Here is a 50,978-nt window from a genome sequence, read left to right on the forward strand (position 1 = left end):
TGGTTAGATGCTTACAAACAGCAACCTCATTTCAAGTTTCCTGGTGACTGCTGCCACAGAGAAAGCAGGTCATACTGAATTTTGGGAATTAAAATTTTTCTTTTTAATAATAAATATATAAATATAATCAATAAATATATTATTTCAAAAAACTGTTAAAATATTCTCATATTCCAAGTGAACTGTAGGAAAAAATATTTTTTCTCCATTTGAAGCATTAGTTTGTCATTTTTGGTAAGAAAGCACAATCTTGAGACCATGCAATGACAGTTTTCAGCTAATATACTTTCTGGATCTTCATGACCAACTTAATCCACATGCAAGATTTTTGTGGTTTTCAACATGCCATTTTCATATAATCAAATCCTTTATAATTAAACAATGTGTCTACTTTGAAAAATAAACGTGGACCCTTACAGTCATATCCAAACCTTTATTCCAATGGAGGAAATAACATAAATGTCAGAATTAGTGTTGTGTCAGGTTTTTTCACACATGCAGATGCAGTTCACATTCATTAATAACTGTGGTTAAGTTCTGTACAATCTTTAGGCCTTAACAAAAAATTACTTTGCTACTATAACCACAATAACCAATGACATGCAACTTTATCAAGAAACATAGATCTGATAATGTCACAGTACCCTTTAAGTACTATTCCTGCTGTCACATAGAGCTGATCAGGATCTCTTTACTGGATTCCAGATAAAGTTTGTATTTAGTACTAAATTTTTGTTCCCTTGTGTGCTGATTGAAATAAAGGGGAAACAAGCAGCAAATGCGTAGTTGAACATGTTCAGTAATTATGAATGGATTATACAACAGAGGTTATCTGGTGCCTAGAGACATCCTTGACTCCCAAGATTTAGAGTAAAATTATTTCTATTTTGGCTACTGATTAAAGTAATGCAGTACTAATGAGAGTTAGTTTATTATTCTATGAGAGTATTATTTTTTATATTCCCTCTTGTGGTGAACTCTACAAAGATATCATTTTAAGGACTAAGGAGCACATGTATTTTGATAGACTTTGCCCGTGCTGCTAAATATAAAAATATTAATTCCCATTATATAATCACCCAAATTAATTTTCTCATGCTGATTGAATTTCTGAAAATAGCAGAAATGCACTTTTGAGCATTCTTTCTGTTTCCATAGTATGTTTCATTTTTGTTCAAAAGTCCCATAAATAAAATTCAGGAAAAACACCCAGAGACTGAATATAGAAAGTTAGATTTACATAAAAATAATCAAAAACTTGAGTTTACTGTGCGAGTTGTCATCTCCAGTTCCATTTACAGTGAGTGCTCTAGTGTTGTGAAATTGACAAAATTTTCTTTATAATATTAAAATGTCCAGTTAGTTGGAATAAAACTAATTAGTAATACTCAGGCAAACTAATCGTTTTAAATAGAAATCTTAATAGTAACTCAAAGAGTCTGAGCCCCACTGTTTAGTGAACAAAGATAAAATTGTACGTATGTTTGCCTGTATACTGGACCCCATTTACTGATTTTCATCAAACTTTGTAGAGGTACTCCCTTCAGGGAAGGAGAAAGAATATATTAAATTTTTACAAAAAAAAAAAGGATGAAAAAGGATGCGGGTGTTTTGGCTGAAATAAAATTTCAAATCTTCACTTGGGCACATAAGCAAAAAAATTTTCTAACAAAGATATTTTTTATCAAGATTACAAGTTACCAAAATATTTTATTTAATATTCACCCCCTCCCAAAAAATTACTTTATGTATATATTTTTTTGCTATATCTTGCTTCAGGAAAAGATTTTTTGCATCTATATTTTCTACATCCATAAGCCTTCAAATATAGATTTTTTTGCCCTTTCCACTCCAGTGGTCTGTGGTAACAAATTTTTTTTTTTAATTTAAATCTATCTTGCACATTACTCATTGTATTTAAAATATAAAAATCTTAATTTTTTGTAGCCCTTACTCTAGAAACTCTTTAAAAAAAATTGGCCAAAAATTTTCATTCTTTTCTAGAAAATTACCACTTTTATTTATAGAATTTGGCTGTATGCTTGTATTAAAAATCTTTTTTAAAATTTATTATCACCACTTAAGGATTATTTTCCAAAAAAAATATTTTCAGAATTAAAAATTTTCAGTGTTCAAAACGAATTTTGTTAAACAATAAAGTCGCTAAAATAGTTTAATATCCCTCCTCCAATGGGAAAGCTCTCAAATCTTTTTTTTAAGAAATCAAAAAAGGTTTTTTAAAAAATATATTTAAAAACAATTTTAGTGAATATTTTAAAAGTTTAAAATATTCAAATGCACAATTAATTTTCAAAAATTAATTGCATAACTTGACTGGCATAGCTGGGAAAGTAATGCAATTCATTCACGGATTTTTTTAGTAAGTTTCACAAAATCTGTTCTTTATTCATTTAATGATGGTGTCAAGATATTGAAATAGAAACTTAAATAAATTAGTAATTATTTATTAAATTGATTTTACCTTTCTTTTTTTAGTTTCAAATTAATAAGTAAAACAAAATATAGATAAATTATAAAGTTAAAAAAAATAAAATAAGTAATAATTTAATAAAAAAATTGTTTACAGTAAGTGAAATATTAATAATTAAGAAAACAACTCTCCTCTATGAATCATGAGACCTTGCCGTTGGTGAGGGGGCTTGAGTGCTCAAGGATACAGAGTAGCTGGACCGAAGGTGCAACCATATCGGAGAGGTATCTGTTGAGAGCCAGACTAAGGAATGGTTCTTGAAAGAGGGCAGCAGCTCTTTCAGTAGTTGTTAGGGGCGTGAGTCACAATGATTTAAACGGCCATATCAACATCACTCAGTCCTCTGAGTACTGCGCAGCTGAAAGCAATGGAAAATTACAGCTGTTTTTTTTTCCAAGAAAATGTGGCTCTCTGCATTTTCACATAATAATAATGGAGGTGCCTTCCTTGGTAAAATATTCCGGAGGTAAAATAGTCCCCCGTTCGGATCTCCGGGTGGGGACTACTAAGGAAGGGGTCACCAGAAAAGTAAAATATAACTTTCAACGAGTCGGAGCGTGGAATGTTAGAAGCTTAAAAAAGGTTGGTAGGGTAGAAAATTTAAAAAGGGAAATGGATAGGGTAAAGGTGGATATAGTAGGAATTAGTGAGGTTCGGTGGGAAGAGGAAGGCGACTTTTGGACAGGGGACTTTAGAGTAATTAACTCAGCGTCAAATAATGGGCAGGCAGGAGTAGGTTTCGTGATGAACAAGAAGATAGGGAAGAGAGTGGAGTATTTCAAGACGCATAGCGATAGAGTCATTGTAATAAGGATAAAATCAAAACCTAAACCGACAACAATTGTTAACGTCTATATGCCTACAAGCGCCCATGATGATTATGAGGTAGAGTGTGTATACGAAGAGATTGATGAAGCAATTAAACACGTAAAAGGAGATGAAAATTTAATAATAGTTGGAGATTGGAATGCAAGCATTGGAAAAGGCAAGGAAGGAAATATAGTGGGTGAATACGGGCTGGGCAAAAGGAATGAAAGAGGAGACCGACTTATAGAGTTTTGCACGAAGTATAATTTAGTAATTGCCAACACCCAATTTAAAAATCATAATAGAAGAATATACACTTGGAAAAAGCCAGGCGATACTGCAAGGTATCAGATAGATTATATCAGGTTAAGCAAAGATTTAGAAATCAACTCGTTGACTGCAAAACTTACCCTGGAGCAGACATTGATAGCGACCATAATTTGGTGATAATGAAATGTAGATTGGGGTTTAAAAACCTGAAGAAAAGGTGTCAGATGAATCGGTGGAATTTAGAGAAGCTTGAGGAAGAGGAGGTAAAGAAGATTTTTGAGGAGGACATCGCAAGAGGTCTGAATAAAAAAGATAAGGTAGAAAATGTAGAAGAAGAATGGGAGAATGTTAAAAAGGAAATTCTTAAATCAGCAGAAGCAAACTTAGGCGGAATAAAGAGAACTGGTAGAAAACCTTGGGGTTTCAGACGATATATTGCAGCTGATGGATGAACGTAGAAAATATAAGAATGCTAGTGATGAAGAAAGTAAAAGGAACTATCGGCAATTAAGAAATGCTATAAACAGGAATTGCAAACTGGCGAATGAAGAGTGGATTAAAGAAAAGTGTTCGGAAGTGGAAAGAGAAATGAACATTGGTAAAATAGACAGAGCATACAGGAAAGTTAAGGAAAATTTTGGGGTACATAAATTAAAATCTAATAATGTGTTAAACAAAGATGGTACACCAATATATAATACAAAAGGTGAAGTCAATAGATGGGTGGAATATATTGAAGAGTTATACGGAGGAAATGAATTAGAAAATGGTGTTATAGAGGAAGTTGAGGAGGATGAAATGGGAGAAACAATACTGAGATCTGAATTTAAGAGAGCATTAAAAGATTTAAATGGCAGAATGGCTCCCGGAATAGACGGAATACCTGTAGAATTACTGCGCAGTGCAGGTGAGGAAGCGATTGATAGATTATACAAACTGGTGTGTAATATTTATGAAAAAAGGGAATTTCCGTCAGACTTCAAAAAAAAGTGTTATAGTAATGATACCAAAGAAAGCAGGGGCAGATAAATGTGAAGAATACAAAACAATTAGTTTAACTAGTCATGCATCAAAAATCTTAACTAGAATTCTATACAGAAGAATTGAGAGGAGAGTGGAGGAAGTGTTAGGAGAAGACCAATTTGGTTTCAGGAAAAGTATAGGGACAAGGGAAGCAATTTTGGGCCTCAGATTAATAGTAGAAGGAAGATAAAAAAAAAACAAACCAACATACTTAGCGTTTATAGATCTAGAAAAGGCATTCAATAACGTAGACTGGAATAAAATGTTCGGCATTTTAAAAAAATTAGGGTTCAAATACAGAGATAGAAGAACAATTGCTAACATGTACACGAACCAAACAGCAACAGTAACAATTGAAGAACATAAGAAAGGGAGTCCGACAAGGGTGTTCCCTGTCTCCGTTACTTTTTAATCTTTACATGGAACTAGCAGTTAATGATGTTAAAGAACAGTTTAGATTCGGAGTAACAGTACAAGGTGAAAAGATAAAGATGCTACGATTTGCTGATGATATAGTAATTCTAGCCGACAGTAAAAAGGATTTAGAAGAAACAATGAACGGCATAGATGAAGTCCTACGCAAGAACTATTGCATGAAAATAAACAAAAACAAAACAAAAGTAATGAAATGTAGTAGAAATAACAAAGATGGACCGCTGAATGTGAAAATAGGAGAAAAGATTATGGAGGTAGAAGAATTTTGTTATTTGGGAAGTAGAATTACTAAAGATGGACGAAGCAGGAGCGATATAAAATGCCAAATAGCACAAGCTAAACGAGCCTTCAGTAAGAAATATAATTTGTTTACATCAAAAATTAATTTAAATGTCAGGAAAAGATTTTTGAAAGTGTATGTTTGGAGTGTCGCTTTATATGGAAGTGAAACTTGGACAATCGGAGTATCTGAGAAGAAAAGATTAGAAGCTTTTGAAATGTGGTGCTATGGGAGAATGTTAAAAATCGGATGGGTGGATAAAGTGACAAATGAAGAGGTATTGCGGCAAATAGATGAAGAAAGAAGCGTTTGGAAAAATATAGTTAAAAGAAGAGACAGACTTATAGGCCACACACTAAGGCATCCTGGAATAGTCGCTTTAATATTGGAAGGACAGGTAGAAGGGAAAAATTGTGTAGGCAGGCCACGTTTGGAATATGTAAAACAAATTGTTAGGGAAGTAGGATGTAAAGAGTATACTGAAATGAAACGACTAGCACTAGATAGGGAATCTTGGAGAGCTGCATCAAACCAGTCAAATGACTGAAGACAAAAAAAAAAAAAGAAAACAAACTGAATTCAGTACTATAAATAAATATAAAAAGGTTTTAATGCCATTAAAACATTATTTTTGCTACATTCTCTTAATTCCTACTGCTACAAGCGAGTCACAGGCATTTTCAAGCTAGACGAAATTTGAACATGATTGTGAACCCAGACATGGTTACAAACTCAACCACCACTTTACTGATACTTTTGTTATACAACAAAAGGTAAACAGCTTAACAATGTCTTCCTTAAATCTAAATGTACTTAAAAGAACACAAATTTTAATACAAGTCTGAATACAGAGAATGTGCACAATTTTTTTTTACTAATATAAAAAATACTTAACAAATCCTTACAAAAGGATGGATTTTTTATGATTAATTCACCATATAAGCTTGAAGTTTGTGCATATAAATATGATATGGAAATTTTGTAGCATATGAAAAATGCTATGTCTGACTGGGATCTCTGTATGAAACGCCGAGATGCTACTACACAGATATCAGAAAATTAAATTTATAAAATAAGTTTAAAATAGTAGCTAGATATAAAAAACTTTCATGCTGCTTTCTGTTATTTTAATAGATAAAACAAATACAGGATCCTTTCCTTTTAAAATATTTCACTAAATGTTTGCCAATTAGACGCAAAGAAAAGATGGCCTATCAAGGTCAGTAAATTACAGTTGCTTTGCAGTAAATTAAACAATACAATTGTGCAGAAATGCTTTATTGATATTTTAAGCAATAAAAGAATAGAATCATTGGAGTATTCTAGTATTTTAAGAAACATGATGCTAAAATTCTAGCCAAACTAGTGGTGTGATTGTAAAGAAAATCTTTCTGAAGACAAATGTGGATTTATAAAGTTTATTAAAAGTTTCAAACCCATTAAAAAAACCTTAAAGTAGAAGTAAGACAGTGTATCAAGACTCGGAAAGGTGCATAAAATTTATGATTCAGCAACCATATTTTAGGAATCTTTGTAACAAAAAATTTAATATAAGTTTTTCTGCCCTGAGTTCTGTTGTACAATCAACCTGTTTAGAAATGGATGAAAGGTTTGAAGTTAAAGACAACAGTTTTAAACAAAGAAAAGATGCTTTATAAATATCAAAAATATTTTTTCAATATCTAAAAGAATAACTGGGCTTATGACAATTTCATTTATGTACAAAAAAACCTTGTGCTACCTAAAGTTGCAAATTAAATTCTGCATTGTAAATAATAAGGAATTTAATTTAAATTATTGTTATAATTTAAATGTTATTGGGTCATCTACAGCCAGATGACAAACACACTTGAATTTATACATGGAGTATACATGAAATGCCAAAGTCATCAAACCAAATATCATCTGCAGTTTATAATGAACTTTATTGTAGAGCTGATTGTGGTTATCTTACTTCAGAAATAACAACAATAATTTTGAGAATTACATCAAAACAAACTTAACAATTATACTTTGTACTTGGAGAAACATGTGCACATGGAGAATTTAATCATAGTTTAGACTTGCAGGAGAAGTAAGACAGAGTGTCAAGACTTGGAAATTAAAATCTGAAAGTGCATAAAATTTATGATTCAGCAACCATATTTTAGGAATCTTTGTAACTAAAAATTTAATTTAAGTTTACAGTAAAAGTTATTACAAAAACCATGCCTTAACTTCAATTTAGTTAATCCAAATGACTGTTAAATAATATATATTTATTTTAAAGCAATTCTTTTAATTACCATACTCCTATGTACCAATACAAATTAATTTATATTTAACAGATCAAATCTAAATTGAAATAGGATGACTTTATTTCATTACACAAACTGAAGCACTTTCTCAAACTTGATTTGCATCATCAGCTACATAGATTTATATGTATTTTACAAAAAACATTATATACTTGAATTCATGATAATATACCACATAATTTTGTTAAAAATCTTTAAATTAAAATGTAATTTGTTATACTTTAAAATCTTATATAATTTTTTTTTAAAATTATAATCAAAACAAGAAGAAAAAAATATACAGCAAAATGTATATAATATGGTGATGAGTAGCAAACTGTACAGTTCTAATTTGTAATACAATAAATTTTCTGTAAATAGGGCCTATATTTAAACATTTATATAGAACTTTGCTGGAACATGCTTTCATCCAAAGTACAAAATTCATGGGCATAACAAATTTCAGTAATTCTCAAAACAAAACATTTTCAAAATAACTACGCACTGCTTTTTTTTTAACCTCCGGGACCACCGTTAGGTATTGCTTCAGAGGATGAGATGAGTGATTTGTAGTGTTTGTGGAAAAACATACTTGACCGGGATTCGAACCCGGTCCTCCGGATGAAAGGCCGAGGCGCTACCACGGAGGCCGGCAGCATCGCCATACATATTTGTTTTAATGTAAAATTGTATCGTTATGGTACGTTCGTACCGCAATATGCCAATATTTAAAAACTGTTTTTATCACTGGTTTTAACAGCAGATTTGTAGAAAAAAATATGCGATAGAGAAACGTACCATGACGATACAGTGTTTACATTAAAAAAAAATAACTAGCAGTTTTATAAATTACAATATCTATAGAAATGATTATAAGAGCAATAAATGCGTACAACAGCAAGATAGCCTAGCAGCAATGCGTGCTGAAGAACACATAACGATTATTTCTCCCAAACGAAAATAATTTTTGTATTCAATGCTACCAACATAATAGTAATAAAAAAGTAACGGAATATACTAATTGTTCTACCTTTTATACAAATTAAATTACTCTATTTCCAGTTTTTAATAGAGCTTCGCATTTTGAGATTATCCGAGTAAAAAACTAAACTTTTCATTCTGCTAAATAAAATTCGTTTCTGTCCATTGGCTGTGGTCGCTTAACACTTGGATCAGTTACATTACTAATAATCCACCGGGTTGGTTTAATGGTGAACGCGTCTGATTTGGAAGGCGAGGGTTGCAGCGTTCAAGTCCCAGTAGTCAGTTATTTTTACACGGATTTCAATAGTAGATCGTGGAGACCGGTGTTCTTTGTTGGTGGTTGGGTTTCAAACCCAACCAGGAATGGTCAAACTGAGACTGTACAAGACTTTTACACTCATACATCATCCTCTTAAGTATTATATGAAGGGTAATTACCGTAGGCTAAACAGGGAAAAAATGAAGTTACTTCAGCACTTTAATAAAGGTCATGAATACCGCGTCTGTTTTAATCCTAGCCCAAAATTATTTATTTCATCAAAATAATATACTTTTAGTAATTAGATTAGCTGTAATACAGAAGATATTTTTGGAGAAATGTGGAGAGCTTTGGTTTTAGAGAAAGGTTTTATTTTGTATTTTAGATTTAAATATTTGTCAACCAAAAACTTCAAACCATAATAAAATAATTTTCTAAAAAATCTGCACTATTTTTATAGTAAGACTTTTCTAACAAATTTATTTTTAAATATTGGTATTTCTTGAGGTAAATACTTGACTCAAGTATTAACATCCAAGATTTGTGATACAAAACTTGAATAAATTAAACACCTGAAATTTCACTAAATGTTATTACAATAGTCAGTACAATAATTTGACATTAAAGTTAACAAAATACCAAGTTTATACTAAGATACGTCTACCAGTACAAAGTTATGATTACCAAGGGTGAATTGATGGAATTTCAAAAATTATTTAAAAGCATACTTAGTATTTACTCCTAACGTGTACATTGCAATCTGTTCAACAAGTGAACAATAAGCAGCTCTCTCGCCCATTGAGATGAGGATGATATATGACATATAAATGAGATTAGCACACTGCATTTTACCTTGGTCCTTTTGTGTTCCATATACCCAATGTTTTGGCATATTTCAATAACTTAATGGACATTTTGCATAGCACTGTACTTAAGTATATTCCTATGAAGAAAACCCATAACCTTGATTTCCTTGTGGTTCTCTGCTGAACTTAGGCATTTGGTAGTGAGAAAGAAAGATGTCCATAAAAGGTTTAAAACTTTTTTTGATTCTAATGATTACTTTGAATTTTGTTGGCTGCAATCAGTGTGCAAGGATCTTAGCTCTTATTTATACTGAGTACATCTCCCATATTAATAGCATTATCCCTCTGAATATCATATCTTTTTGGAACTTCTTTAATGACATAAAAGATTCCTCAAGTTTTGCAGAAACTTACTACCTTGGCAGTAGCTTTGAGTCTTCCCTTGCTGATCATCTCTCCTCTGTATATGCTCAAGACGATGCTCCTACTCCTCATTACCTGTTTGAAACTTCTTTTAATCTCTGGGTGTGTGCTGGATGAGACTGATGTTGAGAGTAAACTGTTCTCCCTTGATCTATATAAGAGTGTGGGACCTGATGAAATACCACCCGGTTCTTAACTTACAGTAATTTTTAATAGACTTTTAGAACTTGGAGTCTTCTCAGATAGACTGAAGACCAGTTATGCAGTTCTTATTCAAAAAATTACAGATGTTGCTGAAGTATAGAACTACCAACTGATTGTTACCCGGCTAGCCTTGGGTAAAAATTTTGGGTCTGTTTGATTATATGGGTCTCCACTGTGTGGTATCATTAAGCAGGAGCAGCATGGTTTTACTTGTAGTAGATCTAGCACTGCAAACCTCATTCATTCCTTATGAATATTATTCCTCTTTCAGAGAAGGTAAGCGGTTGATAATGTTTACATCAACTACTCTAAGGCATTTGATATAGTCAGTCATAGACATCTTGCTAAGTTAAACGCTTATGGCAGTTTTCTTTGGTGGTTTCACTCCTATCTTGCTAACCGGACACTCATTGTTAAATTTCTTGGTACTTCTTCATGAGCTTTTGTTGTGACATCTGGAGTTCCACAAGGGTCCCTTCTTATTTACCATCTTTTTGAATGATATTGTGGACTGCATCAATGTTGGGTGCCTGTTGTTTGCTGATGACATTAAGATCTACACTTCTATCTCTTCTGTGGATAATTGACACCAGCTCCAGCATTGTCTCACTAACAGAGATGAATGGTGTGCACTGAATTGTGAGGATTAATTGTGGCAAGTGCATTGTGTCACTTTTCATCTCATTAGAATGTCCAAGAGGGGTCTGAGTGTGAAGGCTATGAGGATAGTTTATATTGCGCTTGTCAGAACAGTTATGTAGTGTTGTTTGTTCACCTCAACGGCTTGGACACATACGGCGTCCCCGGAGGATTGAAGACAGATTTTTGCGTGTTGTTGAGCTTGGCTTTGAATACTGGACTGTGCCACTGGGTGCTGTGGGGCAGATTTTGGGGTTGGAGCCATTGCTAAGAAGGCGATGGTTGCATTTTATTATGTTTCTATGTAAAGTTCGGATCGGTGAGGTGGAGTGTCCTGAACTGCTTGATATCAGAATTACATGCCGGACTTGTTCATCACAACTGTTCAGCCATCGTGTGTGTTCCACTAGTTACGAGCTGCATAGTACTGTTCCGCAACTTTACAGTCGGCAACTTGGTCTTTCCGCTCCATGACTTCTTTCATAATAGCGGTTATCACTTGAAAAAATATTTAAATCTTTGCAGTGTATTACTATGCCCTATTTTCATTGTGAATTTGTTTATTTACAGCTAATTTATTGTTGTTACCGACTGTATTTCATCCATGTTTTGTTGTGTGTTTGTTTATCTTATTATTGTTGCATTCGGGTCACCGATTATCACATGTCTTCCTTTTATTGTTTTGAGTTGCAGAAATTATTCTTGTTATTTATAACACTGTTAAGATTATATTACTGTTATAACCTTATAGTCATTACATCATGTTATAGGCCTATACTTGTTACCATTTTATTACTGTTATTTTGTTACCGGTACTTTTTATATTGTTGGATTGAGCTCATGATCATCCTGTTATTATTTATTGTATCTGGTCTTCTAAATAAGTAACTGTTATGTTTTTCTTTTATAATCCATCTTGGACTTGTAAGTAATATATATTTTTTTGAATTGGCGTATGCCGTTAATAAATAAATAAATTAAGATGTAGTCTTATACAAACTCAGGCAGACCGTTCCTTATGTGGTTAATTGAACATCAACCACAAAAGTACGCTGGTATCCATTGTCCAGCATTCAAATTCATATAAAAATAACTTAAGATTTACTAGGATTTGAACCTCAGAATCTTCGACTTCGAAAAACAGCTGTTAAAAACAAGTGACGCCACTATATAGTATGAGTGCATCAGCTGCGACAGACACCTGTTTGTAGAGCAGAAGGACGACGGTTAACTCAATTGTTTTATATTTTGAAAGAGACCATCTAATACGGCAATTGTTGATTCGTTTTGTTTGTATTTTATATGTACATTTTTTTGTAAATGGAGTGGATTTACTTCAATGTATAATTGTGTGGAACTGTTTCTGTTATGGATTTCGTTTTATGAAAACAACATAATATCAGCGGATGCGTGCTATTTCTAGCCGTTTCGAAATGTTCACCTCGTTCGTAATAATACCTTTTGAATTTAAAATATTGATTACGTTAGAATTGTGTTTTGTAGTGAATGGCTAAGTGCGTGAATAATTTTATTGTTTCTGAACTTTAAAAATATCGCAGGTAACGTTTTGTTTATTGATTTTGTATGCCTTAATTAAGCTCACTTTCGTAAGCTTAATCAAGCCCAGTTTCAATTGCATTGCCGTTTCATTGAATCTAATTATTTTAACCAAGATGTGTAATGCCAATAAGTATATTACTTCTCTTGAGTACCCATTGGTTATAACAGTTAACAGTACTAGTGTATTTTACACGCTATGTTAGCCATACCTGTATGCCAATCATGAATTTTAGTCTTTTGTTGTATTATTTATTAGTAATTTGGTACATCATTTGAAGATGTCACTCGACTGGTAAATTACTGTGAGCAACTTTGTAAACAGTTTTTTTTTATTTGCACATTAAATCTTTTATGTAATTTACTATTACTTTTTCTCAATATACCCACAAAAAAGTGTTAACTGCAGAGATAATCAGTTTCTGGGCTCTTAGTCATTTGTAATGGCTTTATTTTTATGAAAACTTTTATTCTTTAAAGAAAATGATACATTAATATTTAATACATTAAGACCCTAATCTTAAGCTAACTAAATAGAGAAAGATTAAAACTTAAATATTGCTTCATTATTTCATACGTACAAGTAAATTTAATTTTATAGTTAACAAAGTTGTTTGATTTGAACTAGTTTCAGTTCTATTGATTTTGGATGTGCTTACTTACTCTGGTGGCTTCTTCAGTTTTATTCACATTACAGTAGATAAATAGTTACTGTTAAGTTTCACTGTAACTTTTATATTTATGACCATAAATAAGAAAACTATAAGTACATATTTTTCTCTAGGAAGTAATAAAAACTTATTGGAAGGTATAATTATTCATTTTCCTTTAATTATTTACTTTTATTTATACACTGTTTGTGACTCACCAGAAGGTATACAATTGTCAAAGAATAGATGGCAATTTTGGTTAATAATACTACAGTAATTGCATACATTGACAAAATCATTTTAAAAAAAATAATTCCATTAATAAAAATATCCATCTGTTGTAAATATAAAAAAATACTTACCGTATCTATTACAGACATTTATCACCAAAAAAATAAAATCCATTAAACTATCAATTTCCAAACCATGATGTGGTTTTATTTTAATTTAATGTGCTTTTTAATAAAGAAATTCCTTGGAGAAACGAAAGACATTTACCAATAATAGATCATGTAATTCTTTAACTTTGTTGTTTACCTTTGTTCGTTTAACTTCTTTGGTTTTACTTTGTTTAATGGTACTGAGTGTACATACATAGATGGATTTACTAGGAAAAATAAATTAAAAATAAAAATTTAAAAGATAAATTAATTATCATAAATTATTTGAAGAAACTTTTTTCAGAACAGAAATAACCTTTTTGTTGTAAGTGCTAATGTGTGACATTTTTGATTACTTTTTTACAGTATGTAAAAAATGATTAAAAATAGAAGAAACAGTAATGATTATGACATAAGAAGAGATTTTAATGAAGAAAGATTGGAAAAGAAATCACCGAATTTTGAAAAGAGGAGTAATCAGACGAAAATGGTTTCTAATTTAAAATTTAATGCTGAAAACAATTCATTAAAATCATACTCGAACAGAAGTAGTAAACAGTCCTGTAGCTCTGGTAAGAGAATGTAATCTTCATTTACTCATATTCTCTGCATTTAATTTTAATGCTATTATAACTACTGGTTGAATTTTATGATTATAGCAACACATTTTCACAGTTTTTCTTACTTTATACTAATTCTTCCATCACATAATGTTAATAGAGGAAAGTTTTTTTTTATTGTTTATCACATTAAAAAAAACACCTTGTATTATTGCCAGGAAATCTTAACATTTTGATTTTTTGTTCCTGAACCCCTGAACTGTTATTGTATTCTACTCTTATAGTTTTTTTTAACCTCTGGGAACTCTGTTAGGTATTGCTTCAGAGGATTAGTTGATTGAATTGTAGCGTATGAAAATGCCATGCCTGACTGGGATTCGAACTCGGGATCTCCGGGTTCGGGAAACCCGGGAAAGGCTGAGACACTACTACTTGCACTATGGAAGCTGTCAATCTTATAGTTGTTTCTTCCACGTACAAAATTAAAAAGTAATAGAGACTGCATCTTTCTTTCACTATGGAAATTACTTTCCTTATTCTCTATTCTTATTATTCTTTGGGTGTTACTATAGACAGCTTATGTTGTTACAATTTTAGCTTCATTACCCCAAATTTTTATCATATTTTATAAAAAACATGATAAATTTATGTTTCCTATAATAGTTTTCTTTTCTGCACATCTCTCATTCAACAGGTCTTCCTTTGCTACTTTAGATTTTCTACTAATTTAATTTTGTGTATGTTAGAACAATTTTCCGCCTTCATCATTTTTAGTGTTTTTATTCTTATGATTGCATCCAACAATTTTAATGTATTTCTAGTTGTCCAGGGTTTTCAGCCAAGTTTTCTTTATATCTAAAGTCTCACTTCCTGCCTTAATTATTAATTTTTAGAATTATCTGTTTATTTTCTCATGAGTATGCTTTCCCTAATAATTTTCAAAAGTAAGGGAATCAAATTTGTATTTAACTAGGCCCTTCCTGTTACAGTGTGTTGTCTGACTGTTTCTTATACCATAATATTATCTCTGATTTATTTAATAATTTCAGATAAATATTAATTTTTGTTAAAACTTTTGCAGGTTATTATAGTATGTTACCATCTGCCAGAGAACGTATTGAAAATCAACATAATTTTTCAAAGCATTACAAATATCTTTGTGAAGTTAACAATACAGTGCCTAAAGTAAGAGTCCAACAGGATCAGGTATTAGAATTTTATGGTGATAGAATAAGAATGGAAGATTGGTTACCAATTATAAAAGCAATTGAAAATGATCATTCATTGAAAATAATAAAAATATATAACCGAAATTTAAGTCATCCAGGTAGGTAGATGTCGTCTATAAATGAATCTGTTGATGTAAAGTGGGTTTGGGTGAAGCCATTACAGTTCAGAGAAATTTCTATTCTGGAATATTTTGTTGGTAGTGTATGATACACTGATAAAAACTATGTTAGACAACTTCAGTAACAATAAAATATATTTTTTAATTGGCCTTTCCTCTCCTTTACCAAGTTCTTTTTAGAAATTTTAATTGAGAAAGTAGGTTTTTATACTGATCGGTAATGACAAAAATTATGAAGCAAAACCTTATTACTAATATATTCAACTTAGAATATAATAATATAATACTTTAAATATATACCGCTGATTGGTTGAATGTCATATATTAGCTATTTTCAGACCTGTCTGTAATGCAGCATTTTCTTAATTCAGACTTAAGTTATGATTAATTTATTTGTAAGTTGAATCCATCTGTTAATGATATAATTTGGTTGTTGCAGACCAATTTATACCTTTGTAGGAGGACTAGTTGGCTTGGTACCAAAAGATTAAAATTTCTAAATTTTAAATTGGTTTACAGACTGTTCAATGCAGTGTAATAAAACAAAACAAAAATCACTATAACTGATTTAGTTGTATGATACTTAAGTAGTTACATCACCTACAGCCTTATTTAATGGGAACCTTAAAGTCTCTCATTGTCTTTTGCTTGTTTGTGTGTTATCAGTTTACACTAAGCTTTGTTAAATCTGAGGTTATTCTTCAACTAAATAATTTGAATTATGATGCAGTCAGATATTCCAGGTTGATGCTCGGTTCTAAGAATGTGTAGGTCTATGAATATCTTTTTTGCAGCATACATTTAGATAGCTAGTCCAAAAAGCATTGGTGAGTAATATATTGCTCCCATCGCAGGGTAAAATATTCTCATCTTTTAAAAATTCAAGTGGAAGTTTATGAAATGAGGCAAAAATAATGCTTTTGTTTTTATAAGTGTGTTACAATTTTCTGTTTGAACTGATGCTCTATCGTTTCTGTTTATGAGAGTACTTACCGCATCTCATAAATAGTAAGTATCCATGATGACTCTATTAAGTAATAGAATATTTTAGCTATTAAGTTGCATCCTCAGAAAAACAGTTAACATTTAAAATGTGCTGTTTCATTATAGATTATTGTTCTGTATAATATTTTAAAGAGGTTTAATTATTAACTTAGCTCCTTTAATCATACGAACAGAAATAGTATTATGATTGTTATAATCTTATAATGTAGTACATTATTACATTAAAATGGAATTGACTTGTTTTTTACTATTGACCCTCATTTAGCATTTTGTATTTGTCATTATGAAATTCTCGTATTTATTTTTTATGTTATGAAAGAAAACCTTGTGTTGAAGATTTAGTGTTGAATCACGTGATGAAATAAAATTGAGTTTCATATTGAATTAAAGCTTATTTTTTTATGAATTTTTGTTGTCAGTTTCAATTTACATGAAGAATAATGGATAATTTACATGAATGGGGAATAATGAATAATTAGATATGATATGTATCCTGTTTTTCAACTCTTTTCCTGGTAATGCAATTTCAATATTTCATAACTTCATTAAGAAATAATGGTAAGAATTACATTTACATGAAGTTGTTACTCTTTTCTAACAAATGGCTGAGATCCCTAGCAGTTTTAAACCCTTCCTGAGTCATATATTCACAAATCCAAAACAATTCTTTCTTATTCAGCAGCATTATGTTATTAACAAAGTTGTTAATAAGATTCAGTTCTTCAAAGACAAGCATCTTTGTATTTTCTGATGTGTACTACAGAGTAAACAGTATAGAGAGATTTCTTCTTTTTTTATATTTAATGATTATATAAATGAAAAATAACTAAAGTTGTAGATGTTTTGAATTTTTAAAAGGGCTTTTTTCAGAGGGTAGCTTACGTTATATATATTACGGTTTAAAACAGTTTTATTTATTTTAATGCATTATATATTCAAAATAAAATGAAAATTTATGCTAAAAAAAAAGAAGTTATATGATAAATTGATGACTTACTTGTATTTCCAAGAAAGCCACTTCTTAATTTCATAGTAAACTGAAGCATTGTGGATAAATTGCCTCCTCCTGACCCAAACTGATATAACAACAAAAAAATCTTGTAATATTTCTTTTGGAATCAAAAAGAAAGGTTTTACAAAATTTAATTCTTTAACACATTTGCATAATAAGTTTTTTGTGTTTACCTAGCCAAGAAAAATGATTTAGTTTTTTTATATGTTTGCCACTGTTAGTATCTGTCTGGTATATGGAATATATTTTTATTGAAATGTGTGGATCATGTATGTACTTTTTAACATTTTAATTTGTGTTTGTATATTTTCAATGAAACTTTAAAAATATTCCAGTATAAGATTATGGCAACTAATGTATAAATTTAAACAATGTTATGAGTGGTTTAATTTTTTGTAACTTGACAGATTAATAATCTGGAACAAAAACTCTCGGCACGTCAACTGTCAATAATAGCATTAGAAAAGTGCATGTAATTATCAGGTAAAATTGTTTGGCAACTATCTGTGAAATGTCAGAAGTGGGAATTTGTAAAAATTTGTTACTTAACTGAAAAATTATACACATATTACAATATGGTAAAATTTGCACCTCAGCTGCTACCGAAAAATTATAAACACATTTTTGCCTGTTGAGAAGAAATAATGATCGAAACCTTTTTAAGATTATTTTTAACTGCTGGTGTAAAATGTGCGACTTGTAAAAAAACTCCAAAATCATCATTTCCAATATAAAGTACTATTACAAATCGCTCCAAAATCAAGTTCTGTTGTCTTCATATTTTTGTTGTTCATTATGAGCTCAGTACTACAAAATATTTTATTTAATAGAGAGGCTGTGAAAAAAAAGAGATATGAGACAGTAATTTATAGGTGCTTCATCTGTTCTTCTTTTGCTGTTTTTTACAAATGAATTTTTGAAACTGTATACAAGATATGGTTCAGAAGAAAGGGCCAATCGGTAATAGGATGAAAACAGTTGAAAAAATTAAAAATCTATTAATGGTTTCAAATATTTACATATATATTTACTTTATTTTTCCACACAATCACCATTTTGTTCATAATACTTTTGATATAGTGAAACAAGCTTCTTTAAACAAACTGCATAAAATTCTGCCATCTGGGATTGTAGCCACTTTCACACAGTTTTTCACCTCTTCATTTTTCTCAAGTCATTGAGATTCAAGCCAGTTTTTGAGGTGTAGGAAAATATGGTAGACACTAGGTGTGAAATCAGGACTGTAAAGGGAATAATAAAAAATCTCCCATTCATTTGTGCATGCAGCCATGTGTGGATGTGTGTTATCATGCAAAAGAGCAATTTCTGATCTCAGCATTCCCTGTTGTTAGATTTGAATGCCACGATGCAATTTAGAATGTGTTTCGCAATACTTGTGATATGATGGATGTTCCAGGTTCCATGAAATCAATCAAAACTACACCCTTCTGGTTCCAGAATACAGGTGCCATGTGTTTCCTTTGAGATTGGACTTGTTTGAATTTTTCAGATTAGGTGTACACCTAAACTATCCACTTAAACTGATATGTATTGGCATACATATAAATCACCAGTGATGATATGGAAAAAAAAAGTTGTCTCTTTGTAGTTAAAGTGGTTGAGAAAAGCACATGCAGATTTCATTCTGTGATCTTTATGAGCAATTGTCAAAATTTTCAGCACCCATCATGCACAGTTTATGACGCCAAGAGTGTCAGTCATGGTTCTCAACAATGTTGTCTTTGAAACTTCTGGAAATTCTAGAGAAAGATTGCTAATCATAAAGCAATGATCTCTCACTTTTGCATTCACACATTCGATGAGATCGTCAATCCCAACACTAAGCCTGCCATTTTTCTTTCATCATGAAAATTTGTATGACCTTCCTTAAACTCATGACACAATCATCTACCTTATTGTTCACTCAGGTAGGCCAATTAAGTTTAACACAATTAACAGTGAATATTAGCAGCATTATGTCCTCTTGCAATTATTAGAAATCTAATCATCTCAACATACACTCATCTTAAAATACTGTATTGTAGAGGCAAACAACGAACCGACGGCAATATGGCGGTTACATGCCCAACAGACCACTTAAAGCTACTGCACATTTGCAAACCAATAAGTGTTGCCTGATGCTGTTTATAACTCATCAGACTTTACTTTTGAACTCTACTTTATACTACAAAATTGATGTCTTAAAATTCTGAGATTAAAGAAGATTTTCTGTTGCACAGACAGTATTCCAGCAAGCTTACCAACAGACAAATGCTGTATTTTAACTGTGCACCGAAATACTTTGATGAAGATAGTCAAATTAACGTAAATTAATGCATTCTTTTTCTAATATAGTTTGGTTTCTTTACTGACAGTAATGGTCAAGAGTAAAAACTATAGGTAAAATTGAGTAAAAGAAATAAGTGAGGATTTTTATTTAGTAATATATTGAAGTTAAATATTAGCATAGAACAGAAACAAATACAATTGCTGAATTAGGTTAAATAAAATTTCCTAAGAAAAAATTGAAAATGTTTAGTGTATAAAAAGTTAAGTAAAATAGTTAATAAAACAAAAATAAATAAATATATTCATTTTTTTTCTGATATTGGTGAGTCTTAACAAATTGCTGTGGTTAACAAAATAAATGAATGTAAATATGCTTGTATGGTAAGTTAAATGGTCATATTGTACAGGGTCACATGATGAAACACATACAACACAAGTCAGTAAAAAAATAGCTAGATGTTATATAAAGATTAAATTAAAAAATTAACAAAGAAAACTAAAGTTCTTCTTTAACAGTGATTAATTATTGAAATTTAGCAACTGTCAATATTTATAAATCACTTCTATTGTAATTTTTGGTAAAAGGACATAACAAAGTTTGCTTTGGCATTAAAGCTTAAAGAAACTCAATATAACAAAGCTTATCAATAAATAGGCTTGTCTATTAGTTGATTGATAACAATCAAGTGAATTTTTTGAATCAAGGAAGATTCCTAAGACGAACACAGTAAAAGATTAAAGTGTAAAGAAACACTAGAAATACTCTATAAGAAAAATGCTAGAATAAAGTCAAGCAAATTAAGAAAAGAGAGTAAATATTAGTCCATCAAGAAAAACTACAAGGAAAAATAACAAAAACTTTACCTCAAGATATCATAATGTAAACTGTTTGAAAGCTAAGCTAAGAAAAACAATAGAAGAACCATAGCATTATGGGTGAGGTGGGGTAGAAGGTCCCCTCGCAAAAATTGTTTTTATGTTCAGTTAATATCTAAGGATCTAAAAATCTTTGTAAAAAGTGAAGTTAGCTTGAATATATTACTTTATCTCTATGCAAATTATTTATACTAAAATGAAACTATTATTATTTTTTTTTAATAAAAGTTATAAAACCATTATTTACTTTTTTATTATTTTTATTGTGTAATACAGGTGATCCAATGAATTGGTGAATTTAAAATGTAATGAGCTGTAAATTCTTTCAGATATATCTTTTTTTAATATGTAAACAAATTTTATTTATGATGACATTATAATTATGTTAGCAAAATTGCATTTCATAAAAGTAAGGTCCTTCTGATGACTATTTCATTAGACACTTGGTAAATAATTAGGACATTCATCACTCTTTGTGATGAATTAATTTCTAGTTCAATGTTTCAAACCTGAATTTTGTGGAATATTGGTGCACTGAGTAGTTAAGTTTTCAAATAATAAACTTGAAAATACTTTTCAGAAAATTAAATTTCTGAAAAGTCAGGTGACCTGGCTCGCACTTGTTCTTGTTCCCATATCAGGAAAAAAAATAATAAGAAAATGAATTCTGTAAAATTGCTTTGAAGCTTGTATGGCTTGCAGTTAGTTACATCTTATTGAAAAAGCTTTCCTTATTTATTTTAGGATAAGTACCTAAAAAGGGTTTTACAATTACATGAGAATGTAACAGTCCTCTAGCCCTTTCTTTAATTTTTGGAAAACATAAGGCCTGTAATTCTACAGGGAGAAGTCAACAAAATTTTTGTTGTTCAAAATTACAATTTTCTATAATTAATTATGTATAAATATATTGTAAATTGAATATTAATTGTTTGTAGGATTTACAAAAGATCCAGCATTATATAAGAGGAAAATATTGAATAGTCTTATTACAGCGATTCAACAATGTTTGTTGAATTCCAAGGTACTAACAGATCTCTATTTGGAGGCTATACCTTTCTCTATTGCAAACCTTAAAGTTTTGTTTGGAGTAAGTTTACTGCTGCTTATTTAAATATTTCTGCTTATATTTTATATTATTAATGAAAATTTATTCATATCATATTTTCATTGTGACTGTGAACCACCTCAGTGGTTCAAACTATGATACATTTTCTAGAACAGCATTTTTCAACTTTTTTTTTTTTGCTGTCTGACTAAACATATTTGCACTGTTACTGTGACCAAAATGTTCATAATATGGCATTTTTAAAAATCTAGCAGAATGGAGTATGTATTGTTTGAATAAATACAACTGCTAGTTTGACTGTAATTTCTACGTTGTTAATTATTTTATTAATCTTCGATAGAATTAGCTGATGCTGTTCTCAATTTTGAACTTAAATCATGTCAATATCTGAACTTATTTTTGAAATTATTATTGTTGAAAATCCAGATTCAGCAAGTAAGTTATTGCAAATGTAATTATTAATTTTATTTTTTTCACTCAGGGTCTGATTGTTTCCTTCAATTTGTAACCAAAATTTTGGTAAATTATTCTTCTAGTTTTCTTTAAAATTTATTCAAATTCTAGTCCCATTGATAATCTAACTAAATTTTCATCTTTTGATGGAATTAAGTAATTTGATCAATATTGAAATCGATTTATTATCTATATATTTCCGAAACAAATATCTCCTGTGGGAAATATTGAATGAAGTTTTCTTTTAATTTTAATAGATAATTTTGTATAATTTGATGAGCCTAAAATTTCCTTTTCAGTTAACATATTGTCCTAAATCATTTATAAGAAAGGGACAACGTATCAAAACAATCCTTTATAACTTTGTTTAACCAGGAATCATGTGTTTTTTTTTTTTTTGTGTAAATAAAAGCTTCTACATATGACTAAAAGAGTTCTTTGATTTTGCATTAATAATTTAAACCATTCATGATTGAAAATATGTCAGATAGTAGTCAATTTATGAAGCTCCAAACTATTTATAAAATTTTTTTACAGTACTGAATTCTGGTCATTTAAGACCATTTCAATTTCTTGTTTAAGTTTGAATAATCATTTCAGAATTTTCCCTTGTAAGATGGATTTTCACCATCTTACATGGTAGCATAACAATATCTGTTTTTAAGGGTTGAGCTTATTTTGTCAATGTTATTTAAGTTTACTACATTCTTTCAAATTTGGTTCACTATTTTTATTCAATAATATAAATCCTTAAACATATCTTAAGTAGTTAATTTTTCCCAATAAAGAAAACAGTGAGGTTTATTAAATCTAGGAACAGTTTTCTACCCATCGGATTGGTCTAGTGGTTAACACGTCTTCCCAAATCAGCTGATTTGGAAAGTCAAGAGTTACAGCGTTCAAGTCCTAGTAAAGCCAGTTATTTTTACATGGGTTTGAATACTAGATCGTGGATACCAGTGTTCTTTGGTGGTTGGGTTTCAATTAACCACACTTCTCAGGAATGGTCGAACTGAGAATGTACAAGACTACACTTCATTTACACTCATATATATCATCCTCATTCATCCTCTGAAGAATTATCTAAACGGTAGTTACCAGAGGCTAAACAGGAAAAAAAAGAGAGAGAGGAACAGTTTTCTAAATGCATGATATTAATCCGCTATGCATTCTTGTCATTGCCAAAGCCCCATAAACACAACAAGAAATGTTTTTTGTTTCAAATTATAAATTGATTTAAAAATTTCTTCCACTTTCAGTGAAAACTAGTTTCAAATACTAGTTTGCTCCTTTACAGTAACAAAAAACTTCTTTTTTTTCGCTAAAATATAGGGATACAGTTTTATCATCTTACCTAACAGCATGTTAGATGCATTTTAAACAAGACTTTAAACAGTGATGAATATTGGTGACAGATTGGTCTCCAAGTAAAATATATAATTTTGTGTGTTTACTAGCAAACTAAAAACATTTTTTTAAGAAGAAATACTGACCACTTCCAAAGTAGTACTATTATTAAAGCCTCAAATTTTTGAGCCGTAGCAGCTATTGCTGTGTTAAACATCTAAAACCGAACAACAACAAAATTACTTTTATTAAGCACCAATTCACTGAAGAAATCTAAAATAAATTTGCTTTAGATAGCATTGCTAAAAAATATCTCTCTATATACAAATTTAGTATTAATCTACTTAAAGTATTTATAATTATTTTCAGTTCTATTTCTTCATTCCCATAACTTCATTTTTCTTCTCTTCCAAACTCTGCACTTGGAAAGCCATTACTTAAACTTATTCAGATTCAACAACTCAACGTCATAATCAGCAGATTGCAGTAGTATCATAAATCATTAATCACTGACTGAAGTGAAATGATATCAAATACCAGTAGCAGAATGTCGTCAGCATAGGCTAACAGTTTAATTGTTTAATACCATTTATTACCAGTTCACTAGATAAGTATTGATCAGTATCATTAATAAATAAGAAAAAACCTTGGGATTTAATAAATAATACTGTGTAATGTCCACACTTGTTTCAAAACTTTCCAATAATACATTCCAGACAGATTCATTTCATTCATTATAATAATTCCTTAATTTTATGACTAGTTTTGAGGAAACTTATTGTATTAGATCCTTGATGTATTGTTTAATATGATCTTTTGTCAAATTTAGAGAAAATTTTGTTTTGTTTGAGGATGTAGAATTCATCAATTTTATGTGGTGTGTGTAAAATTTTAATACTGAGATTAATATATTTGTGTGTTTATCCAGTTTCTGTGAGGTGATTTGCAGAGGCTGATTCTTTTGTTGATTGTAGTACTTATGTATTCTTCATTTCTGCAAATGAATGTTAACCAGCCTGTCCTATTTTATGTCTAGTACAGCACTGCCTTTAATTTGTATGCTCTTGAGTTATATTTATCAGTCTATGCTTTGTTGTTTGATCTTGTGTTATTTGTTGGTAATTATGGAAACAGCACAGTAATCTTCACTGAAGATGTTGGTTGATAGTCCAAAATATTATTTTCAATAAGAAAAGAAATGCTCAAAAATATAATTATGCTTGAAAAATGGTTCCTTAAATTTTTATCAAACTTCCAACAATTATTACAGTAACTGTATTTTCTTAGTATGTAAATTGAAATATTCTGCGGTGTTTGTAAAAATTGGTGTTTGGTCTTAGATAATTTTTTAAACAGTTTCTTATAAAATTATTTTAATGGATATTGCTTTTTTAAGTATTCTCAAGATATTATATTTCTGAATGTCACTATTTTTATTGAAAAATTAATTTTTATAGTCCTTTTCTATCTAGCTTGCATTATATTATTTTCTACATATTTATGTTTTTTGAAGTACACATAATAATGGTTCATATACCAGGTGCCTGAAAAAGTACTGTGCAGTTTTTAATTAAATTTACTTTTTTCATTTAGATTTACAAATTATGTGTTTTATTACATGAAATTACAAAGTCTAAAACTTTTTACATTTTAATATAACTTAATATGAGCACCATTACAGTCCTGCAGATGTGAAACTGATTATCCACCTCATTCCATTCTGGGAGCATATCTGCAGGAATTATTTTCAAGGTTGCTGTTATCCTTTGGTAGAGGTGGCCAAGTGATTGGATTTTTCTGGTATATGATGATGAAAATGGTATATGATGACTTATTGTAGCCCCAAAAAATGGAATCGATCAGTGTTGAATCAGAACTTTATGGTGGCTATGTGTTGGGAGCTTCTCTGTCTATCTCTGTGGGAATCTGTCATTGAGCACAGTTTACACAATTTCTGCATGAAAATTAGGAAACACAAAGTTCTCTAACATTTCCACATACTATGCCTGTAACAGTATGTCCATGAAATAAAAGGCCCTAAAAATTCAATTATGCTTGATAACATACCAGACATATATACTTTCAGACAGTTACAGATGAATTCCACCAATTTTTGTGGATTTTCTGAGCCCCCACACTAGACAATTATGTTGACTCATGACTCAATGAATATAAAATTTTGCTTCAGCAGAAAATAAAATGTGCTGGAGGTAGTTTTCATCGTTAATAATGAAGCCCACGTAGTTGTTACAAATTGAACCCATGAATTGTAATGAAGTTTCAGTTAAATATTATGGACATGCTTTTAGGAATGTTGTTGTCAACTAACACTGAATGTTTTCATTGGAAAGACAATCGAATTCTTTATCTGTTTCTTTGGCACTTGTCTTAGGCTTTCCTGGTAAGGTCCTTTCAAAATGCTTTCATTTTTCAAAAACTGTTCACACCACTTTTGAATGCTTTTGACACTTGGAGAAATTTTACAATTGAGTCCTGTATAACTTCTTTGTACAACAGTCATTGATTTTATTTCTGTGACCAGTATACACTCTGTGCTTTCTCTTGTGGTGATGCCATGGTACTGAAGCCATGTGCAACAGTCTAACACAGCTGTTATCTGATGGAAAATGTGAAACTAAAACCTAAAACTTAAGTGTTGTTGCTTTAAAATTATGCATAAAGTACTACTGAGTGCTCCAGAATTAAGACTATAATAATTTTTGCAACCCTGGAGTTATTTTCGGACACCCAGTATTTTACTTTTACATATATTATGTATAACTTATTTATTATAGGTATTATATTGTGCACTATCCATTAATGATTGATTTTTAAAAAGATTTCAGCTTATAATTTTATATACAAGGGTAAGTAAAAAATTATCTACACTTTTTATTATACAATTTATTTACTCTAAAGTAGGGATTCAATGTATATAATTTTTCTACATAGTCATTTCCCTTGTCACTGCACCATTTCCTGTACATCTAAGACTGTGGAAAATCAATTACCTTGCAAAGCATCCTTGAGTAGCCCAAACATGAAAGTTGAAGGGAGCAAGGTCTGGGCTGAAGGGAGGGTTTTCCTGTTCCTCAAAATTCAACTTAAAGGTTTGAATGGTGGGAAGAGCAGTCAATACCTTTGAGCTTGTGTTCTGCAGTAAGCTGTCTTGGTAACCATTGCGCATAGCCGTGGTTGATTTGATAGACATAACCATAACTGATATTCAAAGTAGACGCTACTTCAACCATGGTAACTCAATTATTCTTCAGAACCATTTCTTGAGCTTGCTGAATATTGTTCATGGTGAAGGTTGGCTGGCGTCTTGCTCTCTCTTCATGTGTCATACTCATTCTGCAACTTTTAAACTTCTCAATTCATGAAAAAACATTGTTCCCTTATTGTGATAAAATTCTTTGATGAATTTCAGCCTCTTTCACATCCTTTGGCCAGAAAATTGGATCAGTGCTCATTGTTCTTCCTTGATGCAAACTGCTAGTGGAGCAGGCATGTTTACACTGTAATAATCAGAAGACAAAGACACAATTGGGATCAAATTTCATTCATGTAACCAAGTTGAACCAAATCTAAGCACGCATTTGCAGAAGGCAGTATGACAACCTTGAAGGTGTGATATGGTGAAAGTGTAGATAATATTACTATTAGATTGTAATATTTAGAGTCAATAAAATATTACTTATTAAATACTAAAATTAATATTAATGTATTCATTAGATTGTAGTTATTAAGAAATCAGATTATTAAAAATAAGCACTCTTAAGATTTATTTAATCATTTTGTATTAATCTATTTCTATTTTTAGGGATTAGAAAAAAGTAAAAATATTCAGCATATTGCATTTCCACATTGCAGTTTAGGCAATAAAGGTTGTGAATTGTTATGTAGAATATTACGTTATCTGTCAAACATCAAATCTGTTGATATTTCTGCATGTGGTATTACAGCTGAAGGGGCATTACATATATCACAAGTGATTCAGGTATGGTGTTTAATTTTAATTTTCTATTAATAATTAATTACATTCAGATTTTACACCCTGTTCATATAAAAGTAAATTTATAAAAGAGTTACACTTATAGAATATATAGGCTGATTTTTTGCCACTTTGGTCGCCATAATATTTAAAAAGATGTTTTATGTATTTTTCCTTCATATAAATTATACAAGAACATATTTGCATTTCTTTAGACCAAAAGCATATTAGTTTTATCTCCTTCCAGGAAATTCTTCCCCTGTTATCTTGAAATCATGTGTAGGTGAAACCAACCTGTCCTGTTGCTACTGCTGAAAAGGATAACAACCTTTTTTTGCATTAATTTTTAGCAAACAAAAAATGGAAGTTTTTACTTTCAAAAACAAAGTTCATTCATGAATTTTTTTAATTTCATTTGTACCTTAACAATTGGATAAAAAATAATGCATCCTTATAACTTGATTGTTCCCCAACTCTTGGAATATCTTAAGAAATATCATGCTGGAAGTTTAAGAGCATGGCATATACAATAAACTGTAACTATAAACCGTATTTAGTAAATGAATTTCCATATGTAACCAAAATTAAACTTTGTTGGGAGTAGTTTTATTATTTGCTGCTGATCTTTATTTATAAATAATAACAAAAATAGTTAATAACGATACACATAAAACATATTAGAAATCAGAAAAACTCTGTGAGTTAAAGAACTTAAATTCACAAAAAATTAAAGTTAGGTCGGATATATCTTGGCTGTGAAGAATCAGCTTTCTAATAAAGTGTTGTCCAATCAAATTTTTAACCTAACAGATGAGATTACCTGTTTTTACTAACAGGTATAATGAATATCTCATGTTTACAGATGGAAGAAGATAAACACAATTAGCTGTGGTGTTAACCATAATACTCAGTATGTAATTCTTAATTTATATAAAAGGTGGGAAGAATGTATGGAATCAGAACATATTTCCACCGAAAGCCATATCAAAGTAAACAAGAAGAGATTGGTACTTATTTTTATTAATGGTAATAATTGTTATTTTTCATTTATTTTTAATCCATTTTTCTTTTTTTAATAATCTCCTTATTTATATAATCACTCACAACCATCCACTGAAGAAAAACTTTTAGGAAGGTAAATTTGCCTGTAGGGAGAAAGTGAAACAGAGCAGACTAAAAATTTTTGATACGTTGCTCTGTATTTATTTATTCACATAATAATAATAATAACAGTCTGATAACCAGTTATAGTTAATTTTTTTTGTAATCTATAAGAAATTAATTTTTATAGTGTCAAAATACCAAGCTTTAATAGTATTCAAATCCAGAGCCTTCCAGATAAAATGGAGAAAAGCTACCATAGAGGTCAATGAAATGTGTAATATAAACTATAATATTTGTATAATATTGACTAGGAATTCAAAGTTAATGTAAATTACAAATTAGACATATGTCAAGTTTTCAAATCATTAAACCCAGAAAAGTATGTTTAATCATATACTGCTGTGACTGCTGAAGAATATTTTATTATATCTTCTCAGTACTTAAAAAATTTACATGTGGATACTTTGCTAGTATTATTAAAGAAAGCACCTGCTTTCACTGAAATTTTAGTGGTTTTTTGCCTTAAAATGTGATACTCAACTAGTATTTGGTAGATCAAACTAAAAAATATCTTTAAAATTTTAATAATAAACATAATATCTCATATATTGATTTATTAATAATTATTAACCTCTGATTGTAAAAAAAAGATTTACAATAAATAATAATTCAATAATAACAATTTAAAAAAATATGAAAAAATCAGAAGTTAATTTTATGTTCTTTCTATTTAAAAAAAAAATGTGTATTTGTAATTTAATAGGCATACAAGGAAGTCATGTGGTGTCCACATAAGATTTTTTATTGTATAAGAAATTAATGTAGAAAAACATTAATGTAACTAAAAAAAACTCATGAAACTGAAATTTATAATTTAATTAAAATTAAAAATAAAAATACAGTTAATTATAATGCAGAATTTTTAAATAGGCAATTTGTTAAAAATAAATAGATTAAAACCTATTATTCAAATAAATTTAAACCTAACTTTATACGTTCTTGAGAAAATTTGTATAATAACATTAGTAATAAATTTTTAAACTTAACAAATATCAATTTATAAATAAAAACAAAATACAAATACAAACTTTCCTAATAAACCATTTATCAATAAACAGATAATTTACCAGTTAAGAGAAAAATTAATTGGAGACAATCTTTTAACAGTAAAATCATAAAACAAATACACCAGTTATCATGAAAAATTTAATTACGTAATGAAACAATACATTTTTGATAATAAATTTGAGGAAATTAATTACCAAACTAACAAATTAATAAAAGTAACAAAAAGTTTAATAAAAAAATTCAGACCAATTTTTAATTATAATAATTTAAAATACCGTTTTAGATTATATCCTTCTAAACTGATTGCCCTAAGTTAACTGGACTACCAAAAATTCATAAATTAAACATCCCAATATGACCTTTAATCACTTTTAAATCTACCTGTTGCTAGCAAATCTACCCCTTGCATTATATCCAAAATAATAGATAAAATCACTCTTGGTCTCATAAAATTAACACTTATATAAATAGGATTAATAGAATAATAAAATAAAATATTATATTTATTAGTAAATAATTGAGTTTTTTGTTTCAGGTACAAAAACTGTCTAGATATGGCGATTGCTGGAAAGAGTCTTTGAGATACCGCCATCCAAATCCTGCCAGTTCAAATGGTCTTTATCGAATAAAACTTGATAATAATATTAATTTAACAGATACTGGTTTTTCAATAATAGTAAATGCACTGTTTGATGATCTTTGGATTACTGGTACTGTATTAACCATGTTCACAAAGTAGAAAATTTTGTTTCTTTATTATTAATTCATTATTCATACATGTTATTTATTTAGACTGATATATTGTGCCATTTGTTCACTGAATTTTTTATCTTTATGGTAGTTGGGGAAAAAAATTATTGCTTCTTGGCTGTCAGAATGATAGTCATATTTCTTTACATGTTAATTTTCTGACATCTTATTTATTTAGATTAGCATTTTAAATCTTGTTTTGTATGTTTTAATAGTGTGAAATATATTCTTTCAAAAGTATTTCTGGACTATACAGATGTATTTATTTAGAAAACTCAGTCAGTTAAACCCACCTTTTTTTTTGTGTAAGTTATTTTGAAACTACATAGTATATGCTGTTTCCTATGTAAGTATTTTAAAGATGGTATTTTCAAATATTTTTTAGTATATTTTCAGTATTCTAAGGCAAATAGTTTTAAAAAAGTATTCCTGTTTCTGAGAAATATAAAAAAAACAATATAGTAAATACTTTCAATCTTATTTATTGAGGTTGTTAATAAATTTTTGAAAGAAATTTGTCTTTACTAACATCTAGCATTATATTCACATTATACAAATAGATTTATTATGTTTATTTTACATAGACTAAAACTCATAACATGGTTACAGAACAGGTCAGATGAAATGCATATTAAAAAAAATGCATAAAAATAAAAAAATATAATGTTAAAATAAAACAATTTTTTAAAACTCTTCCTAAAATATTTTCAGTTTGCTAATATGGTTCTTGTAAATTACAAAATACCTCTTCTGTCTGTTGTCAAATTGAAGTTTAAATGCCTCAAAAGTAGTCCTGAAAAGTTCCTGTGAAATAATTCTGAAGTATATGTTTTCCAAATAGCAAAAGGTTTATCTTAAACATTTGGGAAGTGTGAATGAATGTAAACATTGAACACTTAACTTTGCAGTATAGTGCGAGATTCTTGATACTTACAATTGAGCTATTACTTATTTTTAAGGTATTAAGAATTAAGCTATACCCATTAGTACTTCAGCCAATGTACTTACTTATTTTGGCTATGTATTTATTGTGTAGCCACTGGACAGAAAATGGGGCCCCAGAAAAATGTCCAAGATTACACCAGATAACATCTACTACTACCCAATATAATAGAAACTAACCAGTTGTATGTAAACACAGAAATCCTGAAGCAAGGCAAAGAATATGAAAAGTTTGGAATCATTCTGCTAGGAAATATTTTTTGATGCATAATGTGTATTATCATGTTTCCATTACAATAATTATAAATAAGAATTATGCTCACATATTTTTCTTTAGAAGATTGAAAAGGTACTTTAGAATGTGATATTGAAAAGGTACTTTTAGAATGTGATATACATGTGTTGCATTTTATTCACTTGTGAAAGCTTGTATAAATGTTTAGATTCAATAAAAAAAAAACATAATTGATCAGCTCTTAACACTGCCAACTTATGAAATAAAACATTTCTCAAATAATTTACTTTTTCAATTCAATTTAAAGTCATAATTTTAAAAAATTCAGTTAACTTTAAGAAATGCAATTTTTTATTTAATTTCTCATTCCTTTTTGTCTATATTGGGTTTTTTATAATCAAAATGTTTGCTGGTTTTTAAATCCATAAACGAAAATTATATTGGCATATTCCTCCATTATAAAACAAATTGAATTTTTACACTATGATATGATAATTTATTACAACAGATTCAAACAAAGTACACGATTTTCATTGCTGACCAGCTTTTAGTATTGCCAACCTATACAATTCAATCTTTTTTAAATATTTCTAAAGTAATATACATTTCAATTTAGTTTTTTAAGTAATTGTTCCATTTTACCTGTGTAAGTATTGAATATACACAGCTAAAATATTGTTTTATAAATTTTGTATTTCATTTAAAATTATTTTCAGTAATTAGTGTTCTTATTTTTTAAAAAGAATGTTTATTAATTATAGAATAATACGATTTTCTATCTATTCTTTATCTGTTTTGCTTCAATAAAAAACCTATTTTTTGTTTTTATTTACTTTTTATTTGTTGTATTTACATTAATTTTCTCAGAATTAAATTCTCTATAAGTTTTGTTACTAAATCTTCCATATTTATTAGTCATTTAACAAAGCTATTGTACTGCAAATCTAAAAAAATCTGATGTTAACACCACATGACTTCCTTGTATGCCTATTAAATTACATATACATATTTTTTGCTGCACTTCATTTAAACTTATTTCATTTGAAAGTAAGACACAATCCTTCAATTCATTAATAAAGTGGACAGTTACACAATTGCTGAAATATTAGGATAGAGTAAAAGTTCCATTATTACTCATATTACTAGATCAGTATTGTTCATATCCTCATGAGTTGCTGATTAACAAAAGTTTCAGATTTCTGGTGTGTCATATAAATAAAAGTTAATAATAACTATTCCGTTTAGTGAACTCCTGTGTGCTGGTTACAAATGTTAATTTCGACCTAACAATGTAGAATATTCAGTCTTTATTAATGGACTATTTGGTGAATAATCAAAAATGAAAAAAAAAAGATAACATGAAGAATATCCAAAAAACAAAACGAAAATGAATATGAAGAGGAAGAAAATGTTAAGGACAAGAGAAGAATAAAAAAATTAAGAGAAGGTGATAAATATAAAGAGGAAGAAAATGTTAAAACCAAAGAAAAATAAAAAAGAAGAAAATGTTGCAAACCAAAAAAAAAAATAGGAAGAGAATATTGCAAAGAAAGAATAAAAAGATTAAGAGAAGATGATGAATATAAAGAGAGAGAAAATTTGAAAACTAGAGAACGTGTACCGAAATTAAGGTTAGAAGAATTATATATCAAATGGCGGTTAAATGATTGGCAACAAAAAACAAATAAATGAATTGATGATCAACGTCGACTTAGAATATTGCCTGACAATATCAGATGGGTAATGAACTAAAAGATAAGAATCTCTTTCACTTTATTAAAGATTGGGCATGTATGCCTCAGTGTATATGTTGTTCTTGTGAGGGTCTATTTTTCAGTCACTCTGTAATTTACTTTAATGTAAAATTAAACAGAAATTCCAGAATAATTAAATAAAATAGAAACAGAAATTAAATTAGAAAATCCAAAAATAAGATTCTAAATTATAATTTTCAATTAATATTAAATAATCAGGTGTTTCACCAAATCTCTGTTACATATGACATATGTAATAATGCCTATTAAATTTTTAAAAATATATAAAATTTTATTTCACTAATAATTTAGTTTTTTTACAATAACGGGTTAATAATTATTAATAATCAATACATTTAAATTAAAAAAAAGTTAAAAAATGAATTAAAAAAAAGTTAAAAAATGAATTAAAAAAAAGTTAAAAATAAAAAGGAGATTAAGTCTGATTTGAACCGATGTAACCTTGCCTTGTAAGATCCAAATATTTCATTAATTAAAATTTTATCTGGCTATAACTTGGAACCAATGAAAATAAGTACCACTTATATGATATATTGTTGAAAAGCTCACAATGAGGGCTTATTACTGCAGTTAAGAAAAAATAAAAAATCCAAATTTTTGGGATTTTGGGCTTTTTTTGACACTTTTGGTTCAGTTGATTGCAATCAAAAGGGAAGATGCACAACTGAATATTACAACAGTTCTAAATCCAAAATTTCAACATCCTATGGCTAATCGTTTTTGTGTTATGGTATGTACATACAGACATCATACCAAAACTAGTCAAAATGGATTTAGGGATGGTCAAAATGGATATTTCTGTTGAAATCTGAAAACTGAAATATTTTGTGATCACTACTTCCTTTACTACAAGGAAGAAAAAAACATATTTTTTGACACCAAATTTTGTGTTATATATCAGATATCTTAAAAACGAGTTACAGTTCTGGCACCTGTTTTTTCGTATTTAGCGGCTCAAATTACATAAGAAACCACCAACTTCACTCCTTAATGTGGGTCCCTAAAATTACAGTAGGGCTTCTTTTTATTAGAAGAGCCGAAATCCAGGCAAAATCTTTCGCTAGCTGCTACTCAAAAAACAAAGCATTTCTAAACCTTCGTTTATAATGAATTTTTTCCATTATTTTCACCAGTAGAACATGTCATGAAAGTTTCTTTGTTTCTTCGTGGAACACTTTCTTTTTTTTCAACATAATGTTTATCCTTCCTTTTCAACATAATTTGTTTGTATTTTATTAAATATGTGTTTTTATTCATAAATTGTTAGTGTGTAACGCAACCATACGATACAGCCTAGTCGCCAAGCTTGTTGGGTTCAATCTTATTATATTATCATAAGATGTGTTAAATTATGGGGGTTAACTCAGCTTCATACTGCACACAGCTCCTGATGGTTTACTCAGCTCCTGACAGTTTACTTGGCTCCATACCATACACAGCTCCTGGCGATTCACTCTGCTCCATCTGCACTGTATAAACCGTCTGTCTCGTCTAGTGTAGTCTTGTCTCAATCTATCATTTGAAGAATCATACAGTAGACATGAATATATATTAAATTATATATATTTTTCAGCAGTGTAGTAAAAATTAAATTAAATCATGAACATGTTAATATACAATTGTTAATTCGAATCATTTGTCTGCAATCCACTTAACATAATCCAAACATAATTCATTAAAGTTTTTACCACTGTGTTAATAAAATTTAATATTTTGAAATGTAATCCATCAAAACAGTAATTAGATAAGTTAAACTTGCCATATTAATTTCCAATATATTAATATATTGAAAATATGTGTCCATAACATAATAGTGGGGTTTTAAATGGATATTAAAAAATTTACTATCTACCAGTCTACCGTTTAGCACTATTTAATTTCTATCTCTCAAAATATTTAAACATTTTTTTCTCCTTTTATTCTAATTTTCCTGCCATCTCTTTATTCTAAATTGAAATTTTTTTTTAAACAATACATTTTAATATATTAAAGGCAATATTAAATGTTACATAAGATAACATAAACGGTAATATTAAAATATTTGGTTTTTTTATATAATTTTTTAATCTTTTTAAAAATGTAAATATATAATTTTATATTAACTTAAGTTTGTATTTGAAGTGCAAAGTGTTAAAAAAACCTTTTACCTATGGCTTCAGTATCCACAATGTATGTGAAGAACATAATAATATCCATGGATAAGATCATACTTAAGCAGTACTCCCCATAATATTTCATTACTTAATTATAATTAACTTTTCCCCTTTAATTTAAAAAAGTTCATCTTTCAAGTTTTTCCACTGCATAGTAGATAAACAACTATACATTATATTAATGTTTTGAAAAAAGAACTCACAATTATGTATCATCTCTGGTACATTAAAATACAATTAAAATTGAGTAGTTTTGTTAGAATTATAATTGGGAGAATTAATCAGTTTGAAAATTGTCATGTTATGTTAGTGATTCTACCAAAATATTCAAATACATGGACTTATGTATTGCTACATTATCTGCTTATCATGTTAATTAAAGAAATTAAGTTAAACTTTCATTAGTTGTTCTTCAGTGTCTGTGAATTAGTTTTTGCCTAATCAGATTTATTTTTTCATGCATTTAAAAATAAATATTGTTTTAAAATTATCTATTTTTTTATATTATTACTTTTTTATTTCAGAAATTCTTTGTAAGAATTGTGGATTGACAAATGAGAGTGCTGAACTAGCTTTCACTTTAGCAAAAAATAATTATTTTATTAAATTTATTGATATAAGAAAAAATTTAGGGATTGATCCTGATTTGATTAGAGAGCTAGAGAAATTATTGATAACTAACAGCTCATTTCCTGTTCAGGTAACAAGTTTTACAATATATTATAATTTAATTTTATGTAAAATAATTTTACAAGAATATACTACAGTAACCTCATTTTTAGTGTTTCTGGTTTTAACAGTTTCATATCTGTAGCATTTTTGTCTGCATTGCCAAAAGCCCATAAGAACAATATTAAAATTGCATATCTTTAACAACATTGTTATTAATATGTTTCTCATATATGATGTTTAATGTAATGCAAACAGCTATAGCAGTTACTTTTCAATATTTTTCAATGACTATGCTCAAGTTTTCATTTATAGCAAAGAAAAGTGGGAACTAAAAATGTTAAATAATAGATTACAGTAAAGTATGGTTAACAATTTGGCAACAGTAATGTGGTAATACTTGGCTATAAAATATTGGCAAAGATATGCACTGCAGGCAAATAACTATGTTTTAATTAATATCTGTGATCATCACTGACAAGTATGCTTGACGGAGAGTATGATGTTTATTATTTCTAGTACATATGTAACATTGGCAATCTTTTCATGGCAAGTTAAATATGCTCAAAAATTCCTTTGGTGATAAGTTTTCATGATTTCCAAAATTATAAACATAATCTGCAATTATAATAATAGACATAAATACGTAAACCGTAAATAATTATGTTAAATACTATATAATGCTGAGTAGCTAAATTAGATGTAAAACTAATAATAATATTATTATTGAATTAAATTGTCTTTGTAAATCCATTAGGATGCAGACCCACAATAATATATTTAACATTTTTAGAAGATTAATTTTTTTATAGTTAATAGTTTGACAGATAAAGTAGGTAACTGCATAAATGAAGTAAAATAATGTTTGAAGATGAACCCACATTTATTTGTTTTCATCATAATGACTCATTCTAAACATCACTGACTGATTGCAATTTAAATACAGTGTCTATTCTAAACTCTATCTTTCTTTCTATGTAACTGTTGCAACTCGCATCTTCTTTTTGTCATTGGATTGCATTTTTGCTGCTATATATTGGTAATAATTAAAAAATCTTTGTTTAGGAATAGATTTTTCTCCAACATACAACTATTATTGTGGTGAGAAATGATTTGAGTCAATTTTTTGATTACATAACCTGTGATGAAATGTGTTTGTACTATTTCATCACAAGAGTCAAAGTAAGTGATTATGTAATCTCAGTATTCAAGCTTACCTCTACTATGAAAAACAAATGTAGAATTTTTGGCTGGCCACTCAGTTGTAACTTTTTGGATTCACAGGGATTATTCTATCTTTACTAATTTTATAGAGCAAAGAATAATTATTGTTTAGTAATATGGTATGATTTTAAAAGAAGAAATGAAACTTTCATTTTGTTTCTAGAGAAGTCACACTCTTCTTTTGTTTTCTTGTGGATAACACAAGAAGAGTGGATAACACTAAAAGATCTCAAGAGGGATTGTGCTATTCCACTCTGCATTGCTCCCATTGCTCAATGTTATTGGACTATTGTTTCTCCCACACTAGAGATTTTTTTTTTTAGAGAAAATTTTGACTCAAATAAGGAAGTCACTTACATTCTACAAGGATGGAACTGAAAGACACTTCCTTTTCTGGGATCAAGAAGCATTTTGAGCTTTGAAGCAAGTGCATTGCAGTAGCAGAAAAGTCTGTGTTACATATAATTGTGACAGTGCATAATATCACCTCATTGTATTATTCAGGTAACAAATTGTAATTATGAATTTCTTAATTAAATTCCCTAGAGGCCTATTTATATATAGGCCTCTAATCATTTAAATTAACTATTAAATTTGCAGCCTTTTCATTTCCATTAAGTTTTTTTATCTCCCAAGAATAGTTTATGAAAACTCCAGTATTACTGAAATTCGCTCTTGTTTTCTAAGAGTTTCATTAACTAACAATATTTATCAGGTTTTTTTTTAAATTTTAGAAAACTTGGAACAGTGAAGTTGAAATCTCAGAACAAAATTATAACATTGATTGCAACAGGAAGTATCACAGGGATACATCTAAAGTTTATTCAAGTAATGACCAATGTTCATCTAAAGAAAGTGTTACTACAATAAAAGATTCAGCAAGCAGTTGTTCTGAAATGCATGTACCACCATTACAGATTTCGCACACTCGCAGGTAAAAAGGTTATAAAGTAACATATAAATATTTGTTTTTGCATTCTTTTTATCTTATATTTCTTTTTTACTTTTCCATTTAGATAGTGCTATAACTCTAGAAGGGAAAATTTTGTTATTGGCATATGCAGTTTTCACCAGATCTTGACGTTTTGATACCTAAGGAACCCAAAAAACTGATGGGAATTCCCTGGTTGTTAATGTTCGGTGCATGTGTTCAGTATTGGCCTCTAAATTACCTTATATCTCCTCCTTATATCTACTGGACTGATTTTGACCAAACCTGGTCAGATTACTTCTAAATAAGGGCCATTGATGCCATTAAATTTTCAACTTAAAAGGTTAAAGGGTGAGGATGTAGAGCACCCTCAGTATCTTGAGATTTTGCCTAATTAAGATCATATTTTTCTTAGGCACATTTGCTAACAATTAAAATATAACATTTTGGAAAAAAAAACGTTTTGCAAAATTGCACCCCACTCCAAAATATGCTGTTGTAAGTTGTGTGCTATGTTGTGACGACACAGGTGAGCGGTAGAATTAAATAAATGAATAATATTTAAAGTGTAAGAAAGAAACTCAGTCTGGCTAGGTCTCGAACTTGATTGCCCAGTTGAGTTGGTACCTGGTGCATTAAGCCTTGCAGCTACACCAATCTGCTGACGTACAAGAGAAATTTATTATATATAAGTTGTGAAATTACTTATTATATACTTAAATATATATAATTAGTACTTATTAAATACTTATTTTATATATAATGTGAAAAAGGAGCACATTAACTCTGCCAAATAACTTATCGTTATTAATCAGACAGAAAATTATGAAATAATTATTTTTAATAAAAAATGGAACAGATTTTAAAATGGGCTAAAAAGTAGGAAATAATTTCATCCAGATACTTATGTAATTCCTTAGACACTTTTTGGTATCTGCGCCCAAATACAAGATCATAGTTATGTGATACTTGAGTGGACCTATAGATGGTGTTTATAAAAATATGTAATAATCGCAAACAAGAAAGCAGTCAAAACCACTGATATAATTCCACTAATATAATATTGGTGTTGGTTTTTATGTAGTATAAATAGATAATATTATAGAACAAATTTATATTATATCTAGAAATTAATTTTGTAGAAGCAGTTCAAAAGAGTGTCTCAGGAATTAAGTATTTGGATGAAATTATTAATTACTTTTTAGTGAATTTGTCAGTTTCAGCTTTTACTATGAATAGATATTAATTAAAGGTATTTAAGTGATCAAGATTGTACTATAATACCATATAACATATTTAGTTTTACTATGTTGTGTAATGAAAAGAGGCACTAAATGTTAAAATTATTTTTTAAATATAAATGTGTTGCTGTTAAAGTAAATAAAATTGGCATTAAGTTAAAAGTATATGGGAGATGTAGCATGGTTTACCTATAATTTGGTTAATAAAAATATATAAGAAAAAAAATGAAATTGTTTATAAAGTTTCATTTGCAATATTTATTAGCTGAAAATGAATCTACTTGAATTGATTTAATTGATTGCTTACTTGATAGTATCAAAAACAAATGTTCTTTATTAAATTGTTTTATGTTGTATTTTAAGACATTCCTGTGTTACTTTTTCTATTACAGGAATTTTAAACCACAGAAAAATATATCGGCGTCACAACAGAAACTTTCAGAGCTGCGTAAATTAAAGTAAGTTATGACTTTAAAAAAAATTATTTATAAATTAGATTTTTGAAATGTATTCATCTTGTGTCTTATTGTATAAAAGTAATTGTTTCATTTTGAAAACTTAATATCTTGTAACAACCACATATTAGTAACCTTATATTTGAATAATATAAGTTAAACTGTAGTATCTAAACAATAATATCTGTTAAACAGTAGTTCGGGCATTCAGTTTTAATTTTGCACATTGATTGCACAGATTTTTATTTGTATAAAATACAATTTATTCCAAAGTAGATATTGTTTTTAGGTGGAATTCTCACTGGAAAAAATTCTCAATTCTGAAAGATTTCCTCTCTTGAGTAATTTTATTTCCTCATTTTATTAATGTAAAAAAAATCCACTCCAGAAAGCCAAACTTCATGAGAGTTCAGAAAGGATGATCCATTTGAAGTGTTATGTTAACACTTTGGGAGCATGTTCAAACAACCTGTAGTTGATTTATAGCCGACTAAATATTTTTTTAGTAGATTTATATCTGTTTATCTCTTCTTACTTTACTTTGTTTTTATCATAAAATTAGGAATAAAATATGTTTTAATGTCTAAATAATATGAGCTTTTGAAACATCTAAGACTCAAAAATTAAAAGACAACAAATTTAGACCACAGAAAATTATTCTTTGAGTTTGTCAATCTTCTCTGTACACTTTGTGAAAATATAAATGTTACCTATTATAAATAAATCATCACTTTATATTTTGTATTTTTCTTCATATTATGAATAATATAATATATTTTTCATAATTTCAAAGCTATATTGTTTTCAATTAATATGTCAAATACAAAAAAAAATTTTGAAGAGTTATAGAATTCTGAAATATAGTCTTGAATTCAGTTTAGCTATTACAAGAAATAAAAATATGTTGCGATATTTTTTATTTTTAATTAACTTAATGTTTTATTAATTTGATAAAAGATTTTTTATATAATTTTGTTTTATAATCTTTTTCTTGGAACAATTACAAAAAAAGAGAAAAATAGTTATCCACTGCGTAATTTTGATATGAAACAAACTGTTTTTCTTATCACAGTAATTTGATTGTATTCCCATTTTAATCAGTAATCAATTAAAATAATAATACAAGACAATGTACATGTGCACACACACACACACACACACATACACACAAATATTTAAAATGGCACAAAAACAAGTTGCTCAAATAAAATTCTAAAGATTGTGAATTCTATGTGAAAACAAACTATAATTTGGAAAGAAAAAAGAATTGTTGGTCATAACCAATTATCAAAGTTGTGGTAGCAAGTGCAAAAATAATCTCACTGCATAAGCAGTATTGTAAGTTCTATTTCCCCTCTTGAGTCCAGAATTTAACAAAAAATATTTTTAATATGAGGGAAAAGTAGTGATAAAAAAACTATTTTATAAAACTAATGAAAGATACAGTATTTAAGTATACTGTGATGAGAAAGCCATGATGCTGTTTGGTAGAGGAGTAGACTCGTAAAATTTGAAGATTAAGTAAAACACCTATATAAAGAAAAGCATCCAATGTGTAGCTGCTGAGAGACAGATTGGAAATAATGTATGAGGTCAGGAATAGCTCACATCATGATCTGGAGGGAAAGCCATGTATTTAATCTTTAGCAGCAGTGGTTTTATGATGGAAACTTCCACTACCACAGCTCTTCACCATGCCCGAGTATGGCGTAGCAGCCATCATTTGAAATAAAACATTTTATGAAAAGTTGTTTCATGTACATCATTTCCCAGACAGCAGAGAACCTTAATGAAAAATTTCACAAAACTCTGCAAATACATTTGACCTAACAAAGAAAACTTAAAACAGGAGTTTAATTCATTTCATCAATTAAAACCAAAAAAAGTTATTTTTTTTATATATGTCATCACTTATATCATAAGTGGTTAATCTTGTCATAGATAGGTTGTGTTGCAATCCTCTATGACCAGGTTCTAATTCTATTAAAGACATACTTGTTCTTTTATCATTAGGATTCTGACCAGAATTAGATTAGTTGCAGAAATATTGTTGGGTTAAAAAAATATTGTGAGATACTAAACTATAAAAAAGTAATTTAAGTATTATTTCCTGATTTAAAATTATCAAGTGGTTATGAAATAATATCCTACCCTTTATTTAGCTCCACTGAGTCAGGTTGCAAATTATAGATCTCCATTTTATTCTGTACTTTCACCTATCCTTCACAAAATTTTCTTCTCTTCTGTTATCTTTTTCAGATCTCCTTAATTATTTTCCTTGCTTTTCCTCAGGATCATATTTTATTTTTATGTTAAGAATTTCTTTTAGTACTCACTACATTATGCATTCTTTGTTAATGACAAACATTTAAATATTTATATTTTAGGTATGATTCCTTCATCTTTTTCCTACAAACTTTAAGAGTTTTGACTCAGTTATATGATTTTTATTTTTTCTCTTCTTGTTGTTGCCTATGGTTTTGAATTTTAATAATATCGAAATAACTCAGTAATATTGTTTGTATACACTTCAACAGTACTTCGTCATGCAATAAACATAAGTATTATGTCTTTGTAATAATTATGTCTTTTTTTATATTCACTATTTTCTTAGGAAAGATCTGAATGAAACAAAAAATAAGTTGTATAATGAAATTTCAAAAAGAAAGGCAATAGAAAAATATTGTGAACATCTAGAAATGCAACTTAGAGAAAACAGTAATTACGTGTTATTAGAAAAGGATGTTTTAGCAAAATTAATTCAAACTTTTGAAAGTTTTACCTCTTCACTCAACGATATTACAAAATTAGAGTAAGTATAATTTAATTTTTATGTATGAAGTCTGTTCAGAAAGTAAATGAACTTTATTTTTTTTAATCTTTATTATTAATTTTATAGATTTTTGGTCCTTATCCCCTTCCCTATTCACACACTTTTCCCAGCAGTGTTTCCACTTTGCACAGGGCATGGAGATCCTTTGCCAGTCCATTATGATGATTGAACTTTAGTCTCAATGTTGTAGCTTTTAACCGAGCTTTCTTCTCATGATCCTTTGCATGAATGTTTTATTGTCATTGACACATGTTGAAGAATTTGCTGACAAATGTCCACTTGCAGTTCTTTCTGCTGTTTGGTCATCAAACTTTGCTGCAATTTGATCATGTTCAATTTTTCAGTTAAAATGTCACGGCATGTTCAGATTTAGATAGTAACCTCTTCTGCAAGTTTTCTGACAGTCAATCAGCGATTTGCATGCACCCGATCATTGATTTTCTGAACGTGGATATCATCAGTTGAAGTCGAAGACCTTCCTGGTCAAGGTTCATCTTCAATTGACTGATGACCACTTTTAAATTGTGAAAGCCATGTGTAACATTGCGTATGACGTACAGCATCATATTTGTAAGGTTGTTTCAAAAGTTGAAATGTCTCTGTGAAAGTTTTTCCCAATTTCATGCAAAATTTTACGTTGTATCGTTGCTCCCAAAAATTGCACATTACAAATATCGCTACTAACGCTTAAACACGTTGTAGTCAGATAAAAATAACATGAAACCTAAATGAGATATCAACAATCTAAGAACACATGGTTACAGAGGGGGTTATGTGGAACACAATGCCGCCAACCACACATCACTAAATATCTCCATTGGCACATTATTAAAAATGTTTGGTTATTTTGTGAACAGACCTCATATTTTATTACACTATAAAATAAATTTTAACTCCTAGTTGTGAAGTTAGTTGAGAAATTAATCAATGCGTGGGAGCAATGTAACTTATTAATAGTAATAATAACAGTCCTCAGTATTAGAGGAATATGTTGTTATTACAACTGAATATTGTGTTTTACTGAAAGTATTTTTTCCTACTCTTTTCATCTCATTCCTTTGTTTTGTTTTAAGGAAAATATTGATAAAATCTTACAATGCCTGTGACACATTATTCTTGTGGTTTCAGGTTATTGTTTTATGTTTCCTTTTTTTAAAACTGGGCATCTAAATTCTTTAGAATGTATAAAATAAATCTAACAATTACAGTAATAATAATCATAATTTTAACAATAATTTCAGTAACAAACATTTCAAGAACATTTGAAGGACCATTAAAAAAAGCATTTAAATTTTAGCTATTAAAAATTTTCATCCTTCATCAAGGATGCATGAATGATATATGAATGAACAGATCAGTATTTAAGGTCAGAGCTAATTATTTTCTTTGATATTAATATAAAATGTTTGATCAGCAATTAAAATTTAGGAGAAATTAGTTTTTTTCTGAACTAACAACTTTAATTTTCCACTGACATTGAAGCCACCACACCACTGTGCCTTGTCTGTAGAGCAGTTTTTTTTTGTTAAAAAATCAATTACAATTTGGAACAGGGATTCATTCAGTGAACCCTGGATCTAGCACTCTGCAAAATCTACTTACCTCGAGATATCACAGGTTTGTTGAAAGGAATTCAAGAACAAGCATAAATGATCTTCAGAGTCACTTTTCTAAATAAAATATTTTGTAGTGATTGCCATGAAAGGTGGTGGTACTTATGTAAACTATTGTATCTCAATTAAAAAAATATTGCAAAATAAAAATGAAGGAATCTTCTTCGGAAACTGCAATTGTTTTTGTGTTAACTGGATTGAGCTAATTTTAGTTGCTCTCATTAATTTGAAAATTATTGTCATGAAAAGTGGAAAAGTTACAATCTTTTTTTTTGAGAACATCAACTTTGAATTACTACAAAATTAAAACTGACCAAGATAAAATTTTCTACTTTTGGAGTTTGTTTCTCAATAATTGTAATAAAAATTTTGCCCTAAACTACTATTATTTAAGCATACAAACCATTTTTTTACAAGACAACGTTATCTTTAGTTTCAGTGAATATTTTACAGGAAAAAAAAAATTGTAATCCATGAAACAATTTGAATAAGATATGATATTTTGAAAATAAAGTATTTAATTGATGACTGCTTTTAAGCTTAAAATCTAAAGTTGAGGTGGGAAAAGTATGAAACTATCATTCAAAAAGTACTGTCGCAACTAGTAGTTGAGTGTGCATCCTGTTTGTTGCTATACACACCAGTGATATGCAAGCATGGTTTAATATTGCCTTTCAAACAGTTTTTATCAGATTATTCTATACTTCATTAATATTATAAGTTATAATTTTTGTAAATACTATTATTGTTATTACTACTGTTGGCGTTGTTATTTTCATATATTTTTATTTTTACAACTATTCACAATATTTTTAAAAAAATACTCAACTTTATAAAAAGAGGAATGGATTGCAAAAAAGCAATTAAAATCATATCAGTTATACAGTTTATTATAAAACAAATTTAAAAAATGTATAACTGCTTACGCATCATTTATTTTTAATATTTTATTTCAGTAGTGAAAACTCTTTCATAGAAGTCCAAATAAATAAAATTAAGACCCTGGTTTAAAATCACACAAAAATTTGTAAATATTGTTTGTTATGATTATATACAGTACTCGATCTGTAAGTCGTTCCACCAAGGCTACATCCTCTTCTTCATTGTTGTCTGAAGTATCAAAATTATTTTCGTCGGTCTGATGCTTGAAGATCTATGACAAATTTTTCTATTACATCATCTCGCTTGACTTCATTGTAGAAATCCTCTTCGATATATTTTTTTTTTATGCAAAACATATTTTTCCCAGTCTTCTGCCATATTGTTTTCTAATTCCTCATAATTAATTTCTCTTCTTGAAAGTTTGATTTCAATCAGCAACTTTCCTTTTCACTTGCTGCCATATAAGCTCTGTTGCATTACATTGACAGCAATGTGGCAGTAGGCGAATAACAGAATGGCCTTTCTTGTTGGCTATAACACCAATTTCATACAGTTTATGTTCATTCTTATACAGTATTTTTTGCCATAGCTCTTGTTTATTTTCAATATCATTGCATGCAACCACTTTTTCTTGAAGCCACTGTTGGATTTCAGCCTTTCACTAGCTGTTTGTGGGAACTTTATTCACCACCCACCGCAACAGACTGATAACTTGCATTATCCATTACTGTTATATTACATTCCCTTCTTGTAATTGTAAAAATCATTTGTAAACCAGTTTTTAAAACTGTTGTGTTCACTTCTGAATGATAATCTGAATGGGCTTTTCATTTATTATGGAAAATCCACTTACTTTCTTTAATGAACCCTGTTTTAGCTGAACCTACATGACACACTATTAAACAATTACCTTTTCTAATTGTATTTTTCCTCAATTTTTTTTTTATCTGCTAATATGTATTTATGAGAAAAATGTGTAAAATATGGGTCGATCAACACCTGACACTTTTGATTTGTGAAATGTCTTTAAAAATTCATTTCTTTTTAATGCAATATCAGGTTTTTTCATCAAGAAGTGTGTTGACCATCTTTCATTTTTTTACAACAAAAACCATTTTTTTCAAAATACAAAGAATGGTAGTAGATGATAATTTACATCCAGTTTTTCCAATGTTCTCTCAAAGCTTCTTAATGGTAGGGATTTCATTTTGATCGTACTACTGATATATGATTCTGTGCAATACATGACATATGAATCTGTCCAGTAACAGATTTGCATTTTGTGGCCTATTTTTCCCTGGGTGTTTCTAACTGAATGTAGCTGTTGATAACTATCGCACTCCTTAGCTGTCATACATATCATTTGTACTGACATCCAACTAATACTGCATATTTCAACAGTGAGTTCTTAAAATTTATCGTGTTATGGAATTTAAAATCAGATAGCATTTGAAAATATTTGTGTATGTTGTAGATTACATTTCTTGAACCATCTTAATTGTATGTCCATGTTAACTGGAAAATGAAGGTATTTCCATATGCATATTACACTAAGGTACAGAAAAATTGCAAAAAACAAAATATCTTTCTTATAACCTGGTAAAAAATCGCAAATTAACATACTATTCTAAATTTTCTTTGAGATAATGCGACATCATTAAATAAAATCGCTAACAAACCGATGTAAACTGAACATATGGAAATAAAAATTCAATCTAATTTGTTAGATATCACAGCTGGGGGCTTAATGAACCCATCAGAACTGAAGAATGGTATTGCAATTAATTTATACTATTAATATAATTATTATTAAGTTATACAATGACATCTTAATATGAGAAAACAAAGTAAGAACATAAACATATAGCAACACAAGTTCTGGAAGTTAAGTCATCCTGCTATAACATTACTGCTATTGCACTATATAAATTTAATTGTATTAGGCCTACATCATAATAGTAATAATTAAATAAGAAAATAACTGTTACAAACAGCAGTGTTTGTTAGCAATTTCATTATTTTTATTAGTTATTTATCATTTTACCATTTGTTTTATAAACCTAAAGTAAGGAGGCCCCTTTTTTATTTCATACATGACTTGAAATATATGTTATATATATATATATATATAATATAATATTATATTTATGTATAATATCATAAATTAACATAAATATTGATTGATACTAATTAATTTTAAATACTGATGATTATACTGATTAGTGTGGTGTAAAGGATTCATGAATAGAACACAAATAGAAGGTAGTTGTTGAGACTGTACTGCTCGCCGAGATGGGTTCTTTAGTCCTTCATATATTGCCATGTTTTTAAATAAATTTTTATGATCCTCACCATAAAACATGAATAAGTTTATTAATTTAAACTCTGCAAAAGAATTTTGTAGAATATGAATTCTACAAAATTAATGCCTGATATTAGCAGAAATTTATATTGTCTACACCTAATTTTAACCGAAATGTGATGGTTTTACTTGAAATGACCGGTACACTTAAATAATAGTAGTTTTGGGCTAAATCTTAATTATAATTAGTGAGAAACAATCTATTTCCAAAAGAAGTAAATTTTTATCCAATTGGTTTTGATTTTATAGTAATTCAAAGTTTATGTTTTCAAAAAACTGCGAAAGTCTTGAGATTTTACGCTTTTTATGCCCTCAATTTTTAAACGAATGACTGTAATTATAAAATTGGCTCAATCCAGTTAGTTAAAAAATAATTGCAATATCCAACGTATCTTCATTTTTATTGTGATTTTTTTTAACTGAGATACAATAGTTTTAACACAAGCGCCATTTTTCATGGCAACCACTATAACGTTTTGAACAATGAAAAACATGCATGCAACAATGTGTTGACCGAGTTTGCATCTAAATTAAAGGAAATAGGTGTTTCATAGGCCCCATCCTAGAATGTTACAGCTGCTCATCACAGGTGTATGGTAGTTTTTTTTTTTAATTTGAAGATTCTGATTTATTAACAATAAATTAAATGATTTTTGTATTTTAAATTACAGTTTGGTATTTACACACTACCAATTTTGCATTTAACACAATGGATTAGTGAAGTATGACATTAGATTACCTTACAGTGCTTGCATATAAGCATTATGGAACTGCAGTACCCCCATTTCCACTTGATATTATCGATAACATTTAATACAATGAGTCCTTTTATCTTTAATTCTTTCTTTGTACTTGTTCAGTATATATAATTCTTAAGCCTAATGTCAGTAGCCATTCCCCAGTTTATGAAAAAGATATAAAAATCTGTGTATGGAGCTGTGCACTTTACAGTTCCAGCAGCATGGTGTTTGGTTGTTGTGCTCATAGGAAGTTGCATGTAAGGCTGTGAGGGAGAGAGATCACTGTCGCTCATGCAGTGGTAGACCCTGGCATGCTGGTGGAAGGTAGTCTTTTTTTTTTACACCACGTATGTGTGGAATATTCCTTGTTCATTCCCTTTTCTAATTTAGTCAGTGGAAGGAATATGAAAGTGGTTGCATTGTTTTTTCAGTAGTGATCAGAAGTTGGCAAGAAGCAAGGGCTCTTTGATTGCCAAATCTGTCCAAAAACACACTGGATGGGTGAAAGAGAAGGTAATTAGTAAAAACTAATTATGTATTTGTTTTTGCATACATAAATTTAAATTACTTACCATGGACTATAGTTTTTTAAGCTGACATTTTATCAAGTTATTATCTAACAACACTAAAAAATATTTTTCTTAATGTATTGACATTTTATTATTTATTCAGTTAAACCGAATGCAGTTTTTAAGCACAATCTGCTTAAAAACTGTGTACCATATTCTTAAATATGATAAAGTGTAGAATTAGATTATTATCCTGTTTCTAGCTATTCTATTTGATTCTTTTTTTTCAGTCCTTTTATTTTACAGAAAACTTTAACCATGGCCTCGAAAAGGGGTCCAGAAGTAGGGTCTTGAGAAGGGGTTCTGGAGCAGTATCTCCACTAATTTTAGCTATGAGCTGCCACTGCTACCTTAGATTGTTATACTTTTGAAATTAATACTAATTTGATTCTTTAGCTTTAATTGATAGAATGAGCAATGTCTTATGCAAAATATTTGGAGCTGTTATAAGCATAGTTGCCTACAATATATTTTTTAAGTAAGGAAAATTATATTAAGTTATTTAAAGAGCAGACTATTCAAAATAATATGATACTTAATGAAATGAATGAAAGAATGCAAGTTAATGAAAAATTGTGAAAGGTGCCAGTTCTGTAAATAATTAATTTATTGGTTTCAGATTCATTAAAGTTGAGTTGGATAAAGATTATAAAAGAAGAGGCTGCAATAAAATTTCTAATTTGAAATCAGAAAGTTTAAAGTATAGCAATGATGATAAACTAACTACAAAAACAACAGATGAAGGAATCTGTTTAACAGCTGAAGACATTTATCATGAAGATCAAACACAGTGTAATGAAAATAATAATAAATATTCACATGATCCTAAGCTAAAAGCACAAGAATTATTTAATGAACTTTTAAAAAATATATCAAAAGATCAGTTGTAGATTTATTTACGGATATAGTATGATTTATAATATTGTGAAATGTGATATTTTTTCATGTTTGTTATTATTTATTTTCAATAAAGTAAAACTAGAGTTAGTTGGTTATTTGTTTAAAATTACCTTGTGATCTATATTCTTATTCCAAAGAAATTTTGTTGTAATTGTTAATTAACTAACATATTCTTGTTATTAATCTCATCCTTTAATCTGTTTTACTTCCAATAAAGTTGGTCTTACCTGAATTTTTTCAAAATCCTAAATTGAATGGTTTGAATTGTCTGATGTACATTTTCCGGACACAATTCAAATCAACATTATTTTAGATCATATACCACATTATTGCTTTAAAATCTAATTGTCACTGTAATCAAATGTATTTTAAAATCAGAATTTCTTGTAGAACAGATGATAAGTTTTTTCCAGTGAGAGATTGTCGTTTACAAAATTAACTAACTAGCCATTGATGGATTACTTGCTTTTTTTCTATAAAACATTTTGATAAATATTGAATTTACTTAGGTAAGAAGCAAGTCTAACATGACTACTTCTTCAAATCTAGATACAGAGGGAAGTAGGGAAGTGGACAATAATTATTGACACTTTTCTTTTGGAGGGAAATAATTATGTAAAGAAATAATTAAGATACAAGGATTTAAGAAAAAAAATTTTTTGTCAGGCCTATTTAACATCTTTCAGTTTTAAGATTGAAAGATACACCCTCAGATTTATACTAGATTTTCAAAAATATTTAGTTAACTTATTCAAATTTTTGGAAATTACTCTATCAAAAATTGATATAAAAATTAATGATTTACTTTAAACTGACAAACTTATCATCATATTCACATTAATACCTCACCGTGGACTATCATCATTGTCCACACTGGCTTTACTGGTAACTATGGACTATCATCGTCGCCCTGTTTTATGCACATATTGTATTTGTTTTGGTTCATTTGCTGTCATTTTTACAAGGTTGGCACTCACTTACAGTCATTCAGTAAGGTTTCCTTTACACATTGACCACTACAGTTTTACCATGTCTTTTATACAAACTGCCAAATTTTTTCATTTTTTTTTAAGTGTTTAATTTTAATTGTTTTTT

General features: G+C 29.0%; 1 protein-coding gene across 5 annotated transcripts; it reads left to right on the forward strand.

The window, feature by feature from the left end:
* Positions 1–12,075: 12,075 nt before the first annotated feature.
* On the forward strand, positions 12,076–49,970 carry LOC142324974 (centrosomal protein of 78 kDa-like). 5 transcript variants are annotated; one of them, XM_075366167.1, is made up of 12 exons: positions 12,076–12,456; positions 13,851–14,056; positions 15,126–15,371; positions 21,513–21,664; positions 27,267–27,443; positions 30,145–30,319; positions 35,989–36,164; positions 38,092–38,291; positions 39,922–39,987; positions 42,599–42,796; positions 48,846–48,927; positions 49,603–49,741. In XM_075366167.1, the coding sequence occupies exons 2-12, from the start codon at positions 13,861–13,863 to the stop codon at positions 49,609–49,611; spliced, it is 1,677 nt and encodes a 558-aa protein (XP_075222282.1). In that variant the 5' UTR covers positions 12,076–12,456; positions 13,851–13,860; the 3' UTR covers positions 49,612–49,741. The 5 variants fall into 5 exon arrangements, with proteins under 5 accessions (XP_075222282.1, XP_075222285.1, XP_075222286.1 ...); XM_075366170.1 differs by lacking the exons at positions 48,846–48,927; positions 49,603–49,741 and adding an exon at positions 44,059–44,183; XM_075366166.1 differs by lacking the exon at positions 48,846–48,927 and having other exon boundaries at positions 12,077–12,456; positions 49,603–49,970.
* Positions 49,971–50,978: the final 1,008 nt, after the last annotated feature.

This window comes from Lycorma delicatula, chromosome 5 (assembly GCF_047948215.1).
Source record: "Lycorma delicatula isolate Av1 chromosome 5, ASM4794821v1, whole genome shotgun sequence".
In the NCBI taxonomy this organism is placed as follows: domain Eukaryota; kingdom Metazoa; phylum Arthropoda; class Insecta; order Hemiptera; family Fulgoridae; genus Lycorma; species Lycorma delicatula.

Excerpts from the sequence above, each read along its gene's own strand:
- LOC142324974 (XM_075366166.1), top strand. The coding sequence starts at position 13,861 with ATGATTAAAAATAGAAGAAACAGTAATGATTATGACATAAGAAGAGAT. Across the intron at positions 14,057-15,125 it reads TAAACAGTCCTGTAGCTCTG|GTTATTATAGTATGTTACCA; the intron begins GTAAGAGAATGT and ends AAACTTTTGCAG. Across the intron at positions 21,665-27,266 it reads ACCTTAAAGTTTTGTTTGGA|GGATTAGAAAAAAGTAAAAA; the intron begins GTAAGTTTACTG and ends TTCTATTTTTAG.